The sequence below is a fragment of the Populus trichocarpa genome, chromosome 10 (genome assembly GCF_000002775.5).
Source record: "Populus trichocarpa isolate Nisqually-1 chromosome 10, P.trichocarpa_v4.1, whole genome shotgun sequence".
Taxonomy (NCBI): Eukaryota; Viridiplantae; Streptophyta; class Magnoliopsida; order Malpighiales; family Salicaceae; genus Populus; species Populus trichocarpa.
In genome coordinates, this window is record NC_037294.2 from 428855 (window position 1) to 500943 (window position 72089).

Here is a 72089-nt window from a genome sequence, read left to right on the forward strand (position 1 = left end):
ATCATTTATCATTATGAATAATATAATCTTACTTAAAAGCTATGGAAAAAATATATAATATTTTAAAAATCATTTTTATTTTATTATTGATAGCAAATTTTATTTAAAATAATAAGAAAAAAAAGTGAAGGTTAACATAAAAAGATGCCAAGCACTAGCCCATGAGGATTGAGAAAAGCTTTTGATCCAAAAAAACAAAACCCAAATATATTTAGATCCATCATATCAAGCCCAAGTGTTTGACCTAGGTGAATCATTTGCTCATTTATTTAAAATAAAATAAATAACTTATCCTCATTTGGATACATTTAGTATGAATTTCTATTATGTTTTGGTGTTCAGAAAACTGATTTTGAGTTCTTGGATTTAAAAAATTTATTTTTCTACTTGTTTTATATGAAAACTCTTGAAATAGGTTTTAGAAACCCAATTAAATCTATTTTTAATCCCAAAACACTATAAAATTGATCAAAAAAATAAAAAAATAAACTGATTAAAAGAATTTTTTTGGGTTTGGATTTAATTTATCTTGCAAGATGAAAGTTTATAATTTAAACATAAAATTCTTAAATCACCAAATATATATATATAATATTAAAATTTCAAGGACCAAATTATAGTTTTATGCGCCTCTTAAACAACATAAATGAAATGCATGTTTTTTTTTGTTGATATTTTTATCTTTCAATTTTTTTCTTGCAACACATTAAAATTCTATTTTAATGGTTAATTCACATAGATAACAGATGTATAGAATGCAAATAAAAGTTTGAAGGGTAGCTTAACTGATCAGGCCTTGAGTTTACTCCCCAATAGTCACGAGTTCGAGTCCTTTCAGGGTCACTGGAGACTTACATGATTGTTAACTTCAGGGCCCGTGGAATTAGTTAAGATACGCGTAAACTGATTCAAACACCCACGTTAATTAAAAAAAAATTAGTTATTACTCATGAATCAATATAAGTGTGAGCATGAAATAGAAAAAATAAAAATGAAACAATGTATTTTTAGTTTTAGGCTTTTAGCCCATTTGCTTATTTTTTTTTAAGTAAGTGAATTACCAAATATATTTAGCAAAGATTCTACCAATTTACTTATATTTTTACTTTATTTTTATTTAGAAATTATATTTTATAGCCTCAATCGATTTATACTGGAAAAATTAAAAACCTATATATAATATATCAAAAACACATAGTAGAATCTCTTTTCAATGTAGATTTCTCTATTTTTAGAATCCTTAATGTTTTTTCAAAGGCTGGTAATTTCTTTTTCTTGACTATCAATTCCTTCATCTTTTAACTTAAACATTATATGCACACCATCAACCTCCACTTCTTACACCTGATAACCACTAAAAAATTAAGTATACGATACAAGCTAAAAGTATTCGGTTACGCTTGAATTAAACCTTTTTGTTTTTCCCCTGCTTCTCTCTCTTACGTCTGGACCCTGGATTCGATGATGGCGGTGATGGCGGAGGACTGTTTTGTGGCTCGGTTACGACGCTTGTTTTCTCGGTATAATCGTTATCTTGACACTTGGCTAAGATTTTGCAGTCTCTCATTTTGGTGTTGGATAAAAAATTGAAAGTTTTAGGTTTGAATCTATACTAGGGTTAGGCTTAGAGTAGTGATTTTGTGACCATTTTAGGTTTGAATCTACACAGCTAGATCTAGTAGCATTGAGTTTGGCTTGACCACCAAACTCAAAGACAGATCTAAAAGCATTGGGTCTGGTTGCCCAACCAGACTTAATAGACACTGTTTATTCTGTATGTAATCAACAAATATTGTTGGGTCTGACTGGACAGCTGGACCCTATAACATTGGGTCTGGCGGACAATAACATTAGGTCTGCCTTGACCGCTAGACCCAATAGGCGTTATCTGTTCTGTGTGTAATCAATAATTGTTGTTGGGTCTGGCTGGGCAGCTGAACCCAAAGGCAAATCCACTAGAGTTGGGCCCTGCTGCCAGCAGGACTTACTAGAGTTGAGCTCTGCTCACAGTAGAACCTAGTAGTGTTGGGCTCTGTTATCAGGCAAGACTCAATAGTATTGAGCCTTGCTTTGTAATTGAAAACAAATATACCCAAGGCTATTGAGTTGACTGTGAGCAACTTTAATTTACAAGGTATAGAATTTGATCGAAGAGAACCAGAGGATGTGCTTCCCCTTAGTGTTCTTGGTATCAATGAAAACCGACTATTTTTCATAAGAAACTATTGGGTTGATTAATCTCTCCCTAAAACTTATTCAACTCCACATTGAAGGAGTAAATCCCAGCTAATATTTTCATATCTTCTTAACACAAAACTCACCAAAAATACATGTTTTACTAGACCACCATTCTGACTCTGCATTTGATTGAAGAAAAGTTAGGATTTTCTGTTGCTGAGTTTAAAGACGAATGTATGACATTTCTCTGAAGGTGGTGATGGAAGAGTGAAGAAAATGATGAGAGCATTTCATTATTCATGGCCCTGTCTTTCTTACCCTTTGCCGATTTCATTATGCATCTTTGCTCAAGATGTGTCAATATAAGATTTCAAGGAAATGATCATGGAATGGAAATGCCCAAGTGTCAGCAAATTCTATAAAGTTTTAAAAGAAAAGTCTCAATTGCTCGAAGAAACCTAAGTTTTCTAAAGTTGGGATAACAATATCAAGCTCATCTTTCCAAGGTGGTGTTACATGGGATGATGATTGAGCCATTAGTGTTTTGAGGGGATTCTTATGTCTTGAGTGTGTATTGTTGGCGTTGTGGATTTTAAGTGTTGGGATTTGTTCTAATAAGGGATGGAAAGGAAAAGTGGGAAAAAAGAAGACAAGTTTTCATTCCTTTTTAATTTGAAAGTAAAAAAAGAAGAAGAAATTTTAAAGAAGTTATAAAAAGAAGACAAAAATTTTAAAAAGTACACAAAAAAAAAGAAGACAAAATAGGTCTTGTTGTAACTGAATCCAAGAACTTTGGGCTCGGCTACCCAGCAGGACTCAATATCCTCGGGTTTGGCTGCCCAACAGGATCCAAGAGCTATTGGATCTTTCTAGAGCAAGACCCATCGCTAATAGGTCCCGCTGCCAACAGGACCCAAAGCTGATGGGCCCTGCTTGGGAGCAACACTTAAAGCTGATGGGTCGTGTTGGGCAATAAAACCCATCGTTGATGGGTTTAATAATATATATAATTCAAAATTATTGAAAAAAATTATCTAAGCTTAGGGATGGGTCCTGCTGACTAACAAGACCCAACAACGATGGGGCAGCAGGATCCTAGTGCTATTGGGTCCTGCTGGGGGCAAAACCTATCACTAATGGGTCTAGCTGTCAGCAAGACCCATCGCTAATGAGTTTAATAATATATATAATTCAAAAATATTTTAAAAAAATCTAAGCTATTGGGTCCTGCTACCAAGTAAGGCCCATCAACTTTGGGCCTGGTTGCCTAATAGGACCCGATAACAATGAGTTCTGCTAGCAACTGGACTTATGAGCGATGAGTCCTGCCTCCCATCAGGATCCAATAGCGTTGTGGTCATGTTGGCAGCAGGCCCCATCAGTAATGGTTATTTAAAAAAATATTGTTTTGAAAAAATATATTGAGATAATTTTTTTTTTTATTTTTTACATTTGATTTTGTATATCATAACATCAAAATAATACAAAAACATCAACATATATTAATTTGCATTAAAGAAAAAATATTAATTGATTTTTTTATTGACCAGATCTCCTTGGGTCTAGCTGCCTAGCCAGATCATTAGATCAAAATAATACAAAAATATTAAAAAATATTTATTTGAAGTAAAGAAAAAAAATAAAAAAATTCACATTTTTAAAAGACATTTTTGAAAAGCAACAACAAACATGTTTTATTAAGGAAATTCAACCCAATCTAAAATGAAAAAAATTATCATCATCTAATTTTCGTACAATATAAAAAAAGTCACATTAATTTAGTTTATCTTTACAGCATGAATAAAAAAATTCAATAAGAGAAAAGAAAAAAATTTAAAAAGAACAAAAAATAAAATTAAATATATCTTGAAAGGAAAAAAATTAAAGGGAAAGTAATTTATTATCAGTATATTGGATGCTGCTTTGCTATGTGCTATTCACGGTGATACTGTAAAAAATACTTTATTTGAAAATAATAATAGTTTAAATATATTATGTGTTTTTAATCAAACTCAAATATTTTTATATTTAATAAAAAAATTATTATTAACCCATACTAATAATATAATATCTCTCGTTGAATCATTTAACTTACCGGCGTGATGATTTAAATATTATACACTTATAAATCTTAAAATGGAAAGTGTAATTATAAAAAAATAAAATAAAGTGAAAGATAAATAAACTATAAAAGCCTCGGTCTCAATATTACTATACAATCTTTATAATGAAATAACTTCAAAGTCCAAACTTTCAGAGTTCAAATTAAAGTTATTAAATTTATGATTTAGATCATATGTTATTTAAAATTAATCAAATTAAAATTATTTTATTTTTTTTTAAAATTAAATTAAAATTAAATTAAATCAATTAAATCACAAATTAATTTTTATTAAATTAAATCAACTTTTATTTTAATTTTTTTTAAATTTATCTTGTTCATGTTGAAGTTTAATAAACTGATGCATAAAAAAATAGAAAAAAAAGATTATAATGTTTATGTTGAGGTTTAAGGGTGTGTTTATAATTTTTTAATATTTTTTTATTTAAAATAATTTTTTAAAACAGAAAAAAAATTTATTTTAATAAATTTTTAAATAAAAAATACTTTAAACTCCTAATATTATAAACCCTAAGAAACAGAGACATTAAGAAAAAAAGAAAAAAGAAAAAAAAAGGTCGCATCCGTAGATATTACAACAGGCAGTGGTTAAAGTTGAAGTAGTAGGGGAAGTCGGGTTAGAAGAGAAGGAAGAGAATATCTCTATTCCTAATTCCTATAAGGTATCGGCATCTATCTCCAAGCTTTAAGCACCAAAGAAGAAATGGCACATCCTCTTCTTGTAAGCTTGAGACCCCAAAGCATTATCATCGCCTATCACAGCCACAGCCACAGCCACAGCCACAGCCACATTGAATTGAAATTGAATAGTAGCAGTCCTAGGGTTTTGTCTTTGGTTAGAGCTGTCCCTCACCTTCAAGCCTCTGCTTCTCACTCTCACCTTCTCGATGATCTTCATCACACTCCTTCTCCTCCTTCTCCTCCTTCAAATAAGGATGATTCAGGTTCTTTCCATTTCCTTCTTTATCTCTTTTTTTCTCAAATTGTTACTGTTATTGTTGTTGTTGTTTTACTCCTTATCTGATTTTGGTCGTGGAATATAATCTTTTCCAATTTTAATCGATTTTGTTACTTGAAATTAAAAAATAATGTGGAAATGCATAAATTTCAATCTGCACTTATAATATTTTTAATTTTTATTAATATTTATGGGCACCGGCACTGTCATAGGTATTGAAACTAAGGGAGTAGCTGCAAATTTTGGGAAACTAAAAGCACACAAGTTAAAACTTATTGCCAGAAAGGCAAAGCAACAATTCAACAAACACCAACATTTTCGAGAAGAGGAGGAGGAGGCAGATAAAGAGCCCATCAGTAGGAATTCAGACGAGCGTGGTGTTAATAGGACATCAAGGCATGATATCAAACCTCGAAAATCCGATTCCAAAGTGGCTGGAACACATATTTCTTCTTCCCACTCAAGAGGTTGGGGTAAAGGAGTCGACTCCAGATCAATGCAGGTTTCTATGCAACGAGGATATGAGAATGACTTCTTTAGTAGAAAATCATTTAGAGACCTGGGATGCACTGACTTTATGATTGAGTCTTTAAAAGGGCAGGTTTTTGTGCGCCCTTCTCATATTCAGGTACAATAATATCATGCCCTGTTGTTTAAGTGTACTACCTTTTCTCTTTCTCTCACTTCCAGTCAATGCTCCATCTCTGAAGACTCGAGTATACCTCTCATTCTAACTAACTTGCTTTAATGGTTCTTTTAAGTGAACTAGCCTTGGAATTTTCTCTGCTTTATTTATAGCCTATGCTAGTTCCAGTGGTGACCATGTGTCGAGTAATCTAGCAGAGAGGCTTTCCTTAATTTGAAGACTCTTTTTTCCCCATCTTTATCATGGACGGATTCGTATTTTTTAGAAACATTGCACCATGCCTTGTGAAAGTGATACCCATGTGAGGTGCAACTTATATACATTTGTACTGTCATGGATAACTGCAGGCCATGGCATTTGCACCTGTAATTGACGGGAAGAGCTGTATTATAGCAGACCAAAGTGGATCAGGGAAGACAATGGCATATCTCATACCTTTAATTCAACGTCTGAGGCAAGAAGAACTCCAAGGACTTGGTCAATCCTCATCTCAAAGTCCTCGAGTACTTATATTGGTGCCAACTGCTGAGTTGGCATCACAGGTTAGCTACCTTTACACTAAAGGCGATGGAAATCCACCTCATGTGATCATGAAACTCTTTCCCTCATAGTTTACTCCGTGACTTTATGCTTGTTTTTTCTCGTATCATTTTTTTATGAGCTATGCATATGTGTTGGTGAGAAGAAATCAGATCACTTAGCATCCGTTCTCTCACCAGCTTATGCATCTGCCACTACTCCAATTTGGTACATCACCTTGTAAACTTTCCCTGATTACCTTCCATTAGTTTGTGGTAAATTATCTTAAAGTTGATGGAATAACCTTTAGCTTCTGTAATAAGAAGCACAGAGAATTAAGTCCCATAGATATGAATCGGGATGTAATGCTTCAACCCAACTTTTGGCATATTTTTAAGCACTGACTTTAATGTTATAATGTGCTTGACTTGTAGCTGTGCTCAGTTGTTGCACAACTTATTTGCTGTATGAATTGAGCAAGTTTAACGTGATAGAGATGTATGATAATTATAGGGGTTGAATTTTGCCCTGGTTGATCACTATTAGTAAGAGATACTGATTTTAGGCTTCATCCAAAGCCATGTGAGATCCAGTTAAGATCCATGTTCAGAAAGGAAAATGCCTACATTCATTTGTAAGGATAAGTGAAAACTCACCTCAGTCTCTCAAGAGGATCAAGTCTGTTGGGGATTTAAAAGAGAAGTGCTCTCTCTTTTTTAATAAGTTCAAAGACTTGAGCATTGAATGCATAGAACCCATGTTCTGTTAAAAGCTAAATCCCCTATCTTTCACCCATCTCTCTGTGACACTCACACCCAAACTCATTTGAGCATCAAAGGATTTGAGTTGTAGTTCCATTCACCATCAGGTTAAAAGCTGAAGCTATCAATGCAAGGTTTGGATTTACAGTGTAAGAGCCGGGGTAAGGAGCGAGTTCAGTTCTCCTCAGGGTGAAATTGGCAGCTGTTAGAGTAGCGGTCGGTGGGAATAGGACTAGCTTTCTTTACAGAATATACTCAAGTGCCATCCTCCAGGATTTAGCTGTTGAAGGAATGGGAACAGCTCTTGTTCACGAATCTGCTGCCATCGAATCTGTTGAGTTTTCTCCTATTGTAGATAAGAGAAAGGCAGCTTAAAGGAAAGTGGTTGTAAGAGAAAAATCCCCTTCCCGGCATTAGACTTTATTACTGGGCAATTCAAGTAGTCATTTATTTGGTACCTTCCAAGGAGCAGGAACTACCATTCTAACCATTCTTCACAATGGATCCTGGAATGTCCACTCTGAGGCCATTTATCTTAAGCAGTGCCTAAATTCTGTATATGATGTCAATGTCTATTGATTTTTATACTATTTTCCCTACAAATTTCACAAATGCAAAGTGATACTTTTCTTTTCATGTAACTAAGAAGCACAGATATTTCATGCTGTTGGCATCTGATTTTATGAATGCCTGGTGAATGTGTAAAGAAGACGTAACTTTTGCAGGTTTTGAACAATTGCAGATCGATGTCAAAACACGGGGTTCCATTTCGGTCTATGGTTGTGACAGGTGGATTTCGACAGAGGACACAACTGGAAAATCTAGAACAAGGCGTTGATGTTCTAATAGCAACCCCTGGTCGTTTCATGTTCCTAATCAAAGAAGGCTTCTTGAAATTACAGAATCTTAAATGGTAACCTTACTTCCATTGAAGCTTACTTGCTTTACATCTTATTGCTAGCCTAAATGAAGGATTGGTATACGGTGCACATCTAAAAGTGAATTCTGCACTAATGTGTACTGTAATATTGTTTCTCTTCCTTGGTAAATGTTTAGAGACAGCAATAATTGTTATCATCACTGTCAGTTGTCACAGTCATTGTCTTAATTTTGACAAGAAATGACCATTATAATTAAGGATTTATCTATTTCATGTTTCTTTTTGGAGTACCATAAACCTATACTTGAAAATAAAGCATAAACTCTACATGGATGAACCGGATTGTCATTTTTGGGTGTAACTTTTTGTGTTTTATGTTTTCCGCTGGTGATAACAGCCCTGTTTTACTTTGCTTGATTAACAATTTGTGAGAACAGAGAAAGCAAGATTTTTCCCCTATATCACATGAGGTGGATGGTCCAGTGAGGGCATGCAAACATGTACTATTTTGTTTTGTCTTCTTTTTTTTTTCGATGAAAGAAAACATACAAATAATATCTGTTGCTATTGATCTTATAAAAGCCTTCCATAAGTTGACTGTTGTTCCAATTAGAATGCAATGAAAAAATTGGTAAATATGGTTTGCATGAGAAACACCAATTGCTATTAACTAGTTAAAGGCACTACAAGCATGTGAGTCAAGAGCTGGTTGGAAGAAGATCCCCCGGGAGTCTGGGACATGAATAACCGTAACTGATCCCAAATACCTTCATGGTATATTGGATCCAAAATGGAATTTTTGTTGTTGTTGCAATGACTGTTTGTTCAGCTATTTTCAGTTTAAATGAAGTTGTATAGTTGTTGTGGTGATAATGATGGATGTGAGTCAATAATGGAGAGTAGATATTTTTAATTCCTTGGACACAAAACAGCGAAATGGAAACTTTTTTTTTTCCCTTTTTGTTTGTGTAAGGAAATTAAACCAACTTGTTGCTGACTCCATTGAATACTGAGAAATAAATATTTTTGACGCCTCAAGATTTGGATCTTGCAATTTGCATTAAGAACACCTCTGGTAAGGAACTCTGCGAATTGTCAAGATGCGTTTTAAATTCTCAGTTTAGTGCACTACTCTACATGTGCTGTAACATTGATTGCATCAGAAGCACTGCAATGGGTTTCCTTGAGCATCTCATTTCAGTTGTTGTTCCTTTTATGCCATGAATTTGTATTATTTTTACTCTATATGTGAATTTTACCTTTTTTAATATCTACAGTACGTGCATACCTTTTGTAACCTGAGCCAAAAAGCAAAAAACAAGCATACACCAAATAAATTCACAAGGGAATATTTTTCCGTGATGTTGAATCATAAGGCACATTTAGCATGATTCAATAACTCTGACCACAATCTGTGTTGAATGCACATCCATTGCCAGCTTAAGCAACCTGGCAGCAGTGGTTGCAATCACCACAGATTTGTGTCTCTATGCATCTGCTTATCACATCAGTTCTCTACACTACATCGTGCCTGTGCTAAATGCTTCATCTGAACCTCATTTTTGCAGTGCTGTGCTAGATGAGATAGATATACTGTTCAATGACGAGAATTTTGAGGCTTCCCTGCAAGGCTTGATCAATTCTTCTCCTGTTACCACACAATATCTGTTTGTGACTGCAACTTTACCTGTAGATGTATGCAATAAACTCATTGAAGTCTTTCCTGATTGTGAAGTCATCATGGGACCTGGTGTGCATCGTACAAGTGCCAGGCTTGAAGAGGTTGGTTTTCTATTGCTCTTTCCCCCCATCCTTACCACCACTCATAACATACGAGAGCCCTCTTATGAGCTCTGCTGGTAGCCAAACTGTTCTATGGGTAAAGTTTAGCCATTATCAAGTGCCATACAGTGCAGGCATCCTTCTTATGATCATAACTAATAAATATGAAGACATTTTAGAATATGGAATATGATAACAGTTAACCTACATGGTTGTGTGCATTATGTAGATTCTAGTAGATTGCAGTGGAGAAATTGAGGCAGAAAAAACTCCTGAGACAGCATTTCTCAATAAGAAATCTGCTCTTCTGCAGCTGGTGGAGCAAAGTCCAGTTTCGAAAACAATTATTTTCTGTAATAAGGTAAATTTGAGCTCTATGTATGGGGGAACTTATTTGACCTTTTATTGTTGAAACTGGTAATTATAAATTTTTCCTCCTAAAATTACAGATTGAGACTTGCAGAAAGGTAGAGAATGCATTAAAACGTACTGATAGAAAAGGGACTCTTGTTCGAGTTCTACCATTCCATGCTGCTCTGGCACAAGAATCACGTCTCGCAAATATGAAGGAGTTCATGAATCCTTCTCGGCCCAAAGAAGAGTCTCTCTTTTTGGTTTGCACTGATAGGTACGGTGTTTGCTTATTGCATGAATTATATCCAGCCTTAAGCTATGCTAACAATCAGACAGCTCTAAATCCGCACCCTTGCATCCATGAAACTTAAGAGAAATTGCTCTGCATTAAAGATAATCTGACCATTTCTCATTTGCATCATAATTGTTAAAACTTAATATATTAATAATTATATCTCTGAAACTTGTGGCAGAGCATCGCGGGGAATTGACTTTTCTGGTGTGGATCATGTGGTACTCTTTGACTTTCCACGTGATCCAAGTGAATATGTGCGCCGTGTTGGAAGGACTGCCAGGGGTGCCAGAGGAAACGGGAAAGCTTTTATCTTTGCTGTTGGGAAGCAAGTTTTTCTTGCACGAAAGATAATACAGAGAAATGAAAAAGGTCACCCGTTGCATGATGTGCCATTTGCGTATGAGCAGGTGGGTTAAAAAATAGCATGCTGCACTACAGAAAGAGCTCCTGGAGATGTGCAGTTTTTGCAGTACCCATGAGCATCTGGGAGGGAAGTAAAAGTTATGCTCTCTAAGGATCAATTCTGGCTAGGGAAATTGCTCTGGGATAGGCTATCCTGTTTGGAGTCCTGCTTCATGAGCTCTAGGAGGTGATTTCTTTCCCTTCCTTTTCTTTTGTACTTTACTCTTTCTTAGGAGGATGTGTTCTTCTCCCTCGTTTTTCAATCTTAGCTGTTCATATATATTGAAAAACGAATGCACACTGCTGGCCAACACTGCTAGATCACTATGTTCTCTCCCTCCCTCACCGGGCATGTCCTTATTTTTCCATGTCGCTATGTTTTAATCATGAGATGGTGTGTTTTAGAGATACTACATAAAAATTAATTGTAAGAAAATTAAAAAAATCAATCAAATACTTGTATAGGAATAATATTTGAATAAAACTACTTGTATATAACACATATATAAGGCACAAATATGAATATAAATTTTATTCAAGGTAATACTAAATTCTAACATGATTATATTATAGTTTTTAGAAATCTTTTTATTTTAAAAAAGTTCTTTTTAATATGTATGAGACATATACAAATAAATACAATTTTTATTCTACCATTTCATTAAGGAGTCTTTTTTTTTTTTATTGTTAATAGAGTTTGGAAAAAGGTATAATTTCTTCTTCTTTTTTCTAAAAGAATCAAAGATAACATAAAAAATAACCAAAAGGTTCACTATAAAAAAACAAAGGTCTAATTTAATAACTTTATTGAATTTTGATATAATTTTATTATTTTATTATTTTAATTATATGTCGTATGCATGAAACTTAAAAATACAGGCATGAGAAGAAATTTTATGAACTGTTTTATTATTTAAATGTGTCTTCGTTTAATATTACTAGTAGCGATGAGAAAAAAGAAATAGCACAAATTTTATGAATCTTTTTGTCTAAATGACACAAAAATAAAGAATCTCCTTTTGATAAATTTTGATCAGATTTTTAGATTTTTATTATTAGCTTTTATTAACTAATTTTAAGTATTTTTTTAAGGTAAGATGATATATTTTGTATTTACTAATAAAATCTTGATTTTTAAAATTAAAAATTTAAAGATATTTTTATCGAATCAAATATTTTGATATAAAATTTCTGTTTTTATATAACATAAATATTAAAAGGCATGGAGGATTTACTATAGCTCCCTTCATATTTTTTTATTTACTGGTGATCATTTTGTCCTAAAAAAATGAATGTCTTTGGATTAAGGGTAATTTGATATTTGCGCATGGTTTATGTCATTACTGATTTGAGTAATTTGTTTGTGAGTATTTTTATCGGACAGTAAAATAATCAAAATATCCCCGGAGCAAAAAACATTAAGTGCTCTAGTAAGGGTATTTAGGTATTCATTCTTTTTTATACACTAGAATTACACATATATCCTTGGATGGACGACTTTTTGTTAATTGTTTTTAGAGGTATTTTGGTATTTTAAACTCATTTTTTTTTATTAATTGTAAGTTTGGTTGAGGGTAGCTACGTAATTTAACATTAAAATAATAATTTTTTTTATTTAAAAAGCTGCAGGCGCGTGCAGAGCACGTGCCCGCATGTTGGAGGCGCCACACTTTGGGTGGTGCGTGCGACAGTTTCTAGTTGTCAAAAATGATCGTATGCCGTCTCAGATTATTCCTCACTGTTTTCTTTTCCATTATAAGCAGCATGTGTGCTCCAAATATGATTGGTGTATCACCAATGATTTTTTTTTTTCCTTCATTTCTTTTTTCTACCCTTCTAAATACACTACGATCCTCATTTTTTTTTGTTATTTTAAATTTAGACCTTAGAGTTTTAGTTGTTTTTTAGTTATTTTCTCTTTTATTGAAGTTTTATTTGTTTTCAATTTAACTATGAGTTCTTAATTTGTATATATAAGGTATTTCAATTTGGTTCTTTTACTTTTTATTTTTTTTATTTTTTTTCTTTGCTCTTTTATTAAAGTTTTCATGGCTTTTAATTTGATCCTTTAAATCAAGTTTATGATTTTTGTTTTTTCAATGATAATAATGATTTCAATTTGATTCATTTTCTTTTGATTTCTTGTTGTTTTTCTGGACTTTTTTGTCAAAGTTTTTATAGTTTTTAATTCTATTATTCTAATCAACTTCATAGTTTTTATTTTTTTAACAACAACAACAACAACAATTAATAATAATAATAATAATAATAATAATAATAATAAATAATAATCCATGATGGATTATTATTATTATTATTATAAAAATAGTTATAAAAATAATATTATTATTGATAATGACGACAACAACAATAATTAAATTAGTAATGATAATAATAATGATGACGACAATAATAATATTAATGATAGTTGCAATAATAGTAATTGTAGTAGTAGTAGTAATAATAATAATAATAAAATAAAAGTGATGATAATAATAATAATAGTAGTTGTAGTGTTGTGGTGATAACAATATTGCTATTGCTGCTACTACTATTACAAATAATAATAATAATAATAATAATATGAGAGAGAAGAAGATGAAGAATATTGATGATAATAAAAATACTAATAATAGTTGTTGTGATGATAGTGATAATGATAATAGTAATAATAATAGTGATAATAATAGTGATGATGATTGTTGTGCTTGTTGTTAAAATAATAATAATATTAATAGGAATGTTTCTATTATTACTAATAATGATAATATTAGCAATAATTGTGGTGGTGGTGATGATAATAATAGTGATGATATTACTTATTAATAATAGTAGTTATAATAATCTTGATCCGTATTTCCTGAATTGTTATTTTTTAAAATTCTTTTGTATGATTAGAATTTTTCTCTTCAATTTCATTATTTAATATTTAGTTTTTTTGAAATTGGACTTCGTGATTTTTCTAGATTGAGTGCTTCAAGTTTAATGATTCGGGTTATGGCTTTAAAAGATTTAATTCTTTTTTTTTTTAAAGTTTTATAATTCTTTTTATTTTTAATTGAGTTATTCTAGTTATATGATTTAGTTCGCGAGTTTAACAAGATTTCTTGTGTTGGCTTAGCTCTAATTAGTGTTTTTATATATTTGTCATAAACAATTTTCTATATCTTTTCTTACTCATTTTCAATACCTGAACATTGTTTTTATTTAAAAAATTGTCTAACCCTGCGACAAAACGCGGGTATAGAGGCTAGGATATACCTAACAAGCATCGGTTTCTCTTAGGTTGTATTTTAGCAACTTTGGGAAATTGGCGAGAGGCATCTGTTGTTTCGGGTATCAACTCATTGAATTATTATTATTCCCATGAAATGGATAAATAATCATGTAAAAGTAGTGCTCCACCAATCTTGTTGCTTGCGCATCGCCATGGGGTTAGATTATTTTTTATATAAAAAATAATATTCAGGTATTGAAATGGGATAAAAAAAGATTATGTGACTAAAATATGATTAAAAAAACAAAAAGAATTATAAAGTATTTTTTTAAAACTATGTTAACTTTTTAAACCCGTAACCCGAGTCATTAGACATGAAACATCCAAACTATAAAAATCGTGAAGTTCAATTTCTATTAAAAGATGACATTGAAAAAAAAAATTAATCATATAAAAGGTTTAAAAAATAGCAATTTAAAGAATGCGGATTAAAATTACTATTACTATTACTATTATTATTAATGAGTAATATCATTACTATTATTGTTATTACTACCATCTCTATTATTATTATCACCACTACCATAATTATTGTTAACATTATTATTATTATTAGTAATAATAATAGCAGTCCTATTAATATTATTACTATTATACAACTATTACCACAATCATCATTACTATTATTATTGTTGTTGTTGTTACTACTATTGTCATTATCACTATTATCACTACTACTATTATTAATATTTTTATTAACACCACTATTCTTCTATTATTATTGTTGTTGTTGTTGTTGTTGTTGTTATTATTATTATTGAAAAAAAAAAACCATGGACTTGATTTGAAGGATATAATTGAAAACTATAAAAACATTGATAAAAATGCTAAGAAAAAGAATAAGAAATCAAAAGAAGAGGGACCAAATTGAAATTAATATTATCATTGAAAAAAAAAAATATAAACTTGATCTGAAGGATGAAATTGAAAGCCATAAAAACTTTGACAAAAAAACAAGAAAAAAAATAAGAAATTAAAAGTAGAAGGATTGAATCGAAAAATATTATATATACAAATTAAAAATTAAAGAGTTAAATTGAAAACAAATAAAACTTTAACAAAAGAAAAAATAAAAAAAATACAAAAATCAAAACTTGAAGGACTGAATCTGAAATACCAATAACAATGAGGATCATAATGTATTTATTGGGGTAGGAGAGAGAGATTAAGAAAGAAAAAGAAAAAGAAAAAGAAAAAGAAAGGGTTATTGACGATAAACCGACTACATTTGGAGGATACATACCACCCGTAATGGATGAGGAGACAACGAGGAATAAAATGAGACAATGAAAACTTATTTTTTACCATCGAAAGTCGTTGTGCGCTCCTAAAGTACATAGTTGCTCCAATGTGCTGACAGATGTAAAACATGTATCAACAATCTTTTCAATTAAAAAATATTATTTTAATGATAAATTATGTTATTATCCTTAACCAAACTAACAAATAACAAAAAAATTGAGGCTAAAAGATCCCAATACCTCTTATCATAATGAATTAAGTTTCTTGGATTCAAGGATATATGTGTAATTGTATAATATATGAGAAAACAAAAATAAATACCCCTACCGGAGACAATTTATTTTTACTTTTAGGAATATTTTGGTTATTTTATTGTTCATTAAAAAGTTGAATATATAAAAATATACCCAAATAAATCAACAATGATTAATGCGTAGTGTGAAAATACCAAAATAACTTTGGTTCAGAGGCAAATAATTTTTGCTGGGAAGGAGAAAATGTTCATTATATTGTACTGGTGAATAGAAAAATACGAGGCGGCTGCAATGATTTTGCCTTTCAGTTTTAGTTTTTTATGTTATTTGCTAGACATAAGAGGTATGAGTGGGTGAAGTGTTCCAATGTTCGGTGGTGGACTGGTGCTGCTGCTGTATGTTAGTGTGGGTTTGGAATTGTGGTCGTAAATGTTGATTTGGAATCGAATTGCCACCTTCTTGTCCTATTTGTATTTGAATGTGAATTCAGATTATTTACTAGTATTTAATGATTTAAGCCCAAGATGTGCCTCCTAATATAGCCGACCTAAATGTTTTTCAACGTAAAAAAAAGTGCTAAGGTGATGCATATGTTTCTAAAAAAGAAGAAAAAAAATTAAATTCATCCAATTTAAATAATATAAATAAAAAAACATGACAATAAATAAATTGATAAAAAAAATATTCAGGTGATGATAATGTTTTTAAAGAAGTAAGAAAAATTTAAAAACAAGTTCATGACTTGAATAAGTTTAATAAGCTTAATTTAATAATATGATTAAAAAAAAATAATAGTAAATAAAGTGAAAATAATAGCAATAATTAACTATACAAAATTAATTGTCAATATAATAATAGGAAGGAGAATAAAAAAGCATGTTGGAAACTCATAATTGCTTTGTCATGGATACTTCCTCACCACAAAAAAAAAACTCACATCAAAAGAGGTTGCACGTGTTTTAAAAGTTACGACTCGACTCGAAAAGTAATCGACTCGAAAAGTAAACGAAACAATATATCATGAAGCAATCAATTTTTTGCTTATATTTAATCCATTAATTGAATTTAATTCAAAAACAAAATCTCTTTATTTTTTATTAAAAAAACATTAAATTTAACAAATAATGACAACTAAAAAGACTTGAGATAGCTTAGGTTATTTTTAAAGTTAGTGAAAAATTCTATTGAAAGCAAATATATATATACATATATATATAAATAACGTAGTCCAATATCTAATTAAATAAATATTGTAAGATAAAACTGAAAAAACATGAGCTTATAAAAGACAAAAAAAAAAAAAAATCTCAAACGAACTCAGGCTAATCTTCTAAACTTGGGTTAATTTCTCAGAGGCACAATTCATGAAATTCTAGACTTGGATTCAATTAAGAAGCTCAACTCCCAACTAATTTAATGATGAAGGAAGAAAATCAGAAAAAATTATCAATTTAAAAAATTCGATAGAGTAAAAAAAATAGCAACCTAAAGAATGAAGACTAAATCTGATAGGAAGAAAACCTAAAGAAGGATAAAATTATAAAAAAAATCAATTTTTAAAATTATCTTAAATAAAATAAATATCAATAAAAAAAATTGAAATCAAATCTAACTCATGAAAAATTTGGAGTATAAAATTGAAAAAAAATAATTTAAATTCTATAAATTATTTCAAATAAAATAAATAGTAATTAAAAAAAAAATCAAATTTGAAGGGAAACAAATTGAAGAGTTGCTTTGAAAATTCAGAGAGTTAGGTGTAAAAATCGATGAGAATAGAGAAATGAAGGGGAAAAAAAAAAGAAGCCATCAACACCAAACTGAAGGTCAATAAGTCACACACACTATCTGGGAATGGAGGGGCCACAATGATGATTTAATTGTTGTCCTAGAAGCCACCTAATAGCATAAAAACAACCCGCACGATTGATTTGTGCATTGCACATGTCAATCATTGTGTTTTTTAAATAATATTTATATTTATTTAAATCAAACTATGATGATTTAATTTTTTTTAAAGTGTATTTTAATAAATAAGAATATCATTAATTACTTCTAAATACCAAAAAAATTCTAAAAAATACTTGCTTTATTCTCATAAGCCTGCTCAGAAGAATAACTCAGGACAAAGCATAAAGCCGAAATAAGAAAAAACAAAAAGTGCACTTTAATAGACCCAATCACTAAAGATACTCATTTTTCAAACTCCAGCTTGTCCATATCCATATATTTTTAAATTCGTGTAACTTACTATTATATTTGATTTTTATTGAGTTAGATTGGGATTTATTTTTAAATGAGTTCATGTCATGATTTTAACTCTAAAAATTCATTAGGCTTCAACAAATATCCTAAAGATAAAGAAAAGAAGTATAATTTAGTTAATATATGATATATACCCTAACATTCAATTACTAAATTGAATTGATTTAATTAATATTAATATATTAATATAAATATATAAATAAATATAGAAGTATAATTCAAAATTAATATATAATAGAATTCTATGTAATAGAAGTATAATTTAGTTAATATATGATACTATTATTTAATATTTAATATTAAATTTAGAATAATATTATTATTCGATTTTATACTATATAGGTAGAGGTGATATATTACATACATAATATAGGTTTAGTATTTTATATAGATTAGTATTTTATTAAGAAATCTATTTTGATTAGTTTATTAAAAATTCTTTTTGAACTTTTTTTATAGATTTTTCCATAACTTCTTTCGGGTTCCATAACAAAAAATGATATATTTTATTAAAAACGAGAAATGATATATTATGTTAAAGACAATCTTTGCGCAGATTGCTTTGAATGGGTAAATTAATCATTGAAGAGGTATGTTAGAGAATAATATAAATCATATCTTAGAACCTCACTTGTAAGTTTAAGTTATTGGGTTAAGATGATTCTTTGACACTATGTATATGTCGCATCTTGATGGATATCGTGGTGGGAGATTAAAAATATATATCATGAAAAATTAAGAGTCGCCACTTAGTAACTAGAGATCCTAAAATATACATTGATTCCAGAGATTCAAATAAGAGGTTAATTTTGCTTAAAAAAAGAGCAACGTTGTTTCACTTGAGATTAAGGTGGCAATAAAGGCAAAAGACCCGCTCCCATACAAGTTCTTTTGAAATCCAGAATTTCTGCAAAATTAAGAACAAAACAGTGTCGTTTCATTTATATATTCTTCTCTAATTTAATTAAAACGCATTGTTTTATTATTTTTGTTTCTTAATTAAAATTAGGCACCCACACCTAACTTCAAATTCATCCTCTCACTTCAGTGACTTTTGCGTTTAAGTCCTTGGCCTTTTGATTTTTCTAATTAAGGTCAATTCTACCTCTTTCTTTTTAATTTCTTTCAATTTTACACTTGAAAGAATTAGAACAACCTCTCTAATTTCTCTAATACTTTCAATTTGCTCATCAATTTTTTAATTTTTTATTTTTAAGCTGAATTAATGACCAAATTCAATTTCTTTTCTCAATTAATCCCTTAATTGATTTTCTAACTTGGCTATTGGTTTCAAACTCATCCTTAAACTTTTATTTTGATCTTAACTAAATTAAACCAATTAAGCTCTTTTCTCCACTTCTTCAATTGAAACCCATAGTTATGGTCTAAAAATTTCCGAACTTCGTTGCTAAATTATATTGGCCCAATTTCAATTCTAGCTACATTGTTTTTTTTATAGAATTTTTTTATGATTTTCATGATTTTTTTGACACACAAAATTTAAATAAAATTGATGAAAATAACAAAATAAATAAAATTAAATAAATTTATTGAAAAGACATTTTTTGTTTTAACTTTTTTAAAAATTATACAAAAATAGGGTGAAAAATTGTCTCTAGTCTTTTCGTCTCTTTTGTAGATTTTTAGGGTAATAAATCAATGATTAGAAACTCTACCTAACAATTAAAGAATAAATCTAAGAATAATACAACAAAAAGGAAGATAAAAGTTTGATTGCACTACAAAAGCAATCAATCTCGTGACTTTTGAACATGATTTTTCTCCTCTTTTTTGTACCAAAGATAGAAATGACAATTAATATATAGAAAACTACATGACAAGAATATTGCTATAGTTGATAATAACAAGTTCATGAACCCAAAATCAATTGATGCACTCATCGAACATATGATTTTAATATGTTATTCAAATCATCATCATCTATATATATATATATATATATATATATATATATGATTTTAATACATATTTCAATTATGTCTTTATATGTATATTCAACAATAAAATTATAAATAATTTACCTATAATATGTGTTTATATAATATCATTATATCTATTTTGAATTGAATTCGATAATACCTCCTCATCCTCTAATAAATAAATATTTTAGATATTTATATATATATATGAACTAAAGTAATAAATATTTTTTTTTAAAAATCATTCATTCTGATCAACTCTAATAAATAACCACTGATTTTGAATTAAATTCCCAACTTCCTTGTATTTGGATGTGAATTCAGATTATTGACTGGTATATAATTATATATCTTGAGAAATTTCATGGTTCTCAGGTTGTAATTACTGACATTTTATAAGTTATATATTGACTCCATAAACTAATAGGCCACATCACAGTTTCCAAAGAAAATAATTAACCAAAAAAAACCCAGAATTCTAAAGGACTTAGACTTCAGTCTATATTAGTAATAAATCAAAATAATTTATTATTCTTCCAAATAATCAAAATAATTTTAGATATTGAGAATATTTTTTTAAAGAAAAGCATTGAATATAAATTAATTAATTTATTATGCTTTTCAAATAATGTAATTATGATTAGTATGAAATCAAGATTACCCACATAAAAAATTCCAGTTTCCAAAAAAAAATAATTTACCAAAAAAAAAAAAAATTCTAGAGACCCAATATATAGTCATATTCTTAAACTTCCATCTATATTAGTAAGAAATAATTTATTATGATCAGTATAAAATCAAATTAATTTATTATGCTTCCAAGTAATCAAAGGAAAAAAAATCACGAAAACATAATTTATTATACTTTTCAAAAAATAAAATTATGATTAGTAAGAAATCAAGATCACCGGCCACATAAAAAAATATTCTCAGTTTTCAAAGAAAATAATTTACCAAAAAAAAAAAAAAAACATCTAAAGGCCCTACACATATCATATTTTTGGACTTCCATTTATATTAGTAAGAAATAATTGATTAATTACGATTGGTAAGAAATCAAAGTAATTTATTATACTTCCAAATAATCAAAGAAGAAAACAAATTAAGAAAATAATCGAATGAGAAGCTTTAAGAACAATATTCTCTTTTGCGTTACTGTTTTATAACACAAGATAATGATTTGCTCTCTCTCTCTCTATATATATATATACCGACAAAAGCAAGTGAAAAAGCCCAGTGATCAAAACTCTAATTTGTTTCAAATTAGAGTACATTTGTTTAAATTTGTTTGAATATATAAAAAGGTTTTTAAAATCATTTTAGAAAATTAATTTTAATTAAGATGCTAGCTAATCTAAATATACTTCTTAATTATCGTTAAATAAAAAATAGTATTATAGAGATCGAAGATTGCAAGGTTATTATGAGTGTTTAAAATGCTTGATGTTGATATTGGAATGGATGCAGGCGGAATTTTAAGGAAAATTATAATTTTTTAGTTGTTGTTAATTATTTATTTATTTTATAATTATTTATTTATTTAAAAATCAAATATTGAGATTAATATATATTTTTTAAAAAATTAGGAATTAAAGTTATTTAGTTTTTATTTCAACAAAATATATTATACTTTTATTCTCAGAAATAAAATTATAAATTATAGTACTTTTTGTTGATAAATTGCAGTGAATTTTACCGACAAACTTTTCTATTGTTATATCTATTAGTAAATATCAATAAAAATATTCCGTTGATATATATTAAAGGAATTACTGTGAAAAAATAATGAATAAAAAAACCCTAAAAAAATACAATTAACTCAAAATCAATTGATGAATTCATCAAAACTGTGACAATAAAATTATAAATAATTTACCTATAATATATGTGTATATAATATCATTATATCTGTTTTGGATTGAATTCGACAATACTACCTTCTCACCGTCTAATAAATAAATATTTCAGATATTTATATATGAAATAAAATAATAAATAATTTTTAAAAAATCATTCATTCTGATGAACTCTAATAAATAACCATTGATTTTGAATTAAATTCCCAACTTCCTTGCATTTGGATGTGAATTCAGATCATTGACTAGTATATTGTGTATCTCATGAATTTTTTTTAATGATTTTTAAGTTATAACTAGTGATAATATTTTATAAATTATTAATCCCATAAACTAATATGCCAAATCACCTTCCACTTTTGATATTGTGGATGATCAGAAAATATGTTTAATACGGGTAGCCAAATCTTAATTTAGAAGAGGATCCAAATCTTAATTTAATACGGGTAACCAAACCATACAATATCAAAGCAAGTTCGCATGTAACAATTTGATTCTTGATGTGTTCTTATCAATTTTTCTTTTATCCAGTACTAACCTCACCCCACATCATTTTTTTCCAGCATTTCGAAAATAATAATACGAAGAACAACAATACAACCTATTCGTAATATTTTGAGCTCTATATGCTTCTGGAATCCATTCTAGACTTGGGAAATTTTTGGTGGGTTTTTGTCCAGGGTTCGTGTGAGAATATGGCCACCAACACAAGTAATGTAACAGCTGCATTGCCAAAGCCTATGAAGGCAACGTCAAATGGAGCGTTTCAGCATGAGAATCCATTAGATTATGCGCTTCCTTTGTTGATCCTTCAGATATGTTTGGTCGTCGCTTTTACAAGGACCCTTGCATTCCTTCTCAAGCCCCTCAGGCAACCCAGAGTCATTGCTGAGATCATTGTAAGTTTCTGCTCTTGAATACCATCATCATCGTGCATGTAATCTTGTCTATATATCAACGACCTTGTTCTTCGATAAAAGGAGTCGAGAAATTTCTGCAGGGAGGAATACTGCTTGGACCATCTGCATTGGGAAGAAGCGAGAGATTTCTTCACACGGTGTTCCCACCAAAGAGCATGACTGTCCTGGACACGGTCGCCAACATCGGTCTCCTTTTCTTCTTGTTTTTGGTGGGTTTAGAGCTTGACATTCGATCCATTCGTCGCACTGGAAAGAAGTCCTTGGCAATAGCCGGCGCTGGCATCACCCTTCCTTTCCTTTTAGGAATCGGCACCTCATTTGTTCTTCGTTCCACCATATCCAAAGGAAGCGCTCACGCCCCTTTCCTTGTCTTCATGGGCGTCTCTCTCTCCATCACCGCTTTCCCGGTCCTGGCCCGTATTTTGGCGGAACTCAAGCTTCTAACCACCGATGTGGGCCGCATAGCAATGTCTGCAGCTGCAGTCAATGATGTTGTTGCCTGGATTCTCCTTGCACTTGCTATAGCTCTCTCAGGCAGCAACACTTCTCCGCTTATCTCCTTATGGGTCCTCCTTTGTGGCGTGGGGTTTGTTGTGTTTTCCGTTTATGTCATAAGACCATTACTGGAGCTTATGGCCCGGCGCAGCCCTGACGGCGAGCCGGTGAAAGAGATCTACATTTGCATCACGTTGTCACTTGTGTTGGCTTCCTCTTTCGTCACCGACTCCATCGGCATACATGCGCTTTTTGGAGCTTTTGTGGTGGGAATTTTAGTACCCAAGGACAGTCCTTTTCCCGGGGTTCTTATAGAGAAGATAGAGGATCTTGTGGCGGGGCTCTTTCTGCCACTCTATTTCGCATCCAGCGGGCTCAAGACCAACGTTGCAACCATAAGTGGAGCACAATCTTGGGGCTTGCTTGTGCTCGTAATAGCCACGGCTTGTTTCGGTAAGATAATTGGGACAATGTTTGTGTCAAGGATGTTTTTTAAGGTGCCCTTTAGAGAAGCTGCGGCTCTTGGATTCCTAATGAACACCAAAGGCCTGGTGGAGCTCATTGTCCTCAATATTGGAAAGGATCGCAAGGCAAGTACTCATGTTCATTGCTTAGCTAGCTAGCTCTAGGCAGCATCACTCAATTCGTAGCGCTTCTATCTTATGCAGGTGCTCAATGATCAGACTTTTTCCGTTTTAGTTTTAATGGCGCTGTTCACCACCTTCATCACTACGCCAATCGTGATGGCCGTGTATAAGCCTGCTAGAAGGGTAGCGCCTTACAAGAACCGTACTGTCAAACGCAAGGATCTTGACACAGAGCTTCGACTACTGGCCTGCTTCCATAGCAGCCGCAATATTCCTACTATGATCAACCTTGTGGAGTGTTCCCGAGGAACACGGAAGCGAGGACGCCTCTGCGTGTATGCCATGCATCTCATGGAACTTTCAGAGCGATCATCTGCAATCTCAATGGTTCATAAAGCCCGAAAAAATGGACTCCCTTTTTGGAACAAGAAACGTGATGATAGAGATCAAATGGTGATTGCTTTTGAAGCCTATCAGCAACTCAGCAGTGTCACCATCCGTCCCATGACTGCCATCTCTGCTCTCAACACTATCTATGAGGACATCTGCACCAGCGCACACCAAAAGCGTGCTGCCATGATTCTCCTCCCATTCCACAAGCACCAGAGAGTGGACGGAAGCTTGGAGTCTTTGGGGCACTCGCTGCAGGAGGTAAACCAGCGCGTCCTCCGTCATTCTCCATGTTCTGCTGGTATTCTCATTGACCGTGGATTCGGAGGCACCACCCAAGTCTCGGCCAGTGATGTGTCCTACAAGATTGCAGTCCCTTTCTTTGGAGGTAGTGACGACATGGAAGCTCTAGCCTACGGGATAAGAATGGCGGAGCACCCTGGAATCATGCTTACTGTCCTTAAGTTCGTGCCCGCATCAGGGAAGACGCTATTGACATTAGAAGGCCACGATACCAGTGTGATCAGGGTTGAGAATGATAAAAATTCTAACAGCGAGGCTGATAGCGAGATCTTCTTCTCTGAATTCGTCCAGCTTGCTGCCAAAAAGCTGCAAGATTCAGTGACACATGAGGAAAGAGTGGTAGAGAGTAAGGCAGACGTTGTTGCAGCATTGAAATCAATGAGCAAGAGCAATCTCTTCTTGGTAGGAAGAATGCCACCCATAGCTCCTCTGTTGATCTCAACCGACACTCCAGAACTGGGTCCTGTTGGAAGCTTTTTGGCATCCTCCAACTTCTCCAATACAGCATCCGTTTTGGTGATCCAACACTATAATCCAAATGGAAATCTTCATCCGTTCGTTGAGGAAGAAGAAAACGAAGTCGCGGATGATGTCTCATATACACTGGTTTAGTTGACATTAAAAAAAAAGACTAAAAGAGATCACGAAAACACTGTGAATTCTGAGGGGATTCCCTGTGGATTCAAATAGTGTTTCTCTCGGCGAGTTTGTTCTATTTCACGAGAAGTTTTGTTCAATTTCTTCAATTATTTTTATGTGTTGTTTGCTGGTGTGTTTTCTTTTGCTTCATCATAACAAAAAAAAAACTAAAAGATTTGATGATTCAATTGTTCTTTCAGAGTTATGCACTGTGGACTCGCACAATGAACTCAGTTTTTCTTTGATTGTGTTCATCTATGTTTTATTTGTTGGTGGTTTCTTGGATTCGTTAGGTGCGGTTTGTGGTGGATGGGACAATTATTGGGGCTGGGATGGTTAGGTGAGGTTTGCAGGGGATGAGACTGATGTTGGGGTTGAGACTACAATCAAATGGCATAGGAATCACGCTTACAAGACCAAAAGCAGCCTCTCCAAAATGAATCTGGAATCAATCAAGAACCAGCCGAGAACTTGCCTAAAAAAAGAACAAAAACATGGGCACCAACCAAGAAAATCCGGCGTGATTTTGGGAGACATTTCTTCTAGATTGTATAGGTTTTCATTATGTGCATTGAATGTAACGCCCACTTGATCAGATTTAGTTTTGTATTACTGAAAAAGCTGGTGGTTTTATTTGTGTTTAGTTGGGGATTTTACTTTAATTTTTGTTGTTGAGCAATTTGTGTACTATTGTAGCTCTAGAGATTACTGGTTACTGGTTACTGGGCTTGCCTAAATCAAGCTGCATTTCAGTTGAGTTTCAATCTGTCAGATCAATTTGCTATCTTTTGTCTTCTTTATTTTTTTTCCTATCTCTGTCACCATACCCTCTAGAACAAAAAAAAGTCATGAAGGCTAAAGTTACAGAAATCGATTCTCTCTCTTTCTCTCTCAAAATTGATTTGCTCAATCTCATTTCCTTTTCGTTCTCACACATATGGCTTCTTTGCCGTAAAATATTCTTCTTTCTTTCCTCCCCAGTATTATCCATTCACTTTGTCTCTGTGTTTAAACAAAAAAAAAAAACACACACCAGGCTTCTCTCTCTCTCTCTCTCCCATTCACATAAACAAATTGATCTTTTTGTTATTTTTTGTTATTTCTATTCAATTATTGTAAACTCCTTCCTGCATGAAGAATTTTTCATGATTTTAATTGAATTCCCTTATAAGCTTGCATATTTTTTTTTATTATTATGTAGAAGTTCTAGAATGGGTTGTTTACCATCATCGTGAAGTTTGCTCCACATGCATGGCTCGACTCTGTTTCATCTGCGATGATTGTCTTCGTTGTATCTGCAAGACCAAGTCATTTGTCGTTTTTGTTGCCAAGGTTAGGCCTGCCTTTTCAAATTCCATCTTTTATTTTTTCGTGTTGAATGCTAATTCATTTGAATTTGATGATGGACATGATTAATTGCTAATCAATGAATCAAATTTGTTAGTTAGGTTATGCTATTTTCTTCATCTTTGAATAAGCAAGTGCACAATTTGTTGACATCTCTATATTGCTTACCATTGATCTTGATTATTTCCATGTATATTTAACAATCCAAGCTTAAATTGGTTATTCCATCTGCAGTCCCTAACCTGGTTTTTATGAAAAACAGTTTGCCCAATCAGACTCAGTAATCAAATTGAAGATTTTTGCAGTATAGCTATTGGGTCGGGGTGAAGAAATGAAATTAGTGGTTGGAAAGTTATATTACATGGAGTTGTGTAAACGTATGTATCGTGATCAGCAATTATTTATGATTTTGTCCATATAACTTCATGAATTCGGTTGACAACAATATTGACTTTATTTTGTGGTCTCAAACCCTGGTGTCAAAAGTAAAGAATGAACTATATGTACAACGTGTGTGGTCTATTACATTACTATCAATCTGTTACAGTTCAAGCTCATTGTAGTAAAATTATTGTCTTGGACTATTAATTGTGCCTTTCTTTGATGTTATATGCCTAAATGTAATGACAAAGAAGTCTTTTGTTAATTTTGTTTTTCTTTCTAATACCGACGACTATTTTTTATAATGTAGATTATTGGGGCATCATCTCGGATGGCAGGTTTGTGGGCGTAACCACTAAGCATTGACCTTCATGCATGTTATGCTGAGAGGTGTGATTATTCAAGTGATCCAAATCAAAGCTAATCCATATACATGTCAAAGAGACTTATGACTTTTTTCTAACTATGCACAAGATATCTTTCTTGGCTTTACTTCTGCCTTCAGGAAACTGCTGCTTGAATTGGGATGGACCTCTTTCTCGCGGAGGTTGCAAGGAGGTTATTTTCTAGCTTTATATCCGGATGAACGAACCCTGTGTTATGGCAATATTTAATAACTGATATCGCTTGAGGGATCTATTGCTGCCACCGGCTGTTAGCTGAAGAAGAGTGTGAGAGGGAAAGATTGGATTTTTATGGGTTGTTGAGGGTTTTGTGCGTGCGTGAGAGAGAGAGAGAGAGAGAGAGAGAGATCTTTGTTGATTGAGAAGAGAAGGATCTAAGGTTTTTTCAACTTTTTCTTGCAGGGATCTTTAGACCAACAATATAGTTGCAGGGATCTGCACAAGTTGATTAGAAAGAAAACTTCGTAAGTGGTGTACATCATTCTGTGTAACTTGCAATTTATTACCTGGTTAATCAGATTTTTTCCTTCATTCAGAAATGAGAATGTGATCAATTAATTCTTGGACTTTTCAAGATTTTGATGGCTTCTTACTTTTGCTTTTTTTTTTTTCACCATTAAACAAATAGTTTACATGATATACTATAGCTTTGGTAGGGGCTGGCAGAACTTGGTGGTTGGTTGGGTTGCAATGCTAATACAAAATCACTCTGAGTGTTTACAACACCATCAACGATTAACGTTGGACCACATAGTAGATGTGGTCATTGATGGAAAATAGGTTGTAAAAAGAGTTTGGCAAGTGCAATTGTAATGTTTTGAATTAAAGAGTTAGGAAAAGGCTACAAAGCCTTTGGTGGCTTAAAGAGAGAGTATAAATAAATAAGGGTATTGTAATAATTCAACAAACTTGATAAATATAAATAGGAAGTAAGAGAGAGAGAGAGAGAGAGAGAGAGAGAGAGAGAGAGAGAGAGAGAGAGAGAGAGAGAGAGAGAGAGAGAGAGAGAGAGAGAGAGAGAGAGAGAGAGAGAGAGAGAGAGAGAGAGCAAACCGGCAGGAGAGAAAGGGAGGAAGAAGAAGAAGAAGAGAAAAGAGGGAAATTAGAAGGGAAATAGAAAGGAGTTGGAGGAAATAAGTAAAAGGGTAAGATTATACTTTAATGTGTATAATATGTTTTCTTTAGCTTTAATTTCAGTTTTGATGAACGTTAGGGTTTTGAAAATTTGTGTTTTGGGTTTGATTGATGAGTTAATTGGAATGTTATAGGGTTAATTGTTGTGGGTATTTGATTATTTGGTTGATTTTGAGAGATTGAATTGAAAGATGATGATTTTGAGTTATGATTTTGTTTGAATTGTGAATTTGTGTTAGAAATTTGGAGAGGACAGTAGGTTTTCTGTTAAAATTCTGGGTTGGAGGTTGAAGAAGAAAAAATTTCGGTTTGGTCCCTCTATTTTGGAAAATTACAGTTTAGTCCCCAAACTTTGGAAAATTTACAGATTGGTCCCTGGAGCCTATTCCGATATTCTGAACAGAATAAAAGATGAATTATGTGCAGAATTCCTGTATAGTTATGAAATTTTAACACTTTCAATTTAGTCTTTCAATTTGACAAAAATTACAATTTGACCCTAAAAATTTGGTAAAATTCCAGAATGGTCCCTGGAGTATAATGAGATATTCTGGACAGAAATGAGGATTAATTATGGTCAGAATTTCAGTATAGTCATGGATTTATGACAATTTTAGTTTGGTCCTTCAATTTGACAAAGTTACAATTTGACCCTTAAAAATATGATAAATTACAGATTAGTCCCCAGATGTAATATTAATTTTTGCAGATTGGTTTGATGAATAATTGAGGGTTATTTAGTGAATTATTACCAATTTTATTATTTGTTTTATTATGGATTAGATTTCGAGAAAATCGTTAATGTTGGGTTTTTAGGAAAAATAACTAGTTAGTTCAAAAACATATAGGGTTATGGAATACAACCTTAGATAAGTGTATTAAATAGGTTATATATTCTTTTGAGTCATTCTTGAATATGTCTCCTTTATATTCAGATAATCCTGATATTCTACCAGCGGGACGTTAGTAGGATTTTCTTCGGTGTCTGCTTTTGACTTCTGTTTGCTTTGGAGTCAGGTGAGTGGATAATTTTCCATATGCATGAGAAATATTATTTATATTTGATTTTTTAATATGAATTGGATCATGCTTCTTGATAATATATATGTTGATTATTATCCTTGTTTTGATAATGCATGATCAATTGTTGAATCTGAATTCTTGATATGAACCAGTATATATTTTGAATTGAATTCTGAATTGATAGCTCCTCATTTGATTGATGTCATGAGTTGAGCCTTGAGATATGAATATGTCTGTTTGATTATGATTATGAACCTATGGTATGCCAGTCAGAATACCCATGCTAACAGGGTAGTGTTAGTCTTTGTGCACATCGTATCTGAACCCTAGTTGGTCGGGGGAGTCACTAACCTGTGTGGACTGATCATCCCACAGTACAGAGTCTCATGCTCATTGCATTTTGATTTTCTGACGAGCTTTACCTTCTGATATTCTTGTTATGGCCTATTTGAGAAACCTTCCTATAAGAACCTAGAGCCATACTTGTATATATATATTTCTCATTGTTTTATTACCTCGTGTGTGTATATTGAACGTTATCTACTCACTGAGTTGTTGAACTCACCATCTCATTATTTATCCTTTTCAGGCTTATAGCTTGATAGCAGGTCATTTTGTTGGACCTTCAGAACCTGCTTTTTGGTTGTACTTTGTACCTTTTCTTTATGTTTAGTTAGTGCTCCAAAACTCTAAACTTATATAAACTCTTGTATGAAGACAATTCAATTATATTATGAAGTTGATTTTGTTATTAATGCTGCGTTGAACTCTGATTGAGTTAGGATAAGTTTGTGTGTAAGTTTGGGTTCGCATATGTATGGAACCTTGGAGGGGAACCTTGCCTATGTGCCGGTAATGGATCCGGAATTCGGGTTGTGACAAACTTGGTATCAGAGCTTTAGGTTAAAGAAACAATAGTATAGTTAATTTCATAATAAGTGGAGCATTAAGATCCGTATCGTCTTGTTTGTTGTTTTTGAAATTTTGAATTCTCATCAAACATGTCTTTTTCCTTGTGATAGATATGCTTTCCTATAATTTTATGATAATTATCATGCTATTGTTCTAACATGACTTGAGTGCTCTCACTTTTACTTTAGGAAATGCCGAGGAATAGACGAATAGCTGATACTATTAGAGTAGATGATGATCAGGATAATGTCCCTATTGTGCGGTTAAGAACTGCAAGGCAGAGAAGGAGGCGCAGTGCACCCGTGCCTCAACATGTTGAGGAGGTACCTCCACCAGTAGAGGAAGAGCCTCAGGAGATAGAAGAGGAAGATATGGTTGATGAAACAGGTGTGGGGGAAGCTGACCCTGAGCCTGTTACAGAGTTTCAGCAACTTAGCTAGGTTGTTCAAACCTGGATAGAGTTTTCTATGGAGAGAGATAGAAGAAGGGATAGAGATGTACCCTCGACATCCCACATTGTTCGGGGAGTTAATGTGCTGTTGAATGACTTCATGAAGTTGACACCTCCTATTTTTACTGGGATGGATTGTTCAGAGGATCCTCAGAGGTTCCTCAGAGGTTCCTAGATGATATTTGGCGATGGTGTGAAGCTTTGGGATGTACAGACCACCGAGCTGTGAGTTTGGCATCGTTCAGGTTGGAAGGAGATGTAGCAATCTCTTGGTTTGAGTCTAGAAAAAGAGCAAGGCCAGTAGAGGCTCAGTGGACATGGAAGAAGTTTAGCTCCATGTTTTTAGACAGGTTTCTCCCTCAGAGCATCAGGGATGCTCGACTTTATGAGTTTGAGAGGCTATCTCAGGGGAGCATGACAGTGGATAAGTATGATATGAAGTTCACTCAGCTGTCTAGGTATGTAGAACATCTTCTACCCACTGAGGAGTGGAGGGTGAAGAGATTCATTAGAGGACTCAAATCCTCTATGTATAAGGTGATGGTGTCACAAGTGTTTCCATCCTGCTCCTTAGCTGTTGATAGCGCCAGGTTGATAGAGGCGCGAGAATTAGAGGACATAACTGCAGGCCAGCCTAAGAGGCCTAGTGAAGAGGGTTAGTCTTTTAGGCAACAGGGATTAAGTGCAGGTTCGTCTAGGGGACGAAGTGGCCGTCAGGGCTCATGGGTTCGAGGAGGTTTAGACAGAGACCGTCAGTTAGTGGCTCAGGCGGTCAGAGTGGCAGTAGTGGTACTTAGAGTTTAGTTCAGACTGCACCTCGTAGTTCATTTATTTCACCTGGTGATAGTACTTCATGTCAGCACTGTGGAGGAGGTCATACTAGTGCAGAGTGCTACAGAAGGACTGGGGCTTGTTTTAGTTGTGGCCAGATAGGTCATAAGATCAGAGAGTGCCCGAGGAGACAGTTGTCAACTTTGGGGTTATCTGCTTCAGTCCAGCATCCTATTCAGGCACCATCGACGAGCCAGCCTGTGGCTCATGAGGGTAGAGGTTTTGGTGGTCGTGGTCAAAGAGGCCGGGGTGCAGGTGATAGAGGTCAGATACAGCAGGGTCAAGGGCATGCTAGAGTTTTTGCCTTGACTCAGCAGGATGATCAGGTATCCAACACAGTTGTTTCAGGTATTCTTCCTGTTTGCTCTTTTGAAGCAAAAGTTTTGTTTGATACGAGTGCAACCCATTCATTTGTGTCTCCATATTTTGCCATGAGGTTAGATAAACAACCAACCTTGTTAAAATCCCCCATTTTAGTCTGCACTCCCTTAGATGAATTAATATTAGTGAAGTATGTGTATCTGGATTGTGAAATAAAGATTGGAGATAAGATCTTTATGGGAGACTTAAATGTCTTAGATATGGTTGATTTTGATGTGATTTTGGGAATGGATTGGTTGGCAAAGCATAGGGCTTCGGTAAATTGTTGGGGTAAGAAAATAATATTTGATTTAGATGAAGAAGTTAGGCTGGTATTTCAAGGAGATAAGATTGGGTCTCCATCAATTCTGTTGTCAGCTATCTCGAGGAAAATGGCCCGAAAAAGGATACAGTGCTACCTAGCATATATAGTGGATGTAGAGAAAGAAGTTCCTCAATTAGACCAAGTCCCTATAGTTAGGGAGTTTATCGATGTCTTTCCCGATGACTTACCTGGATTGCCTCCGTATAGGGAGATTGAGTTTTGTATTGATTTGGTTGCGGGTACCGAACCAATATCAATGGCACCATATAGAATGGCGCCAGCAGAATTGAGGGAGCTAAAGGAGCAACTGCAGGATTTGTTAGATAAAAAGTTCATTCGACCGAGTGTGTCCCCTTGGGGAGCCCCAGTGTTGTTTGTGAAGAAGAAAGATGGGTCATTGAGGTTGTGTATAGATTATAGGCAACTGAATCGGGTGACAGTTCGAAATAGATACCCACTCCCTCACATAGATGATTTGTTTGACCAATTACAGGGAGCTCAATTCTTTTCTAAGATCGATCTTCGATCTGGGTATCATCAGTTGAGGATAAGAGAGGAGGACATTTTGAAAACAGCTTTTAGAACTCGGTATGGTCATTATGAGTTCTTAGTGATGTTTTTTGGGTTGACGAATGCACCAGCAACTTTTATGGATTTGATGAATAGAGTGTTTGGCCAGTTTATTAATCGATTTGTAATAGTTTTTATTGATGATATTTTGGTGTATTCGAGGTCTAGAGAAGAGCATGAGCAACACTTGAGAATGGTGCTTCAAACTCTGCGAGATCATCAGTTGTATGGCAAGTTCTCAAAGAGTGAGTTTTGGTTGGAGAGTGTAGCATTTCTTGGGCATGTAGTGTCAAGGAATGGGATTGAGGTTGATCCTCAAAAGATTGAAGCAGTTAAGCAGTGGCTTAGGCCTACTTTGGCGACAGAGATTAGAAGTTTCTTAGGTTTGGCCGGCTACTATCGGAGGTTTGTGGAGAACTTTTCTCGGATTTTTACACCATTGACTAAGTTAACGCAGAAAAATGTTAAGTTTCAGTGGTCTGAAGCTTGTGAGAAAAGTTTCTTAGAGTTGAAAGAGAGATTGACTACAACGCCTATTCTAGCAGTAACATCAGGTTCTGGTGGTTACACAGTGTATTGTGATGCTTCGAGAGTGGGGTTAGGATGTGTTCTAATGCAGCATGGCAAGGTTATTGCCTATGCTTCACGGCAGCTGAAGAAGCATGAACAGAACTATCCTACACATGATTTAGAGATGGCGGCTGTAATTTTTGCCTTGAAGATTTGGAGGCACTACTTGTATGGTGAAACTTGTGAGATCTTCACAGATCACAAGAGTTTAAAATATATCTTTCAGCAGAGGGATCTAAACATGAGGCAGAGGAGATGGATGGAACTGCTGAAGGATTATGATTGTACCATACAGTACCACCCGGGTCAAACAAATGTAGTTGCCGATGCTTTGAGTAGAAAATCATCAGGGAGCTTAGCTCATATTCAGGAGGTACGAACACCTCTGATTAAGGAGCTGCATGAATTAGTGGATGAAGGAGTCAGATTTGACCTTAGTGAAGCTGGAGCAATGATTGCTCATTTTCAAGTTAAGTCAGATTTGTTTGATAAGATAAAAACAGCTCAGAAGAAATATGATTCACTACTCAGGATCAGAAATGAGGTTGAGCAGGGTAAGGCTACAGGTTTTGTGATAGGTGATGATGATGTGCTGAGATATAGGGATAGACTTTGTGTACCTGATGTAAATGATCTGAGGAGAGAATTGATGGTAGAGGCACATTAGACAGTTTACACAATGCATCCAGGTTCCACCAAGATGTATAAAGACCTTAAGGTGTGTTATTGGTGGAATAGGATGAAGGCTGATGTAACAGATTTTGTTTCTAGGTGTTTGACCTGTCAGAGGGTAAAGGGTGAACACCAGAAACCTCCTGGATTGTTGCAACCATTGTTGATTCCAGAATGGAAGTGGGAAAGGATCACAATGGACTTTATGACAGGATTGCCTAGGAGTCATGAGGGTTATGATTCAATATGGGTGATTGTTGACAGATTGACAAAATCAGCCCATTTTCTGCCAGTCAAGATTACTTATGGATATGCAAAATTGACAGAATTGTTTATTAGTGAGATTGTACGGTTGCATGGAGTGTCAATCTTGATAGTGTCTGATAGAGGTCTTCCTATAATCAACACTATCACTATCATTGACAGTGGACTTCCAGTATGTTACAATGGTCCTGTATGTTGAAGCTAGTAGGAAACAAGTCTGCATGCTCCCATAAACCTGCAATTTCTAACACAGCACAACCATTGAACTTTTTGGTCCAGAAATTTAAAAAGGACATGTAGGTAACATGTATGAATGCTCCTATTAGGTTGTGATTTCTAACACATAACAACCATTGAGCTTTTTGGATTAGAATTTCAATGAAGATCCTAAACATTCATAAGAATGTATATTTACCATTGTGGGCTGTATTGCTTGAAAATAGATAACAAGCTAGGTGGTTTATTTTTGGTTTGCCCTTTTTAATTTAAAGATTTCTTTCATTCTCTTCATGTTTTATTACTATTGATATTGGATTAGCCTTATCCTTCACTCCATTTATTTTTGCTCATCTCATTAATGTCCATGAATAACATCACCTCCTTTTTACAGGAAAACTGAAGCTCTAGAGAGGTTGCACCACTGCTCCAGAATTTTTTTTGTTGATGCAGTTGTGGCCTTCATCAACTTTTTCACGGCTGCTATGTATATTCATTAAGAAACATGAAACTCCATACCATGCTAGACTAACGTGCTTAATTGAACAAGACAATTCAAATATGTAATTGCTTTGAAGGGTTTGTAACAATTCATACAACTGCTTTGTTGTTTTGCATTACAGCCTTGCACATGTTAAAAAAAATAATGCATGCTGCTTTTATTGTGTTTATATAAACATAGAACTAATGTCTCAATCCGCTGCAAAACCTGCCCCGCCCGCAGCGAAGCGCGAGCAATAAATCTAGTATATTGCTATAAGGCATCAGCCTACGGATATCCGTTCAGAACAACCTCTTCAAATTTTATTTTATTTTATTTTCACTTCTCGGTTTTTTTTAATTATTTTGAATAATATATAAAATTAAAAAAAAATCAATTTCAACCCTTTTAATTTTTCAAATTTAGTTTTTATTCTTTCGATTGCGTTTGTTTTATTAGGACACATTTTTAAATTATTTTTTGTTTGCAATTTCATCCTTATTTTTTTTTCATATAAAATTTAATTTTTTAATTTCATCTCTTTTTTTTTACATTTTCAAGTTTTTTAGATATGATGCGAACCTCGTGATCACGTGATCACACATCCCACAGGCAAAGACACAAATTCCCGAAAAGCCAAATAAATCAGGTTTGATAGGAGTATGATACAAAGCTAACCTGTACCTAGGCACCATCACTATTGGAAACGGAGACTCCCACTCAACGAATATTGGTTTGTGAACGAGAAGTATAAGTTAGTTGTTCTTCGATAAGTCGTTTTTCAGTTCTTTATAGAATCAAGGAAGAAATAGTATCTCACCAACACACACAATTAATCTGAATTGTCTAACTTACATGTTTGGTTATGCCTTTATTTATACTAACTCTAGACTTAAAGAAAAACCCTAAAAGACCCCCCTTAGGTGGACTTATATGAGGTTCACTTACAATTAACCCAAATAAGTAATAATAACCCAAAGACTGAAAATAATAAATATCCAAAAATTATTATCCTAAATATGCTAGAATCAGATTTGTCACTCTTAAAAAGTTCCAAATAGACAAGGAAATCTGATCTGAAGGTAGAATTAATTTTGAAATCTTCTTTCCTTGTTGTAACTAGGATGAATAAGGAATCCTTGTAAGAAAAGGATTCTGAAACATTTATTAATCTTTGCCACACTTGGAAACTATATTGCAACCCCTTAAAGATCATTGTAGAACTAGGAGATTCTCAAAATAAGCTGTCACATCCTTGTAGGAAAAGAATCCTAGCCAAATAGGAAGTCTATAAGTCATAAGAAAGTAAATAACAAAATTCGTACAGTCTATTTTGACCTATATCGCATGTTCTTCCCAAACTCTGATTCATCTGAAACATTACCCCAACATAGACCAATACCTTCAGAATCTTCATGTTAAATTTCAGCTCGATCCAACGGTTGGCTTTGGAGTTATGCTCAATAGCCTAAAACAGGACAATAGAAAATTTCACGCCAAAATCTGAATCTGACCTTACTTGGATCGTATCATTCCCTCTCTCGTCAATATGATTTGTCCTTGAATCACCAACAGGTTCGATGGACAATTCCTTAGCCTCTTGTTTCAGCCATTGGAGTTCTTTTCTTGCACGTAACTGCCTGTAACAACATTGTATGAATGTAGTTGCCAATAATAATTTCAAATAAGCATGTCTTCCCATCCACTTACGTGTATATTTTTAAATGATAACCATTGCTATCCTCTTTCGTTTGTTATCCCTTTGGCGCTGAATTGAAGTTCTCCATTCTTCACATTCTTTATTTGTTTCTTTATAAACCTTTGCAAGTCGTTCAGCCTCACGCTCTTTATCTAACATCATAAAAGCATTATGAGCATAAATATTTTAAACTCGTAACCTCTGTTTCTCTTCCTTACTCATATTAAATCTCCTTCGATCAGCCCACCTTGGCCTTTCGACCCTACTGCTACTATTTGCTTTCGGTTCAGCCCAACCTTCCTCACGCCTTGGGTGCTTGTACTAGCCTCGTTACCACGTCTCTCCACCCTATCAAGTTTGTCACACATGTTCCCCATCACAAAATTCATCCTTTCCATCATCTGCATCATGGCTTGCATTTGGAACTTAAGATCTCCCTCGGGAGGGGGTGGTGTGTTGTTTTGATCTGACATGATAGTACCTGTAAAAATTGGTTAGTGGTAAAAAAATATCCTCACATCGCTCGTGTTTCGCTCAAACACTCTTAATATCATCACACGCTCACACCTCTCGTCTCACCTTCTTGCGGTTCTTGCGGAACTGAAACCAACACCAAATAGAACCAACTTAGCAGTGCAATCCAAATATGTATATTTGACTCAAGAAGCAATCAAAACCAGAAAACAAGCAAAACAAAACTGCGATGATAGTCTCATGAGTAGCAAGCGAATCTATCTGAAATATGAACGAAACTGAAGACTCGAATAAAAACAGAAATGAAATATGAAAAATGATGAAACAACACCCAAATACGGTAGATATGTTGAAAATATATTGCAAGAAATGAAAACAACAGAAAGAAAGTGAATTTTAAAAGTTGACACAAAACAGACTCGTTTACGACGAGTTAAGTCTGAATCTGTAACCTAAAGTAAATGATGTCTAATTGAGCTAAATTTTCAGATATAGTGTGATTTCAACCCAAAAAGACAGAATATAAAGTTTGAGAAATTTATGATAAGGTTTGATATACTGACGCAAAAACATTATGAATCAGACTTGATTAGACCTGAAATTGAAAACCAAAGCAAACGATATTAAATTGACCCCAAAATTAATATGTGGTGTGATTAGGACCCCGGTAATTAGAGTATCAATTTTGAGCTAATTCTGAATTGATTTGATCCAATTTTCCCTTGTTTAGTTTTCTACAGAAGAAACAAATAAACATCTTTTTGAACAATTTGTTTTTTTTCTTTCCTCTTCTCTTTTTTTTTTTTTTTAATGCTACTGATATATTTTGGATAGTAACAATGAAATAACAATTTTTTTTTGTATGCCGCAAATTCAAGGAGAAGAAGAAATTGGACACTAAGGAGTTTTTGCGGAAACAACAAGAAACGAAAATTTCAGAAAGATATAACCTGATTAATGGAGCCAAGCTCTAATACCAAATGATGCAAACCTCGTGATCACGTGGTCACATAACCCACATGCAAAGACATCAATTTCCAGAATGCCAAGTAAATCAAGTTTGATAAGAGTGTGACACAAAGATAACTTGTACCTAGGCATCAACGCTATTGAAAACGGAAACCCCACCCAACGAATATTGATTCGCGAATGAGAAGTATAAGGATGATGTCATGAAGTCACTTGTTCTTCGATAAGTCATTTTTCAGTTCTTTATAGAACCAAGGAAGGGAGAATATCTCACCAACACACACACACACAAAGTGCGGCAAACATAAAGTTTTATTAATCTGAATTGTCTAACTTGCATGTCTGGTTATGCCTTTTTTTATACTAACTCTAGACTTAAATAAACCCTAAAGGAGCCCCCTTAGGCGGACTTAAATGAGACCCACTTATAATTAATCCAAATAAGTAATAATAACCCAAAGACTAAGAAGAAAATAACAAAAATATGAAAATTACTATCCTAAATATGTTTGAATTAGACTTGTCACCCTTAATAAGTTTCAAATAGACTAGAAAATCTGATCTGATGGTAGAATTAATTCTGAATTCTTCTTTCCTTGTTGTAACTAGGATGAATAAGGAATTCTTATTAAAAAAAAAAGGATTCTGAAACATTTATAAATCCTTGCCACACTTGAAAACTATATTGTAGCCCATTAAAGATCCTTGTAGAACTAGAAGATTTCCAAAACAAGCTGACATATTCTTGTAGGAAAAGAATCCTAGTCAAATACAAAGTCCATAAGTCAAAAGGAAGTAAATAACAAAATTCGTACAACATGTTCTAACCTATGTCACATATTCTTCCCGAACTCCGATTCATCTAAAACTTTACCCCAACATAGACCAATATCTCCGAAATCTTCATGTCAAATTTCAGATCGGTCCAACGATTGGCTTTGAAGTTATGCTCAATAACGTAAAACTGGATAATAGAAAATTTTACGCCAAAATCTGAATCTGACCTTACTTGGATTGTATCTAGATATATTTTTTTCATGACTTTATTGTTCAACTTTAAATTTGTTGATAATTGAACTTCTTAATTGAACCCGAATCCAGAATTTCACAGGATGAGCTTTAGATATTAGACCAGGTTTAGGAGCTTTATATCAGGTTTGCATGGTTTTTATTATCCTTTGTTTAAGTTTTTTTTTTCCTGTTTTCATCCTTTAGCATTTATTCAATTGGAAACTGGATTCTATTTTTTTTACTTATTTTTTTCTGTAGAAGTTTTTGCTGGTTTTGAAAATGACCTTGGTAATCTCAAGTCTTTTTATTTGTCATTCTTTGTTGGGTTTTTCTGGCTAATTGTTTAAATTGATATTTTTTTCAATTCTATTTTTCAATATTAATTTGGAATAAATTTTTTAAACAATTTATAAAATTAAAATTTATTTACAATGTCATCCCCTTTTAATTTTTTAATCTTCCCCATTCTTTTATTGCTATTTTTTTATTTGAGAAATTTTTTTTTATTTTTTTTTATTTCATCATCCTTAAGTTTTTTTCTTATCAAAATTGATTCCTATTAGATTTACTACAATTTTTGTTGCTTTCATAAATTTTTTAAATTTATATTTTTTTTTATTTCATCATTACACATAAATTGGTTATGAATTGAGCTTTTTGATGGAGTTTGAGTCTACAATTACATGGGCTTTAGGTTTAAGAAATTAACTCGTATTTAAGAAGTTCACTCAGATTTTTTTTCCCTTTCTTTAAACTATGTTTTTTAAGTTTCATCCTTTAGCATTTATTCAATTAGAAATCGAGGTCAATTGTTTTTATTTATCTACTTTCTGTATGATTTTCACTGATTTTGAAAAAAAGTGAAAAAACTTGGTTTTTTCGGGTTTTTTTATTTGTTGTTCTTCTTTGGATATACTTAAATTGATTGAGAATTGAGCTTCATTATTCAGCCTGAGTCTCGGATTTAATGGGTTGCGAGTTTGAGATCTTAGGCCAAATTTATAAGGTTCGCTTGTGTTTGCTTGGTTTATTTATTTATTTCTTTTTTATCTTATATATATATATATATTTTTAATTTTATCATTCAATATTATATTATTAGTGATCAATCTCTATTTTTTATATGATTTTCTATTATTTTTCAAAACTAATTGGGTTATCTTAAGTCTTTTCATTTATTGTTTTTTACAAGTTCCCCCCCTCTTTGTTTCCAGTCAGGTCTATGACCTAAGTTTTATTTTTCTAAAATAAAAAAGTTAAAACACGATTGCATTGCTCGAGCATTTTTTTATACGGATAAAAAAATATTAAGGTTTGCGGCATAGCACAGACCCATAAATCTAGTCTCCATACAAAAGTGTAGGAGAAAGGGGGGAATAATTTATTATTTTTATGTTTTCCAAGTGAAAAGTTTTATTTTTTTTTATCATAATTATAAAACTTAACTCAAGACTCGAGTTATGGATTGAGTGGATCAATCTAGATCGACCCAGTCATTTCAAAATGGCATTGTTACAAAAAAAAAAAAAAAGGTTAAAATGACATTGTAGAAACCAAAATTTTCTACTAATCAAATTTCACTATATGTTATTTTTAATTTATTTTTACATGAAAGGATAAAATAGAATTGAAAAAAATGACATGGAAAATAAATGAGTCTTCATATATGTTTTTGTCAATGAAAAGTTGACAATTGGGATGAGATATTCAAAAATTTTTGTCATAAATGCAAGATCTCATTAATAAAGATCAACTAATAAAATCATGTCATGTGGCATTGAAAAACAAATTTTCTTTAAGCAACGAAGCTCTCTCTTCAAGTAAGGAAACTCTCTCAAAAGTTCTTAAACCTCTTTTATTTACACTTGAAGTCTACAAAGAACGAAGCTCTGTTGGATTAAGCTTAAACACCGCATAAGAGTTCTTCAACAACACTTTGAAGATAAATCAATGATACTCTTCAAAGCATCAAATCTTGTTACGTAATACACGCCTAAATTCAAGTTCTTGCAAAGCACAAATCTTGACTTTATTTCACAAATAAATCAAGTCACCATATATCAAATCCAAGGAAAGAATCAAAGGATTTTCTTATTCTTTTGAAAGAATACTTTAGATAGAGATATTGGTCATATATTTAATAAAATCATATATTTGTCCATGTGTGCTTGTTTAATTTTAGGTGCTCAAAATTGTGTCTATAAATTTCTGGCGACTCCATTGGAGAAATCTTTACCACTCATCCCATCCTATCAAGAAATAATTTTCAACAAACTTTCAATGGCAACCAGGAGGAACATGATCACCATTGTTGTTTCTAAAAGCAACAAGGCTATTGATTCAAGTCGCCGGCATACCATTGAAGATTCTTCAACCCCGCAATTGAAAATAAAATCCATCACCAAGTTGTATGCACAAACTAAGTTGGTTCTCAAGCTAACATCAACTTCGGATGCAAAAGGGGCACAAGAGCTCACTCTAAAGTTGAAACCACAAGTAACTTAACTACAAAAGTCAAGGGGGCCATGTGGAATTTTCTTCGACTCTCAAGACGACTTCGACAACTCACCCATGAAAACTTTTCCATGTCAATCACCAAGTAAGGCTTTGGGTTTTGGCATCCTGTCAGTGATGATGACCGGGACTACATCTTTAGAGGATTAAGTGGCAAGTTTGACAAAACTCATCGAGGGGCTTTCAACTTCACTCAAGGAAAAAAACCACGAGATAGCAAAATTGATGAACAAATTCAAGAGCATGAACGAAGGAGGCCAAACCTCGGTTACTAAGGCTTTTCAAGTTGATCAATTAGATTTCATTTAGGATTCTATAATTGGAGCTGCAATGAATATACACGATATTACTAATGACATCTTCACCATGAATTAACTAAAAGAACTTATCAAGGAAGCCATCACGAACCAAGTAGAAATCTCAGTTCAACCCTCGTATTCTTATGCAAAGCCATACACAAAAAAAATTGATTGTTAAGGTGCCTCTAAACTATCAACCACCAAAGTTTTAACAATTCGATGGCAAAGGGAATCTTAGGCAACATATAGCTCAATATGTGGAGACTTGCAACAATGCCAGAACTGATAGTGATCTCATGGTAAAACAATTCATTCATTCATTGAAAGGTAATGCCTTCGACTGGTACACTGACTTGGAGTCTAGCTTGATCGATAGTTGGGAGTAATTGGAAAGAGCACTCTAAAGATCGAGGGAAAACAGTCTTTAGTATTTAACTCAGCTACTGTAAAGGTACCAACTGGAGTTAAGAGGAATTATCATGCAACATCGGCTACTTTTTAAAAGGTTAAAAGAAAGAATCCATCCTTGAAAGAGTGACAAGAAAAACTGTATCCATTCCCTGACTCAGACATATCTAGGATGTTGGATGATCTGTTTGAGGCAAATATTATTGAGTTGCTAGAGGTGAAGCGTCCCGAAGAAGTAAACCAAGTGGACAATCCAAACTATTATAAATATCATTGCTTGATCAATCATCCTGTAGAGAAGTGTTTTATATTGAAAGACAAAATCATGAGGCTACATAAGAATAAGGATATCATTTTCAATGATTAAATAGCAACCTCTAATATCACAACTATGGTCAATTTAGGCCCACATCAGTCGCTCCCTATAATAAGTTTTAACTCCTTTGAACCTACAGAACTTGGCATCATTTTACCTACGAGCTTTACTGTATCCTCAAGGTATCCTCAAGTCAAACTCCATGTATAACCCTCGCACCTCAAGCTGGCAACTTGAAGCCTAATTCATTTGAAAATTATGACGATGAAGGATGGATTTTAGTCACGCATAGAAAAAGATAAAAGAAACGTATGCAGATGACAAAGCCAACTATAATGATAATCTCGATGGTGAGGAAGCCAATTGATGAACCGATATGCTGAAAGATTCGATGAAAATCCATACGAGTTAGAAATGAGGTTTTTCCAGCTCAAAGCTTAAGAAAACCTGTTATACTAAAGGAGTACATGCCAATGGGGATGAGAAGGATGAAAAATGTATTTGTTGTTTGCTATTATATTGATGAAGAGAAAACTCCTACTGAACTCGTTATGAAGGAAAGTCATGATGACTCTTCAAACTTGTCTCATGATGTATGCACCACAGAGATATCCTTTAACGATGAAGACTTGTTGTTTGGATCAAAACTCCATAACCAACATTTTTTTTATTAAAGGATAAGTTGATGAAAAGATGGTGAATCATATCTTAGTGGATGATGGTTCAACTATTAATATACTACCTCTTAATACCATGAAAAAGCTTGGGATTCCTATGGATGAACTCTTCCTACGTCATATAATGATTCAAGGTTTTAACCAAAGAGGGCAAAACGCCATAGGAAAGATAAGACTTGCGATACACATGGAAGATATGGTATCTAATGCACTTTTCCATGTCATAGATGTCAAAACTACTTACAACATGCTACTTGGATGACCATGGATACATGAAAATGGTATCGTCTTCTCAACACTCCACCAATGTTTTAAGTATTGTCAAGATGGACAAGTGAGAAAGATAGTGCAGACACCAACCTATTTACCATAACTGAAGCCTACTTTGCCGACGCAAAGTTCTATTTTAAGTCAACTGTGATGAAATAACTACGATCCCCATCTGACCATCCAAGAAAGGGAAAAGTTGACTCTAAAAGCTTAAAAGGGCACAAGTCATCTGCAAATGAAGGAGTGACTTGTCTAACAAAGAATAAAGGAAAATAAAAGGTAGAGGAAAACTTTGTTGATGATAAGATATCATGTCAAGCCATGATACTATGTTATATTCTAGCATCAGCAAGAAAAGAGGGTCAATCTTCTTTTACTAAGGATGAAAAAAAGATCAATAAAGGGCTCATAAACTTGACCTTATCAGCTACTAACCTCGTATCAAACAAGGTCTCAAAACCTTTATTAAAAGGGTTTGTTCATCAGATTGAGTTGGTAGTTACAAATCTTGAAGGACTCTTTAATAAACAGACGAATGGCTTTGATCCCAATGCTTATAAGCTTTTAGCTAGGGTTGGTTATAGTCGTAAGGACATTAATAAGTTGGCAAAGGATGACGATACGACTCAATTTGAAGGTAAAAAAGTTTCTATAAAGACTAGGAAGGCTTAAAGAGAGAAGAAAACTTATGGCAAACCTTTAAGGGCTGGTCTTGAATACGAGTCTTCCACACCACTGCATTTTCAGATTAGTCAAGAGGCCTCATGATATATAATTGTGGAAGAAGTAAAGGACAGACAACAAAGTTAACTTACACCTCTTAGAGCTTTAGTTACAGATCGTTTTGGTGTGACTATAACTCGAGCTTCCACTTTTATCAGGATTGGAACCCAAAAGAATAGAAGGGCACTAAAATGCACACAAGTCTTTGCAAGACTTGAAAAATCCAAGTCAAAAAATGGCAAGCATGTACTTGATCATTAACCAAATTTGATGGAAAATTCAAACGATCCTTATAGCAAAATACCTTCATGTATGAAGAGATAATGCGAATGGGTGGGGAATGTTTAGGCAATATTGAAAGGGAAAATGCGTACGATAGTGATCACAAACCCCTCTAAAAAAGAAAAAGCAGATGAAATAATGTATCTCACTTCAAATCACATCACTATTGAAGAAGATGATAACGATGAGCTTATCATTAGAGAAGATGTTGAGGAAGCTCCACCCTTCCTTGAATTAGAAAATAAGCCTATAACGGATGAGCTTAAAGAGATTACCTTAAGAACTGTTAAAAACCCACGCCTAACCTTCATCAATACAAACTTATCACCTGAAAAGGAAATGAATTACATGGAACTTTTAATGGAGTATCGAGATATCTTCGCTTGGTCCTATAATGAAATGTTAGGTTTAGACCCAAAGGTTATTGTCTATTAATTAATAGTAAAAAATAGGGCTAGAGCTATAAAACAAACCCAGTGTCACTTTCATCCTAAACTCATCTCACAGATTGAGGCTGAAGTCAACAAACTTATCCAAATAAGTTTCATTCATGATGTCAAATATCCTACATGGATTTCAAATATCATTCTGGTAAAAAAAAAAAAGAATGGCCAAATTCATGTTTGCGTGGATTTTCGAGACTTTAACAATGCTTGTCCCAAAGATAACTTTCCACTTCCAATCACCGAGATCATGGTCGAAGCTACCACAAACCATGAGAGATTAACCTTTATAGAAGGTTTATATGGCTACAATTAAATTCGAATGACACTCATAGATAAGGAGAAGAAGGCCTCCCAGACTTCGAAAGAGATATATTGTTATAAAGTCATGTTTTTCAGCTTAAAGAATGCAGGTGTCACTTATCAAAGGGTGATGTAGAAGATTTTTGATGATATGCTTCACCTACATATTGAATGCTACTCAATTTTCCTTTTCTCTTGTTTTTTTCATGTTCTTTTATCAGAGAAATTATATATTTTAGGTGGTGTTTAGCACTACGGTCAACTACGTTTTTGAAAAACTTTGAATTTTTTTAGCTTCAAATCATTATTATTATTATTTTGTATTTTTATATTGTTTTAATGTGGTAATATTAAAAATAATTTTTTAAAAATAAAAAAATATTATTTTAATATATTTTCAAGTAAAAAATACTTTATAAAATAATATTAAAAAAAACAGAAGACAAAAGACAAGGAACTTATTAGCTGGATTAACTAATTTCTAATGACATGGTACTGTGACAAAAATAGACTATTAGGGTCTAGTAGACCTATTTATGGTATGGGCTTAGGTTAGGTTTGGATTTTTTTTTTCTTATCATGAGCCTAGGCCTGGGCCTATTAGTTGGGCTTACACTTTTGCTAAATTGATCGATGATAGGCTTTTGGCCCATGTGAAAATAATTAAAAAAAAATCCAAATCTCTAACATTATATATAAAATACTCCACATTTATCAATCTAAGCACACACTTGATTAACAAAAACAAAAACTAAAATAGAATGGTAAAACATGTTGGCGTACCTTTTTTGACCATCTCTTCAAAATTTAGTATTCATAACATAGTTTTACAACCTGGCTCGACTCGGCGAGTCGACCCTAGACCCGACTGACCCATGGCTGGAACCGGGCCGGATTTATGAAAAAATAAGGGTGGTTAAAAACTCGGTTGGCCCGGTCGACCCGACGGGTTGACCCAGTGACCCGACAAGACCCTGTCAAAAACTCGGTTGCAATCCATTGACTATTTTTTACCAAAACAACGTCGTTTCGATTTATAAAAAAAATCGGGGTGGACCCGAGCCTTGGGTCGGGTCGACTACCGGGCCGGGTTTAAAAACACTAATTCATAAACATTATTTTAATAAAAAAAACCACAATGCAATAGTAGAACACCATGACGCCCTCTCTTGTTCATCACGATAGTGAAATCACTATTCAAAAACTATTCTTTTTTATTTTGGTTATCCAAATTCAATTTCTTTCAATTTAGTCATCAAGATTTATTTTTTATGTCAGTTAGTTTTGGTGTTTAATAACATGTCAAATTTACATAGGAAAATATTTAATTATTGTAAAAAATTAAAATTAAATAACAACCATCAAAATTGATATTTGTAAAAAATAAATGTAGACTTTTTGTTAATGAGGCGCGTCAAAATATAGTTTAATCCCTCCATTTTAATTTTCTTAAAGTTTAGTATCTTCTAGTTTCAGAATATTCATTTATATCATAAAGTTTATTTGATTTGCATTTCAATCCCTAAAATTTAAAAGAACATGGAGAAAGTTTATTTTAAATAATATTAGTATCTTCTAGTTTCAGAATATAAATGATTTTCTAAATGTGTATGAAATATTTATTTTAAATATTTTATTTAATTTTGTTATATAATTTTTAAATATTAATTTTATTAAATATTTTTTCTAATACATCTCCATCAAAAATAATAATTCATTGTTTGTTTTAATTAAAACTTGCTTTTAAGACTATAATAAATTTTTGTCTAGAAAAAAGACTTTTGATAAAAGATATCTTGGTAAGGAAATAAAAGGCACCAGTAAGGGAACATTTTTTGATTAAGTTAATTTCTTATATTTATTTCAAATTGTTAGAATTGATATTGATTTTAATTGCTTACAATTTCTAAGCAATAAAAAAAAGCTAAAGAAAGATATATGATTTTTTTAAAAAAAATAAATTAGTTAAAAAAGATTTAATTATTATTATAATTATTATTATATAATCAAATAAAAAAATTCCAAAGAATACCCCGCATAAAAATTTTATATATATATATATATATATATATATATATATATATATATATATATCTTTCAAATTTTTATTTTAATACTCAATTAATATTAATAATTTTTTTATATTTTATTAGCTGATTTAATTTTCTCTGTATTTACACTAAATACTGGTAACTTTTCAATTCTTAATTTAATTTTTCCTAATAAACCAATAATATGAACATCTAAGGAGAGATGGGCCAAAGAAGGCCCAAAAGTCTTCCTTTGAAAGAATTCTTTTTTTTGTGAGGAGGAAGGATAAGGTGAGGCGTGTTATTGTTTTAAGGGTGAGACAGAGAGAGATTCTGAGAAGATAGAAAGGAGAAGAATGGGGAGCAGCGGTACTTGTTCTCTTTGGAGTGGGTTCTTAGGCAGTGGGGGGCAGCAGCTCCGGGCATCGGTGGCAGCAGCCAAGCAGAGGACAAGCCCAAGTCTAAGCTTTGTAACAGTTGAAGCCAAAGCCAAAACTAGACGCGAAGACAGGACTGCTCGCCATATTCGTATCAGAAAGAAGGTCTCTCTCTCTTTGCACTTCTTTATGTGATGTGATGACTTTTAGATAATCCCACCTCAGATGGGGTCTTAAAATTCCCTTAACTTGTATATAAAAAGCTAAATCCTTTTTTTTTCCCGCATTTTTTCATAATTAATTAATGCTTTGGATTGTTGTCTCGGCTGGTCTTGAGTTGGCTGTGGAATCTTGGTCTCAGGTGGAAGGGACTCCAGATAGGCCTAGATTGTGTGTCTTCCGTTCCAACAAGCATCTCTACGTCCAAGTGATTGATGATACAAAGATGCACACGCTCGCTTCCGCTTCAACCATGCAGAAGCCCTTCGCTCAGGACTTTGATTACTCTTCTGGTCCAACCATTGTAAGCTTACCAACGCTACAGTCTTTCTTTGATGTTTTCTTTTCCTTTCCAATGTCTATTACAGCTACATAGTTTTAGCCATGCCAGCTTCTTCATTCTTATTCTGTGATAGTCTTTTTGAAAATCTGCAAATTGTAGCTTCTTCTTAACCAAGATTTAAAGAGAGTTTGGAGCAAAACTGTGATGTAAATCAAACACTTTCAAATTTGTGGTTGGGGCAAAACGACGGAAACCAACGGAGCCTTAATACTTGTGCTTTTTGATGCATTGCTGACTGAATTATGATCCCCCTACCTACAACCCTCCCTGAATCACTTCATTTCTGTGCTGCAGCCGTTTTGCCAAACCTTTTCTCATTGATTGCAAGCTAAGCTTTTGTTTCTACTACCTTTTCCTTTCTCACCAGGATGTAGCTAAGAAGGTAGGTGAAGTCATTGCAAAATCTTGTTTAGAGAAGGGGATAACTAAGGTGGCTTTTGACAGAGGTGGGTACCCTTATCATGGGCGTGTAGCAGCCCTTGCAGATGCAGCTCGGGAAAATGGCCTTCAATTCTAGAAATGTGATTGGTCAGTCACTTTTGAGCATTCTTTTTTCCTTTTCTTTTTGAACTTTGTGATGGAATCATGGATGAATTTGTTGGTGAAACTCTGTAATTTTGTTAATTACTGAGAGTGGAAAAGTTCTTTAGTTCTCTTGGTCAATTCATATCATTTATATTTGAAAAAAGGAAATCAAATTCAAATGTGTCCTCTTATTTTGATGGATGGAATTCACATTGAACTTGACAACTATTCTTTCCTCTCCCACCAGTGGGTTGGGAGCTGAAATGCATAAGCCCATAATCGCTTGGAGTGGCAGCTTAGTACAACATAAAGTTGATTGCTAGGAGTGTGATAGGAGCATTTATGCTGGAAAAGAAAAGTAGGAGCAAACGATTCTATGGAAGCTCTGTGAAGAAATCCAATATCCCAGTCACTCATTAGCTATACGGTATTAAATAAGGGAAAAACAATGTCACTTGAAATCGTGTCTTTGATTATGACGACTGTTGTTGTCTTTGAATACTTGATAGGAAGAGGCTATAAGCAAGTTGTTTTTTTTCTTGGAACAACCTTTCTCATGCCAAGTATTTAGATATATCACATCCCTAGATTCAAATGTAGATAGAAGGCTTCATGTTGAGCATGCATATAGAGGCAAGAAGCCTATCTTTAGCATATTTACATAGCAGTGAAGGCCTTTGAGTTAAGTGATTATTTCAATGGTACCGAAGCTCTGTTTGATCTAGCATCTGAGAGGTCCAAGTATTGGGACTAATACTCTCATTTATTTGCAAATTAATTTCAACATAATTGGTAGGTATTATATCTGCCTACATGGTTAAATATTGCACATCTCAGTTTGGCCAATCATACATGAATTCCCAAAATCCAGTCTGTCCATTCATCCCATACATACCTTCTTTTGATATTAGCCACGAGCATTGAGTCTCGCATCTTGTGTGATCCCTTGAAAACGAGTATGCATCAAAATGGGATCTCCTAGCATTTTCCCATTCCATATCACAATAAAATAGAGTAGTTCCCCATGCATTGACTGAGAAGTCCCAACCAAATTCACTTCCATCGGCTATGTCCTGCTGGCCAAGATCATCATCTTTCGACTGACAATGTATGCTCAAGTTTTCCCCATTGCCTAATCTGTTCTTGATGCTTGCATGCACGTCATCTGAAAGAACCATCCTGGAGAAGCTGAATACCAGGAGAAACACCACATGATAACCCACCTGATATGGGGCTGGCATGTTGTTGTAGTTGATTTGAACAATTCTGATCTGGTGCAGGTTTTTTTTGACGAATAAAAGCTACAATGATAGCTTTATTTATGTGAGCTTGTTCAGCATCATGCGATAATTTTAGTTAATAATAGTGTCAGCCACAACAAAATGAGATCCGATCCTGTCTACAAAATTAAGGATTGGCGATGCTTTCTAGTACGGTTCCTTGTTTTGTTACAGGAAGTAACGTCATATTTGTTTTAACTGCCGAGCGACAAGGTTCTGGCATTGGGATTGCTGGACTCATGACCCACGTACTGATCTGATCTTGCTACACTGAACAATTTTACTCACAATTCTTCTAATCAATGACTTTTGTTCCTAATCACGATCACCATCATATCCAACCATTGTTGTACTAATCAAGTCGTTGCTGATTTGGATCTTGCAGAGGAGGTTTGATATTTCTAAACGAACACACCACACATCTATTTTCATTGAAAGAAAGCTCTGATTTACAAAAGATGATTTACAAGCACAAAAGATCATGCTTTCTTTTTCAGTCCACTTCAATCCAATTACTATCATTTGTATGATGATTCTTTAGTTATTTTTCTCCAATTATTTTAGAATTTATTATCAATTAATTCATTATTTCTATTGCAGCTCATTAGACATTTATTTGCTAGAAATTGAGAAGTTTGTGCTTAATTTTTAAACCAAGAGCACAAAAGATTCACAAGAACTGAAACCTGCTTCCTTAAATGAAGTTATATGGGTAACAAAGCCAGCAGATCAAGCTTACATGTATACATATAGATACAAAGATTGGGTTAGTGTGTTTTTGGTACTGTGATAGATTTTTGCGATTATGGCTTAAATAAATAGATTTAAAATAAATTGAAATTTATAACCAAAGTTTTAAGAGAGTTTTAAGTGAAATACATACAAAATTATAAAAACTATAATATATGTTGATTTACCAAATATTTCAGCCCATTGAGAACTATCTTTACAAGGTGGGAGGTGTTTGAGAGTGTGGTAGTAGTTGTTTTTCAAAGTGTTTTTCGCTCAGAAATACATTGAAATAATTTTTATTTTATTTTTAAAAAAATTATTTTTAACTTCAGTATATTAGAATGATTCAGAAACACTAAAAAAATTTATTTAAAATAAAAAAAATTTATTTTTTTAAAAAATACTTTTAAAACACTAATACAAATGATTTCATGATTAGAACGATTTAGTGATTGCATACCCTAACGTAGCTATCATTGAGCATTTAACAAGAAGAAGCCCTCCTCCCCCTTTCATAGCCATCCTATATATTCTCCAGGGTCTTAACTCGATATACCCAAGTAGACATTCCAAATTTTAACTGCCTTGGGCTGTCCCCCTTGAGGAATATTTCATAAATAGCTTGCCTAATTTAATTGCTATGACTAAGGATCGACGAGGAGAAGGTTGCCTTTTCTGGCAGAAAATGCGCACACAGCTCATGCATTCTTCCCCACAGCTAGCTAGCCCTCAATTTAAATGTATTAGCAATAATATGCGTGCTCTATAAATAGTTTTACGTTGGATAAATTATTATTTTTTCTGAAGAGATTCCAAGCTTGTTGAGAACCCCAGTTTTTCCTCCTCTCTGGTAATTAACCTGTGGGGTTCTGTTGCTCATGTTATATATATGTAAAAAATAGTGTTTATCTAGGGTTCGTGCGAGAATATGGCCGCCAACACAAGTAATGTAACAGCTGCATTGCCAAAGCCTATGAAGGCAACGTCAAATGGAGCGTTTCAGCATGAGAATCCATTAGATTATGCGCTTCCTTTGTTGATCCTTCAGATATGTTTGGTCGTCGCTTTTACAAGGACCCTTGCATTCCTTCTCAAGCCCCTCAGGCAACCCAGAGTCATTGCTGAGATCATTGTAAGTTTCTGCTCTTGAATACCATCATCATCGTGCATGTGATGTGATCTTGTCTTTTATATATCAACGACTTTGTTCTTCGATAAAAGGAGTTGAGAAATTTCTGCAGGGAGGAATACTGCTTGGACCATCTGCGTTGGGAAGAAGCGAGAGATTTCTTCACACGGTGTTCCCACCAAAGAGCATGACTGTCCTGGACACGGTCGCCAACATCGGTCTCCTTTTCTTCTTGTTTTTGGTGGGTTTAGAGCTTGACATTCGATCCATTCGTCGCACTGGAAAGAAGTCCTTGGCAATAGCCGGCGCTGGCATCACCCTTCCTTTCCTTTTAGGAATCGGCACCTCATTTGTTCTTCGTTCCACCATATCCAAAGGAAGCGCTCACGCCCCTTTCCTTGTCTTCATGGGCGTCTCTCTCTCCATCACCGCTTTCCCAGTCCTGGCCCGTATCTTGGCGGAACTCAAGCTTCTAACCACCGATGTAGGCCGCATAGCAATGTCTGCAGCTGCAGTCAATGATGTTGTTGCCTGGATTCTCCTTGCACTTGCTATAGCTCTCTCAGGCAGCAACACTTCTCCGCTTATCTCCTTATGGGTCCTCCTTTGTGGCGTGGGGTTTGTTGTGTTTTCCGTTTATGTCATAAGACCATTACTGGAGCTTATGGCCCGGCGCAGCCCTGATGGCGAGCCGGTGAAAGAGATCTACATTTGCATCACGTTGTCACTTGTGTTGGCTTCCTCTTTCGTCACCGACTCCATCGGCATACATGCACTTTTTGGAGCTTTTGTGGTCGGAATTTTAGTACCCAAGGACAGTCCTTTTCCCGGGGTTCTTATAGAGAAGATAGAGGATCTTGTGGCGGGGCTCTTTCTGCCACTCTATTTCGCATCCAGCGGGCTCAAGACCAACGTTGCAACCATAAGTGGAGCACAATCTTGGGGCTTGCTTGTGCTCGTAATAGCCACGGCTTGTTTCGGTAAGATAATTGGGACAATGTTTGTGTCAAGGATGTTTTTTAAGGTGCCCTTTAGAGAAGCTGCGGCTCTTGGATTCCTAATGAACACCAAAGGCCTGGTGGAGCTCATTGTCCTCAATATTGGAAAGGATCGCAAGGCAAGTACTCATGTTCATTGCTTAGCTAGCTAGCTCTAGGCAGCATCACTCAATTCGTAGCGCTTCTATCTTATGCAGGTGCTCAATGATCAGACTTTTGCCGTTTTAGTTTTAATGGCGCTGTTCACCACCTTCATCACTACGCCAATCGTGATGGCCGTGTATAAGCCTGCTAGAAGGGTAGCGCCTTACAAGAACCGTACTGTCAAACGCAAGGATCTTGACACAGAGCTTCGACTACTGGCCTGCTTCCATAGCAGCCGCAATATTCCTACTATGATCAACCTTGTGGAGTGTTCCCGAGGAACACGGAAGCGAGGACGCCTCTGCGTGTATGCCATGCATCTCATGGAACTTTCAGAGCGATCATCTGCAATCTCAATGGTTCATAAAGCCCGAAAAAATGGACTCCCTTTTTGGAACAAGAAACGTGATGATAGAGATCAAATGGTGATTGCTTTTGAAGCTTATCAGCAACTCAGCAGTGTCACCATCCGTCCCATGACTGCCATCTCTGCTCTCAACACTATCTATGAGGACATCTGCACCAGCGCACACCAAAAGCGTGCTGCCATGATTCTCCTCCCATTCCACAAGCACCAGAGAGTGGACGGAAGCTTGGAGTCTTTGGGGCACTCGCTGCAGGAGGTAAACCAGCGCGTCCTCCGTCATTCTCCATGTTCTGCTGGTATTCTCATTGACCGTGGATTCGGAGGCACCACCCAAGTCTCGGCCAGTGATGTGTCCTACAAGATTGCAGTCCCTTTCTTTGGAGGTAGTGACGACATGGAAGCTCTAGCCTACGGGATAAGAATGGCGGAGCACCCTGGAATCATGCTTACTGTCCTTAAGTTCGTGCCCGCATCAGGGAAGACGCTATTGACATTAGAAGGCCACGATACCAATGTGATCAGGGTTGAGAATGATAAAAATTCTAACAGCGAGGCTGATAGCGAGATCTTCTTCTCTGAATTCGTCCAGCTTGCTGCCAAAAAGCTGCAAGATTCAGTGACACATGAGGAAAGAGTGGTAGAGAGTAAGGCAGACGTTGTTGCAGCATTGAAATCAATGAGCAAGAGCAATCTCTTCTTGGTAGGAAGAATGCCACCCATAGCTCCTCTGTTGATCTCAACCGACACTCCAGAACTGGGTCCTGTTGGAAGCTTTTTGGCATCCTCCAACTTCTCCAATACAGCATCAGTTTTGGTGATTCAACACTATAATCCAAATGTAAATCTTCATCCGCTCGTGGAGGAAAAAGAAAACGAAGACACGGATGATGGCACAGATACACCCGTTTTGGTTGAGAAATATTGATATATTAATTGTATGTAGGTGTGTGTGTGTGTGTGTGTTACACCATGATATTGATATATTAATTTACCATTAATTAGCAATTATTCATCATTTAATTTGTTCCATGACCTTCCTTTCTCCAGCTAATTAAGCTTGCTAAATATGAAAACGTATGAATAGTAATTACCATATGATGGGTCATGATTTCTGTACACCAAAACCATTTAAAAGCCAACACATGAAGTCACAACCCAAGATGGGATTATGTTTTTCTTGGCGTCTAATTTCATGTTGGGCTATGACATGACCACGCCCAACTCTAAGTTGGGTAGGTGCATGTCTGCACCCAGCTCTAGGTTGGACCGTGACGCATCCCCGCCCAACTCCAAGTTGGGCCAAGGCGGGTCCGCGCCCAAACTTATGTTGGGTCAGGGAGGCATCCGCGTCTAACTCAACGTTAGGCCAAGACACGCCCGCACCCAACCCCATGTTAGGCCAGGACGTGCCCGCGCCCAACACCATGTTGGGCCAGGACGCATCCCGCCCAACTCCATCTTGGGCTATGGGGCGTCCGCGCCCAATCCCCTGTTGGGTCAGGAACATGAACGCACCCAACTCCACATTGGGTTGTGGTGTGTCCGTCCTTGACCATTTCTAGGTATAGTCACAAATTGAACCAAACACCTTCTAGGCTCAGTGTGTGAGTTGAACCCAACGTCTCTCAGGTTAAGTGCGCAATTGAAAGGTCACTTCACACTGAACCTCTCATACCCTGAGTCTGGGTTAATAATTATAATACCCATCATAATCTTGTTAAATACGAACAAGCAGTCCATGTTTACATTAATTAGATGTGATGGTACAAGCAATAAGATAATATTGTCTTACTCATACAAGATTATATTTCTACCCCTCCTACGTTGCATGAAACATGTCAAATCATGTAATATAAAAGAGGACAGAAATATACAGAAAGGGGTTCGAAACTTTATACTCTAAGATATAAACATGTTCTTTGCTTCTTCCTTAATTCTACATCTTCTTCCCTTGCCTCTTCTCTATTTTCATAAAAACTCATTAATACCTTCATTAATATCATTTGCTATACAAATATACCTAGTACTAACTTGATCTTCGAAAGGTCCCCCATCAACACCCCTAGAGGACTTTGTGCAGGTATTTATTTAGGAAAAAATGTACACCCCCTGAGAAAATCCATTGAAGAAGAAGTCATTGCAGTCTTGAAGTGAAGCTCGTAGAACATACTGTGAATGACGTACAAGAATTTCTAGAAATAATTCATCCCAGAATATTCCCTGTGATTTTTGTATCGCCATCACGATACAAACTAGAATGTGTTACTGGTAATGCGGTGAAATATGTTTTTTTAAAATAATTTTTAATAAAAAAATACATGAAGATAATTTTTTTTAGATTTTATTTTTTATTTTTGATATTAACATATCAAGATCACAAAAAATTTTAAGAAACATCTATTTAATATTTGTTTAAATAAAAAATCATTTAAAAACATTTTAAAAAATAAATTGAATTGTATTACCAAACAAACACAAAAAAATATTCACTCACATAAAACCTCACGGAAAATGAATCGAGTATTGTTGTACCATCACGATGGTACATTTCAATAAAATTAACTAGTGGAAGATCATAGTTTGTATACCAAATCTATTTTATTTTTTTCGAAAACATTTTGCAAATTTTGATTTTAATCCGGAAATTTGTTCAGATACCTTTTTTTATTCCAAAATTATCCTTTTTTTTATTCCAAAATTATCATTATTGGACTTTGTTTTGTCTCATTTAACTTCTAAGTGGGTTCATAAATACAATTTAGTTCCTCAATTATTAAAGTTTTTGTAATTCATCACTGAAATTAAATCAACCCATTAGTCCTCGCATTTAGTTTAAATTTTGAAAAAAAAAATGATATCGTTGGCGCTAGGCCTCGTTTATAGAAAGAAATTTTCTAATTTTTCATTTTTGGTTATATTTTGAAAAACTAATAGACAGAAATTCACTTTTTCATTAAAAAAAAAAAAGTTGCATAGAAAGAAAAATGTTTTGCGGTCCAAGATTCATTGGAACTATATATTATAGGATTAATTTAAAACTAATAAAAAGAAAAATATAAAAACCTCCTTAAAACTATCATGGGATTAATTTAAAACTATTATATAAGCATGTAGTTTTCAATTCTTTATTTTCACTTTGTTTTCCTCTCCACTTCCAGATGACCTGTGGACCACACTCTAGCTACTATAAGAAAGCATGCATAGCCAGCCTGTATATTCCTCCTTATGGATAACCTCCAAAGAAATTGAGGGCACGTCATTGTTAGAAATTTATTTTTAGCACTTGGTTAATAAATTAAAAGCAAAGTCGAATCACTGGGGATAAAATTTATTGGAACTAATTCTTTAACAAAAATATTTTAATATGAATTATTAGCATGATTAAAATAAATTGTGAGTAAATAAAAAATTTATTTTAAAAAAATTCTTGGTTGGTATTTTTTTTTAAATCCAAAACTCTCAATCTCACATTGAAAGAATAGAGGTTTTCTTTGTAGCTTATATAGCGAGAATAAACCCCCCATGTAAGTGTAAGACTGAAAACATTAAGATTTTAATGGGTAACGAAAACCCAAGAAGAAAAAAAATGGGTAAATAATGATGATAATAATAAGAAGAAGTGCGATGCATAATAGAAGTTATAACCCCCATAAATAAATAAATAAGCATTGCTAAGGTTAAAAATAAGGATTTTGAATTTTAGCTTAAAATTTATAACGTCAGCGAAACCGATAACGAGTTTCAATGGATAAAAGAATAAGAAAAATAAAAAAAAATGATCCTAAAAAATAAGAAATTAGTGTGGTAATGAATGGTAAGCTATAATAAAAGATAATACAAAGAAAAAGGGCAAGACTGATGATACAAACATTGGTTAAAAAAAAAATCAGTAACTCTATTGTGAAATGGTAATAAGTTCGGTAAAAAAATAAAAAATAAAAAAATAATTATATTTTTAAAATGATAAAATGGTCCCGAGAGTTTGTAGGAATAATCGATATGATTTATGTAAGGATTAAATAAGAAAATTTATCACTTATCGACTAGTTTTACGATATCGAGTATAGATCTCAATCTGACTATTAATTATATCAGGCTAAAATTTTACAAGTAGACTATTGACATGTTGTTCTACCTTAGATTCAGATTTTAGAGTAATCAGCATTTGGAAAGGCTATATAAGATTGGCAGTAGTCGAACAAAATAAAGAAAATATCATGTAAACTTACTAATGACAATTTCATAAATAAGTGGAAAAATAGAAAAATTAAGTTCTTCCTCTCTTTATAACTGACGAGTTTGCTAGAAAAAAAAAATAAGAAAAAAAATGAGAGGAAGAGAAAGCTTGAGTGAGGATAGAAAATTCAAGGAAAAAAAACATGGAAGTGAAGATTGAATGAGTGATTCTAACTAAAAATTCTAAAAAAAAAAATAAAATAAGAGAGAGCAAGAGAGTTAGGGATTTAAAATGAGGTTTTAGTGAGAGAAAATGAAGAATATGAGAAAGAATTGGAATATTAAACTAGTGATGGGGACACCGAATCAGAAACATTGTTTACGCACGCGTATGATCATAGACGATGGAGGATAGCTCAAACCATTGAGAAATTGGGCTTTAACTATGTTTTTGGGTTTAATTTATATGAACTTTTAGTTAAGGTTTATTAATTTGGTTTTATTTGTTGGGTTTGATTTAATTATTGTTGGGTATTTTATTTAGTGGGCCATAAGCCTAAACGCTTGTTCTAGTTAGGGTTTTAGTATTTATATCCCACTTTTCTAAATGTTAAACAGTTTTGATGATTAATGAAAATTTTGCAGACTTTGCATATCTCCAATTTGCATATCTCCAATCCCCTTTCTTCTTTTTCTTTGCTTTCTCTTCTCAGCTTCTTCTCTAAAAGCTTCTTTCTTTTCCCAGCTTTAATTCTTTTGTTTGTTGTTCCGCGTCAACTAGTTAATGAAGTGACACTTGATTTGGGTTCAAAACATCTAGGTAAGTTGTTTTTATGCAAGAGTTTCATGTTTAATTATGTTTTTGAAGTAAAACATAGAAATTCCTAAATTTTGAGGAAAATGAAATTGTTGAGATTGTGTAAAGTAGATGTGTTTTTTGTGATAAATGATGATGATGAGTTTAGAAAGTGTTATTGAAGAAAAATAAAATTATGGGAGATAGAAAGATTTTATGGAGTGTTTAGTTTTTGTATATATTTAGTATATGATAGTTTGTTGATGATGATTAGAATTGAATTAAATAAATTATCAAATTTCAATTTAGTATATGATAGTTTTTGTATATATTTAGTATATGATAGTATATTGTGAATTTGAATATATGTACAAATGTTAAAGGATTGTATTAATGGGTTAAGATTTATAAATTAAGTTAGATAAACATGCTTAAGGAGAAATTTATGAACAATCAAAGATCGAATTATAGAGACCTTAATGAGATAAGTAATTTATGGTTATGCAATTAGTTTAACTGATTAGGAGTTTTTTTTTTAATATGAATGTGTTTAGCAATAATGTGTTGGAAAGATTTTGGAACTTGGTGGTATGAAATGTGAATTTCATGTTATGAGCATATTTTAGAATATGTAGAATGGAATTGTTGAAACAATTGGCATGGCAAATGGTTAACTTATTAAATTTGATTATATGTTAGTGTTAAGAATTAACATGACTAAGTAGGGAATCTAGAAAGATAGAATGAATTCTGAGTTCTGGTTAAAGTTGAGAAAAGTTGGGTTAGGAAAGTTACTTTGATGGATGGTGATTCTAAAATGGAATGAGGTGTGGAAGAAGGCTTTTTTGTCGGTCCAAATGGAAAGAAAAGGCGACTTTTATGACAACCTAAATTTTAATGAAAACAAGGGTTGTTTCTGCATCTTATAGATATCAAAGTTAGAACTTGAAAACGATAAAATTTAGAGTTGGTTTCTTGAAGAAAGTTATAGATATGGATGTTATCTTTCAAGTGAGATTGGGCTTGATTATTTCAGAGTGATATAACTCCAGATATGAGCTAAAAATCGAGGAAATGTCTAAGCCAAACTAACTCTTAGACAGATTTTTGATACTACTATAATTATCGATTTTGAACTTGAAAATGATGAAATTTAGAGTTACTTTCTTTATGAAAGTTGTAGATATGAATATTATATATCAAATGAAATTATTCTTGATTAAATCAGAATTAATTTAATTTTAGATATAAGCTAAACACTGAGTAAGGGCCCAAACCAAACTAAATCCTGTTGGACATGTTTGTTGTCTGACTTCTAGTTGGGTTTGGGACTTGATATTGATAAGATTTGAAACATTCTCATCATAAGAGCAATAATAAATGTGTTAAATTTCAATTAAAATAATTTTTACTTTATTTGAAGTTATGGAACTCCAGATATGGAAGAAATACTAAAGAGGAGTCAGGTTGTATGTCATATGATAGATTTTTGCTGATTAATTTTTAGCTAGATTTGAGATTAGATAGTGACAGAAGTTTGGACATGTTCCTCACGAAAGTTGTGCTTGAAGATGTTATTTTTCATTAGAAAATGATCTTGCTTGATTTGGAGCTACAAAACTCCAGTTAAGAATTGAAAACCACAAACAGGTCATGCTATAACTCGATAAATAGATTGTATATATGTGTGAAATGAATAATTTTTAATATGCTAATAGTTGAATTTGATTTTTCTTCCTTCTTAACAACGAAAGATGTGTGTCTTAGATTTTGAAAGGATTAAACCACGTCTAAATCTAAGTTCTAAAGGTTGAGTTATAAAAGAAACACTAAGCAATGTTCAACATATATGAGTTACATTGATTTGAGTAAATAATAATTATTTTGCTTGAAAAGTTATCCTTAATATAGAACTTTGAATAAAAGATTACGAGGATGAAAATAGAAAAACACATGAATGAATGAATATGCATAAGTTTGTGCATGTGTAATTTTGAGATAAATAAATACTCAAAATATAATTTTGGTATGAACGAGAGTTATTAATTGTAAAATTGAATCTTGTTGTGGTACAGGAGAGGCTACAAGGATAAGACAACAATAGTTGGAGCAATAGTACACACATAAACCTAAGATAGGTGCCTTGCACCTTAATCCTTTTATTTTGTAAAATCTGTAAGTGTTAAATCACTATCATTTCTTAAAATATGTTTGCGAATATAGGATTGTATATAAAAAGGAAAAAACATGTGATCGACTAGCTGTCTTACATAGAGCTAGAGGCGTCAATGTATTGACTGTCGGGTTAATAATAGTATAACTGAGATGAAATGTGATAGTTGTTGTCTCAAAGTGAAATTTGTGTGTTATGAATAAAGTATCAAGTTCTAGATTAATAAGGTGATTTTATTATATATCTAGTTGTTGTGTAAATGTAGGCATAAATATATGAAGAAACTAGTGCCTGGTGATCGGCTGTTAGAACTAGTGACCTGATAATGGGGTTGGTGCCTGGTGATGAGCTGTTGGAACTAGTAACCTGGTAATGGAGCTAGTGCTCAGGCATGGGCTAAAGGCATCAATTGATTAGAACTCGTTTGGAAACGCGGGTCAACCCGTGTTTCTAAAAAATTCAAAAAAACATTTTTTGCTAAGATGGTTCCATTGTGCCATATGGTTCCATTTTTTATATGTTTTAGATCATTTTGATGCATTGATCTCAAAAATGATTTTAAAAAAATAAAAAAACATCAATTTGAAAAGTAACCGCAACCACACTCCCAAATAGGCTAATGTTTAGGAAAACTTTTGGTAAGATGATTCCATTTTGTCATATGATTGATTGAAAATTTGATTTATGATCATGAAATATTATTGAAAAATAAAATGATGTTTTGTAAAATTGATTATAAGGTTTTGGTTATGATATGTATTAACTTCAGGATCAAGATTATGAATTGGTTAGTGGCCCCTTATGAAATTAATAATGTCTGAAACATTGACTCGTTGGATTATTAATGAGATGTTGTATAAAATTCAATAGTTAATATAAAACTATAGTGATATAATTGTGTTAATGGTACTAAACGTTGGATTAATGAATTTGAAGTAATGAAAACTTAATCCTCATGAAGGATGGAGACAAAGTTTGTATTAGCTAGGAAGAATGCATGGAATGGTGGATAAACTGGTAAATCTGAGCGGCGAAATGGAAGATGGATTTCATGATGAAAAGGATAATGGTACAATTTAAAAGTTGAATTAGAAATTATAATAATAGAAGTTCATTGATCATTGGGATACAGTATAGCTGAAGGTATTGATAATGTATGTATATTGTATTTCAAGTTATTTTGATACAATATGAGAACCATTTATTGTATAATTGTAGAATGTCATATTAGTTGTTTTGTAGAATGTCATATTAGTTGTTTTGTATAATGTAATTATGTCAATATTAAAAGGGTTGTATGATGGTTGACATGTTATGAATTTGTTGACAATTATAATAGTGGAATGAAATTTTATTAGCAGTGGCGATGACTATGTATAGCTAGTGGTTGTCAATTGTTTTATTCAATGTAAACAAGATAGGAAAGTTTAACTAGAATATTGGTTGTGTGATGGAAAATATGCTATGATAATTTTAATTTCATGGTAAAGGAACTATCAAATTTAGAAATTAAGTATGAACTAGCTATATAGAATTTAGTAACAAATAAACTTGTTGAAGCTTAAATAGTTGTGTAATAGTAATATGGTATTAATGTGTTTAACCTGAACTATTATTAAAAGTCAAGTATTTTAAACGATAAAAATGAAGAGATGGAATTTAAAGGAGCAACTTTTTCTATTAGTCTTCTTATAGATAATGTCATTTTTAAGCAAATGATGCAATTATTTTATAGGATTAAATGGTTTGTTTTATAATGAATAAAAAACCTCAGACGAGGGATATAAAGGATAGAATATTGGAAATGCTGAGATTAAAAGATCTAGCTTATGCATTAATTTACTTTTGAGCATGATGAAATAAAATTTGAAACTGGTTAATGATCTGTTTTATTAATATGATTTGAATACTTGTTGAGTTGAAAATTGAAATCTAACATAGATAAAGAATTTTGCAGGATACATTACAATAAAGCCAAGGCACGAGAAATTTCTAGTATAAAACAAATTCTTGCGGGTTATTCATAAGATGTATTAAGTTCATTAGACAGATCAACCAATAAATGTATTATAGTCTTTTTAGGTAAATACTTCGTAAAGATATCTTATGAGTTTTTAAATGAACCTATATGACACCAAAGTTTTTAGAAGAGATAGGAACTAGGTGAAATGGGATTTAGGTTTAAACCACGTATGCTTGTTCAGCTTAGCTTGGCACGACACAAACATGGACTCCGGTTTGGATTTGCATTTCGGTTTACTATAAAATAATTTTTTGATCCATAGAAAATTATTTTTTGTCAGCTTAGCTTATTTTATGTAGCCCATCCATAAATAAAATATATTAGTGATCATTTTATATTATACATAAAGCTAAAACCTCTCAATTTTTTACTGTAGATTGTGAACATTGCAATCCACAGTAAAATAATGATTTTGCCCTTCAATAACCATAGGATTGAACACAAACTCAGGGCTAAAATAGTATTTTTACACTTTATTGCATAGTGTAATCACGCCTTTGCCCTTAAAAAACAACAACACAACTTTTAACCTGGGGGTTTTTTGTGATTTTTATATTTTTCTGTACGGTGTAATTACTGCATAGCTCTTAGGTCAACTTTGTTTTTGCCTAAGGTCAATGGGCATTTTTGGTTTTTTACCTTGTTTTTTTTTTACAATTATCGCTTGGGGTCAAGGGTGTTTTGGTCTTTTAATAAATAAAAAGCAGGTGGGAGGCGTCTGTGCCCTTTCGACGGCACATGCGGTGGCTGTTTGTTGCCTTTTAAAGTTGCTTCCGAAGCATCGCACCACCCCCTACACGGTAGGCTGACACGTGTCAGCCTCCATGGCATAACGGAGCTCTAACAATAATTTTTCTCCTCCCCTTGTTTTCTCTCTCCTCCACCTCAAAAGATGTGTTGGCCTTGTAAAATTGCAAAGTGATCCTCAATATTTTAATTATATTAAATTTGATTTATATGTTTTTTAATTTCATCTCTTGACATTTGATTTTTTATGTTTTTTTATGAAATTTGATCCTCATTTTTTATTCCTATTTATTTTGCTTTTAATCCTTTTTTTATTGGATTTTATTTTTCAATTTAATCCCTAATCATTTGATTTTAATTCCTTTTTTTGTTGAATTTTATCCTCATTCTTATGATTGCAAATCCTTTTATTTTGAGTTCTCTCCTTGATTAATTTTTTTTTTTGTTTTGCAATTTCATCCCTCGTTGTTTAATTTCATAGAAATTTCTTATCATATTTGATGTTTATTTTTTATCATGCTTTTAAAACTCGGCCCGGGAGTCTACCCCCGTCATATCCTAGGTCACGGGTTGGGTCGAATGACCGAGGTTACCGAGGTCAATCGGATTTTTTATTGTGCGGGAAGTAAAAATGATATTATTTTGATAAAAAAAAATAATGGCAAAAATTAATCAATGGATTTTGACATGATTTTCCCCTAGCTAATTGCTTGATTTTTTTTTATTTTTCTAAAAATTAAAAATGGTATTATTTTGATAAAAATAAAATAAAATAATGGAGCAAAAATTCAATTACAATCTTCTTTTCTTTATTAGTTTTTCTTTGTTTTGAATTTTTTTTAGATTATTTTTTTCAGCTTCATCCCTTTCCATTTGATTTTTTATATATATCAGATATGGTACTCATTCTCTAGATTGTTATTTTTTTATCCTTTTTATTGTTTTTTTTTTAATTTTGTCCCTCAATATTTTATTTTATTTCTTTTTTTAGATTTAGTCTTTATTTTTTTAATTGCTCTTTTTTGTACTTTTCTTAATTTGTTTGTTCTTGCAATTTTGTCTGTTAGCATTTTATTTCATTTGTTTTTCTTATTCAATTTTGGTTTTCATTCTTTTAATTTTTTTTTTATCCTTTTTCTTCTTTTTGTTTTATTAAGTCCCTCATTATTTTCTTTTATTAGTTTTTATACCAGATTTAGTCCTCGTTGTTTTGATTACTATTTGTTTCTTTTAAAAAAAATTATGGTTAAGAATTTTGTTCAAGATTTTTTTTTTTATCTTCTGTATGATCATCTCGGTCTTATAACTAGAGTTGTTGATTTCAAATATTAGCCTGATTTAACTTCAGTTTTTTGTAACTTTTTTTATTTTATCCTTTGGCATTAGGGTATTGGGCCTTGAACTTTCTATTTTTTCTTCCTCTAGAATTATCCTGGATCGCGGGTTAATCAAGTTAACCCGGGTTCACTCAGGTTATCATCATTTGAATATTTTTTTTATGTTAAAAAAAAAATTGACCCATCATGCGGCATAGCACGGGCAAACAAATCTAGTATACTGCTATAATTTATAGTACTCTCATTTATTTAGTTGAATAAAATTAAACCTAAACAATTGCAAATGATTTTTTTATAATAATCTTAAGGTTGTGATTATAAACATAGTTTATTATCACTAAATTAGTTGCCAAGTTGAGTATGTATAATGCTGTTGCTCTAGAACTTTGCCCTTTCAAACAATGGTGGCTGTTGACCAGACAAAAGTCACTATAAAAATACCCAGAGAGAATATAGAAGTTGTTGTTTTCAATGTCCTACAGGCATTTGTATAGGATGGATGGTCCTCGGCAAGTCAGGAGCACTACGATCAAAAGTTTGTAGGGATGCCTTGAGATGGAAATTCTATAGCATATGTTAATTCCATTGGAATCATCCCTCGCCTAGGAAGTAGTGACCATTTAAATGGATGAAAACAATAACTTATCAACATTTATACAAAATGCCAAGTTAGGGGAGAACAACTTTCAAAAGGGTTTCGTTCGACCAATATCACATGATAGAAATATTAGATAAAATAATTAAAAAAAAAAAAACGTGTTTGGAAACATTGAGTTTTAGAGTGAGTTTTTGTTATTCAAAAGTATAAAAGATAGAGAAGACACATGTTTATTTCTACTGCCTAACCAAACGCTACTTAGAAATTTTATTGTCAATTTAAATGACTAAGTATAGTAAATATCCTCCTTTTTATTAGAGTATATTCTATCATTTTTCAAATTTACTAAAAATAAGACTATAGTTTGAGTTAAGAAGTGAGATGAAAAATTATTCACCACTCTTACCATTTTGCAATAATTCCACCAACACACACTACAAAAAACTAAATACAAACAAACACATCGGTGAAATATTTTTGTTAGTAGATTGTGGTGAGTTTTTTTATTGAATATATCCTCGCAATATCCTTCGATAAACACCACAACCCTCTCATATTATTACAAATCAACCTTCCACTACAAATTTAGTCATCCCAACAATCAGTTTGTCAACATCTATGTTCTTATTTAAATTTTATTGAGAATTTTTTACTTAAGTAAGTAAAACTATCCATTTTTTATTTGATCTCAATTTTAAAATGTTAATTTTTATTGCATATTTTTGTAGTATATATATATTTTTTTTTATGTTTACTTGTTTTGTAGCTTTTTCTCATAGAATTTTGTTGTGTGAATGTATGATTTGTACATATTAGGGTTTGTTTGAGATTTTGTAAGATTGTATTTGTTTGTAAATTGATGAAATCTAATTTGAATTTGTGACTTAGATGTTTATGATGAAATAAATAATGGTTTATTTAACGGATCCATTTTATTTTTTTTATTTTATGAGTCGTTAGGTGCCAACCAATAACCACTTGAGACACAGGCATTCACTCACAACACGGGCTCGTCGAGTTCGATGTCACCACGTCAAGGGGATCGGGTCCTTTCATAGCAGGACTCATTTACCAGGAAGTATCAGGCTCAATGGAAGAATAACCTTTCAATGTATGTTTGTTTTCCCTTCACATCAACATGTTACTAATTTTTGAAAAAATAATTTCAATTAACAAATGCAATTTCAAGTTTACAAATATTGAGGCTAACAAAATCATAACATCGATGATGAAAATTCTATTGTTTAAATGAAGTCAAGTTTTTAAATATCCTGAATGAAAATTTATGATTAATACATGTTTTGAAAGATTTAAAATTAGATTAGATTAAATTTTAAATTGAGAAATTACTGGATTAACCTCTAAGTCATGTAGGGTTTTTAATAACAACCATTAATTATTAAATGATGTATAAAAGCATTTACGTAAGGGGAAAACCCACCACCCACTTTATTGGCACTTCTTCATAACCTCTCTTAAGGGAATCTGCTCTTCAGTGTCTCCATCAACCTCTATGACTAAAATGAGAGGTGGCTTTGTGCCTCACAACCCTAATAATAAACAACAATTTGTCATTTTTATTTGCCTTAGTCATCTTTTCTTGTGACTAAAGGATTCCTTGATAGTGGATATCCTTACACCTAGAAAAGCTACTTTGATGGTTTTTCTTGATGATGATGAACCCCCAAATGATCAAATCAAACAAGATCAACTGCTCTTTGCTTTAATTCTTTTCTATGGTCGGCCTGGATATCCTAACTGCGTGCGTGCACATCCCTCAATTGCTATAGATAGCCATCCATGCTAAAGCAAATTCCCTTTGGCAAGGTCCATACAAAAACACCGGCCTCTTTCTTGAAACCTACCTACGCCCTCTCCCTTCCCTTCTTTAGCATTTGACAATGACTCCTAAAAAGGTAAACAATGAAGCAAATGTCATCTTCTTCCTCTCCCAGAGAGGAAAAGGAGATTCCTTTCATGTCCCACACCCTTTTGCCTTTCAAATATTCCCTCCTTCGGCACACATAAATGCCGCCTATTGATTCTTCATTCCTACTCTCGACCCTCTCTCCATCTCATACAAAGCTTATCTCTTGGTTTCTCCATTCATGCCTAATGTTTCCAGAGTTAGAGGTACTCCTGATCCACACAGAACATGCATGAGCATCTAGCATCTAAGCTTTGATATATGCCATCTTCTTGTCTGACCGTTCGGTTTTCTTCTCTTGTCGTGTGCAGAAACCTCGAGTCACGGAGATACAAGTCCGAATGGACTGTAATGGGTGTGTGCAGAAGATCAAGAAGGCATTGCATGGCATCAATGGTAAGCAACCAGTATGTGACTTGATAAATCCTCCAATCTAGTTTCTTCCACTTTCAGATTATCATCTAGGCTTTCACTTTCAACCTCCTTGTATCTAATTTCGTTCTCGTTTTCCTCAGGTATATATGATCTCTACATTGACTTCCCACAGCAGAAGCTGACAGTCATTGGGTGGGCAGATCCCGAAAAAATTATCAAGGCGATTAGGAAAACTAGGAAAATTGCCACCATATGTTCCCATTCTGAACCATCAGATCCTGCTGCTCAGACAACAGAAAAACCACCCGAACAAGCACCTGAAGGTGGGGCACCGCCACCACCGGTCTCCGACCAGGCAAATCCTCCCACAGCAGAAGCTCCACCTGCTGAAACAGCAGCTTCAACAGCAGAGCCTCCAAAAGATCCACCACAACCTGAGAACCCGCCACCACCTGGGGAGAATCCATCACCTGTTGCTGAAGAAACCAACGCAAATCAGCCACAAAGGCCCCCTGGACCCAAAGATTCAGGAGAGGTTCATGTTATATACCATCACCCACCTGACTATGGCTACAGATATGCTTATGGTCATAACTATGGCGGTAACTGGAACAGACACCCTATTAGCCAAGGAGTCCCACAAGCGGCGCCAAAGCCCATCTACGTGACTCACAGCTACAACACATACAGGCCATCACCGAATGTCACTGAATATGAATATCTCCGACCACCACCACCACATCACACAATTTACAGTAGGATGGACCACTACAATGAGGATTATCATGACAACAGTCGCAGTAATAATGGAAACATTACATCTATGTTTAGCGATGAGAATCCAAATGCTTGCCGAATAATGTGAGGAGGCTCATATCAAAAATAATAGAATCCAATGGCACCAATCATCTTCTAATATGCATGTGAACACGTTTTGAGAGGAGAATGAGATTCCAAGCTTGTATTGTGCGGGAAGAATTTATTCTGCATTCCACTTAATTCTAAGCTCTAAGAGGAAAAACATACCTTGTGCTATTCACTTCCTTTAGAAGAAACCTGCTAAGAATTAATTATATATATTCTACGACTGTGCTCTCGGCCTTCCATTTTAAAAACAGTATTCCACCAGTAGTTTCAATTCCCGTAGCTTGCACAACCTCTGCATCTGCATAGGGACACTAGAAAGTTGAAAATATGCTTCCAAATGCCTTCCCCGTCAACCAAAAAGAAAACGTGCCTGCTTCTCTACACGCATCTCAATATATTCCACTTCTAATTCTATACACCATGTCCAACCATGACATTGATGGAAAGATGATTCTTCTACTAATAAACCAAAAGAATTGGGGAAATTGATGATTATGTTGTTTTTAAAAATACAACTGAAAGATCAATGATCAAAATTGACATTTCACTCGTTAGTTGTTCCATTGATGCAGAAATGTATAGTTTCATCCCTCAATTTTCACTTTTCTCATATTCAATCGCTCTTCTTTACGCCTTTTACAATTCAATTTGTAAGTTCATTTTTCTTTAGTTTCGTTCCTGGATGTCCAGAGAAGAGGGAAAAAATCAACAGAAAAGAAAAAAAAAAAGAGAGAGAGAAAGCTATCGAATGACAAAACTTCAGTCACCAATTAATAACTAAAATTTTAATATTTTTAATTAAAAATAACTCGATAGAGGTGGTTTTTATCTTCAATGATGTTCGACAAGATAGATCAAGCCTTGAAAAGATGTTATTTTGGTTTGATTTTGAATTTTTTATATAGTTAAAATGTGTTTTGAAGTTAACAACGGGATTTCAAAGGTCCATAATGTTTTTGGATTAAAACAATGTTGAAATTCAAGTTTTTAGGGTCATTCAAGTTTTTAGGGTCCATAAACTTGGACCTGATTTTCCAACTATCATAGCTAGCTTTGAAGGTCAGAAAATATTTTAGATAAACAATGAGTTGTTCATAATATTTTAATTTTAAGTATATATTAATTTAAATATTTTAGGTGGATATAATGAGTTGTCCAATTTTTCAAACGACTTATGACTTGAATGATGAGTTGTCTTTTTTATAATATGATTGCCTTTAAAAAAATTCATTCAAATGAAATTTAAATAATTGTTCGATTGTAGTTTTTTATGATGATATTAACTTTTACTTTTTAAAATAATTATATATGAACCTACTATGTTTAATTCTTTCTAAAACTCCCCTCATGAACAGCAAATAAAATATATTTTATTATAGATTTAAAAACAATAAAAAAAAGATGATTTTTTGTAAAAGATAAAACACTAAGAAAAGAGGATTAGAGATACAATTTTTTCACTTCTTATTTCAAATCAATAGAATTTTTTTCTAATTTCTAATTTTAATTACCTTTATTTTTTATTTAAGAAACCATAATTTTTTAATAGAAAAGGAAGAAAGTTTTGACTAAAAAAATATATTTTCCCCTTAATTTAAATCATCATCTCTCTTACTAATATCTATTTTTATTGTCACAAAATTAAATAAAAAATATTAAAAAATTACCCCTATCATTAGGTTAAATACGGATCTATACGCATTGATTGGAACTGGCTTCGTTAGGGGGGCTCGCATAATTTGTTACGTCAGCTTAAAAGGGATAAGTTCCTTTGACGTCAAGAAAACTCCATGGAGTTCATAATACTCACATAAACATTTATCTTTTGCTTGAAATCTATAATAATGGAAAACATATACACAACACGGGAGCCTTCTTCTTTGGTGTTGCAACTTAGCTTGAAATCTTAGCACAGGTAACCCTAAGTAGTCAACTCTAGGATGGTTAGTACTTCAGTTCCAGAACTTTCTGCTTGATGCAGTAATCAGCTACTGTCCATGATTTGGATCAGAAGCTCGAACCACAAAAATGATCTTTTTTTTCTATTGATTTCCTAGACAAACGAAAATCAGTAATATGAAACAAGAGTGGTATATTCATTGTTATAGACTACGTAATTCCTGGCTACTAGTATTCTCATGGCCATGGAAAAGTCGCTAATTCACTAAAACATTCTTATCAAACACAAGTAAGCCTAAAACGTTCGTGCATAGCTTTTTCGTCAGCTAAAATCACCTCTGCAATATAATAGATCAACTGCACTCTTCTACAATGCAGAGAGATGTCAGCATGTTCAGCCACAGATGCAAACAAGATGCAGATATAAAACTCATGAGGAACTAACAGAGATGAAACCTCAACTAATTGGCTATCAGGTTATGCGGTAGTATCAGGAAAGGGGGCCTAGCAGTCATTGCCTGTTTACATGTTACAACAAGTATAATACATTCACATTTGAAAAAACTTGTGGGCTGTTAATGGAAGAAAAAAAAAACAAGTTAATTAGAAACGTAACACCTAGGCTTAACATGATCATTTCTAAACAAAAACATAGAGCGAAAACAAGATAAGAGGAATAAGCAGGTACAGAAGGAAACAAGTATTGCTGTACTCTATAAAGGTTGAAGATCAATTTCGGATATGCACCAAAAAAATCGGTGGATAGGCTGAACCAAAATGATAGAAGCCCACGCCAAAAGATGCCTCTCCGGGTAACAAGCCGCTATCCTCACTGGGAAACCTTCATGATAACAAATTTAGGGGTAAATGTCAAAACGAACAAATCTCCACCAACAATTTTGAGAGCTAAAAATCTTACAATATTTTATGATCAACCGGGAAGTTCAAACAAATTGTGAAAACTCCATTTGGGAATTTTTTAAACATGAACATACATATAACTAGCTGTGCTTCTTCCAAAAGAAATGTAAATTCTCATCCGGAATAATGCAACCATACCATTGTGCAGTTCTATATTAGCATCACCATCCAATTGGTCAACTTCTAATCACTCAAAGATTGGCCATAGGTAGACAAATAAAATTTTCTGTCAAGAATGATTACCTGGTATGGTGATTGCAGCTAGCTGTCATCATCACTACTTAACTGGGATTCATCATCTTCTTCCCCATAAAGATGTTCGTCGACATCATCATCATCCTCGTTATCATCCATTTGGTCATTATGCAATGAGATAGGGTTTTTGCTCAGTGCAACCTTGTCAATCTGTTAAGAGAACACAGACAACAAATTAAATATCAACAGACCTTATTAAAACCATCAAAGTAATGCAACAAAGAGAAGTTTGGAACCTGTGCTGTTACAAGCTGCAAACGGCCTGCTAATTGCAACAAAGGTTGAACAGCCACAGCCCTTGATTTGGTGATCTGAGAGAATAGAACATAATTTGAGTCAGCCAGGCAAATAATATGACACTAAGGTCTGGTGCAACAGCATTATAATCCAACGCCTTTTCTAATAGTCTCTATGAACTGGGACCTTTGAAAGAAGAAAAATGGGATAAAGGGATGTG

The 72089-nt window shown here is 33.4% G+C and overlaps 6 protein-coding genes across 9 annotated transcripts in view; 5 read left to right on the forward strand and 1 right to left on the reverse strand.

Moving 5' to 3' along the window:
- Window positions 1-4886: 4886 nt before the first annotated feature.
- LOC7496495 (DEAD-box ATP-dependent RNA helicase 50) lies at window positions 4887-11284 on the forward strand. Its single transcript, XM_002314307.4, has 8 exons — window positions 4887-5244; window positions 5471-5886; window positions 6252-6446; window positions 7910-8097; window positions 9633-9846; window positions 10076-10207; window positions 10296-10474; window positions 10674-11284. The coding sequence occupies exons 1-8, from the start codon at window positions 5004-5006 to the stop codon at window positions 10909-10911; spliced, it is 1803 nt and encodes a 600-aa protein (XP_002314343.3). The 5' UTR covers window positions 4887-5003; the 3' UTR covers window positions 10912-11284.
- Window positions 11285-22391: 11107 nt separating this feature from the next.
- Window positions 22392-25121, forward strand: LOC7496496 (cation/H(+) antiporter 19). Its single transcript, XM_002314308.4, has 3 exons — window positions 22392-22630; window positions 22732-23736; window positions 23815-25121. The coding sequence occupies exons 1-3, from the start codon at window positions 22427-22429 to the stop codon at window positions 25036-25038; spliced, it is 2433 nt and encodes an 810-aa protein (XP_002314344.4). The 5' UTR covers window positions 22392-22426; the 3' UTR covers window positions 25039-25121.
- Window positions 25122-47711: 22590 nt separating this feature from the next.
- LOC18110256 (50S ribosomal protein L18, chloroplastic) lies at window positions 47712-49012 on the forward strand. The gene is made up of 3 exons (XM_006388499.3): window positions 47712-47966; window positions 48163-48324; window positions 48731-49012. Exons 1-3 carry the CDS (start codon window positions 47781-47783, stop codon window positions 48878-48880), a joined length of 498 nt encoding a protein of 165 aa, XP_006388561.2. The 5' UTR covers window positions 47712-47780; the 3' UTR covers window positions 48881-49012.
- A 2218-nt stretch (window positions 49013-51230) lies between these two features.
- LOC112328812 (cation/H(+) antiporter 19) lies at window positions 51231-54558 on the forward strand. The gene is made up of 3 exons (XM_024609686.2): window positions 51231-52032; window positions 52142-53146; window positions 53225-54558. Exons 1-3 carry the CDS (start codon window positions 51829-51831, stop codon window positions 54461-54463), a joined length of 2448 nt encoding a protein of 815 aa, XP_024465454.2. The 5' UTR covers window positions 51231-51828; the 3' UTR covers window positions 54464-54558.
- A 12721-nt stretch (window positions 54559-67279) lies between these two features.
- LOC7496503 (heavy metal-associated isoprenylated plant protein 35) lies at window positions 67280-68606 on the forward strand. The gene is made up of 3 exons (XM_024610074.2): window positions 67280-67521; window positions 67627-67711; window positions 67831-68606. Exons 1-3 carry the CDS (start codon window positions 67417-67419, stop codon window positions 68553-68555), a joined length of 915 nt encoding a protein of 304 aa, XP_024465842.1. The 5' UTR covers window positions 67280-67416; the 3' UTR covers window positions 68556-68606.
- A 2300-nt stretch (window positions 68607-70906) lies between these two features.
- The window catches only part of LOC7496504 (uncharacterized), a 6556-nt gene continuing 5373 nt past the window's right edge, over window positions 70907-72089 (reverse strand). For 2 of the 4 annotated variants that reach the window (XM_024609242.2, XM_024609243.2), the window contains exons 12-14: window positions 71869-71943; window positions 71621-71782; window positions 70907-71297 (exon numbers count right to left, since the gene is read on the reverse strand). In XM_024609242.2, coding sequence (XP_024465010.1) covers window positions 71639-71782; window positions 71869-71943 — 219 coding nt within the window. In that variant the 3' untranslated portion in view covers window positions 70907-71297; window positions 71621-71638. Of the gene's footprint in view, window positions 71298-71620; window positions 71783-71868; window positions 71944-72089 lie in introns of those variants that run through there. The other 2 variants (XR_002983910.2, XR_002983911.2) reach the window with 1 other exon arrangement.

Excerpts from the sequence above, each read along its gene's own strand:
- LOC18110256 (XM_006388499.3), top strand. The coding sequence starts at position 47,781 with ATGGGGAGCAGCGGTACTTGTTCTCTTTGGAGTGGGTTCTTAGGCAGT. Across the intron at positions 47,967-48,162 it reads ATATTCGTATCAGAAAGAAG|GTGGAAGGGACTCCAGATAG; the intron begins GTCTCTCTCTCT and ends TCTTGGTCTCAG. Across the intron at positions 48,325-48,730 it reads ACTCTTCTGGTCCAACCATT|GATGTAGCTAAGAAGGTAGG; the intron begins GTAAGCTTACCA and ends CTTTCTCACCAG.
- LOC7496495 (XM_002314307.4), top strand. The coding sequence starts at position 5,004 with ATGGCACATCCTCTTCTTGTAAGCTTGAGACCCCAAAGCATTATCATC. Across the intron at positions 8,098-9,632 it reads AAATTACAGAATCTTAAATG|TGCTGTGCTAGATGAGATAG; the intron begins GTAACCTTACTT and ends TCATTTTTGCAG. Across the intron at positions 9,847-10,075 it reads CAAGTGCCAGGCTTGAAGAG|ATTCTAGTAGATTGCAGTGG; the intron begins GTTGGTTTTCTA and ends TGCATTATGTAG.
- LOC112328812 (XM_024609686.2), top strand. The coding sequence starts at position 51,829 with ATGGCCGCCAACACAAGTAATGTAACAGCTGCATTGCCAAAGCCTATG. Across the intron at positions 52,033-52,141 it reads GAGTCATTGCTGAGATCATT|GGAGGAATACTGCTTGGACC; the intron begins GTAAGTTTCTGC and ends AAATTTCTGCAG. Across the intron at positions 53,147-53,224 it reads ATATTGGAAAGGATCGCAAG|GTGCTCAATGATCAGACTTT; the intron begins GCAAGTACTCAT and ends TATCTTATGCAG.
- LOC7496496 (XM_002314308.4), top strand. The coding sequence starts at position 22,427 with ATGGCCACCAACACAAGTAATGTAACAGCTGCATTGCCAAAGCCTATG. Across the intron at positions 22,631-22,731 it reads GAGTCATTGCTGAGATCATT|GGAGGAATACTGCTTGGACC; the intron begins GTAAGTTTCTGC and ends AAATTTCTGCAG. Across the intron at positions 23,737-23,814 it reads ATATTGGAAAGGATCGCAAG|GTGCTCAATGATCAGACTTT; the intron begins GCAAGTACTCAT and ends TATCTTATGCAG.
- LOC7496503 (XM_024610074.2), top strand. The coding sequence starts at position 67,417 with ATGCCGCCTATTGATTCTTCATTCCTACTCTCGACCCTCTCTCCATCT. Across the intron at positions 67,522-67,626 it reads TAATGTTTCCAGAGTTAGAG|AAACCTCGAGTCACGGAGAT; the intron begins GTACTCCTGATC and ends TGTCGTGTGCAG. Across the intron at positions 67,712-67,830 it reads GGCATTGCATGGCATCAATG|GTATATATGATCTCTACATT; the intron begins GTAAGCAACCAG and ends CGTTTTCCTCAG.